The sequence below is a fragment of the Haliotis rufescens genome, unplaced genomic scaffold, assembly GCF_023055435.1.
Source record: "Haliotis rufescens isolate VD_foot unplaced genomic scaffold, xgHalRufe1.0.p SCAF_5, whole genome shotgun sequence".
NCBI lineage: Eukaryota > Metazoa > Mollusca > Gastropoda > Lepetellida > Haliotidae > Haliotis > Haliotis rufescens.
The window spans coordinates 18,620,617-18,678,780 of NW_025964223.1; the positions used below are offsets into that span (position 1 = coordinate 18,620,617).

Sequence of the window (58,164 nt, forward strand, 5' to 3'; positions counted from 1 at the left end):
CGAAATATACTTGATGTTTTGACCTACTGAAGGCGTATCCAGATAATATTGTACTTACGATAAACGAAAACTCCAATACACATATTCCAAGACAACTTTAATTATGAATTTCCTTCTCTTTCACAGAATTTTCACACACAAAACTGAGTTTGATCATTAGATCCACACTTGTCCCATGTATTTTTTGTTCGGGGTATTTGGATACACTTCGCGCACAAGTTTTAAAATATAATCTGGGATCCCTTTCCCGTTTTGTCCACACCGATCCTTCATCTGCTGCAACGTTTATTTCCGTTTCTTCAAGTCCAAGTATCTACGATCTCTCCAAACATTTCGTTTATTTAGCTCAGTCCAGAAGCAATGTGTTCGAATCGACGAATTTCTGCAACATGGTGGCCGCACCATTCCCTAACTGCGATTGCCTGTGCCGTGTCACGCATGGTTGACAAAAGAAATGTGAACATACATATTCGGCTTCATCTGGTTCCACAATGAAATCTAGCTGTGACACTGATTCACTAATCCCAAGAATCGGCACTGAATTTATCAAAGTTTCTGTTGCACTTGCAAGGGCGGGAAGAGAGGCGCCATCTTGTCGATTCGAGTTGTGAATCGGAATGATGTCATCTTGAATTGGAACTTTCTCCACGATAAAGTCACCAATGTCATAATCGAAATTACCTAAGGCTTCCTGATTATCTCGAACAATTCTTCGTCAAATTAGGCTTCACATGAAAATGTTTTGTTGCTCATATTGAAGACAAGCGAAATTGCAAAGTTCTTGACAGTTGTAAGCAGCAACTCGATGCGCTCATGGGGCGTGGTTGCTAGGAGATCGCGTGGTCGGAAAGGCGAAAATAAAAAGTTTTAGAAAGTAATAAAAGAAATGCCCAGTGCAATCCAAAAGTACCATGTACAGGATATTTAAAAAAAAATAATATTCACGAAAACAAATCTTTTCTAAAAATGCAAAATAATTTATTAATTTATCCCAAGGTCGTAACCCTGATCACGTGGTGGGTATTTGGAAGGAATCTTTGCGATGACGCCGTTAATGAGTGTGTATTACATTGTTGAAATCAGCTGCCCAGGAATGTTTAGGCATTGACATTATGACAGATGTTCGTCATGGATGGAGAGAAAAATGTATCTGAGAGAAACATTGTTGCTTTGAGCTTCGAGACAAAACATGTGTTAATGCCGAAGTAGCCAGCGACCTGAATGTAAGCTTGATGAAAGTAATGTTGAAACCCATTTTCACGCACATGACAGAATTAATGTGAACAAATATTTATCTGAACATCGTTTCGAAGTCTGTGAGGCTGTCCGTATTTGAATATTTTTATCTCCATTCCGACGTGAAATAATGTAATGTCTTCGTGTCTCAATTTTGCTGCCGCTGTGGAAAATTGCGCACCGATCTAATAAAAGAAATACTACTAGATCTACAATTGCACCGTCATAAAAGAACCAGGTCAACTTTATCTTTGTTCCGTTGTTTATTAAAAATTCGTTTCCGAAGCAAAGCGAATCGATCTACATCATAAATTAATTCATAGACTAGATTCTAGTACCAAGTGTTGAACCTTTTTTTTAAAATGTCATCAAATAACTTACACAATTATTGAAAGACATGTTTTGATAAGTCATATATTTTATTTCGTCCGCCCGGTCTCTGATTAGTTGAGGCTTGAGGGGAGAAACACATACAAAAAATATGGATGGCCTTATGCAAATGACACTTGGCATGCCAATCAACAGGGATCTGGGTCACTGGGACCCACCAAGTTTCACGGATCGAGTTACTTCGGCTTGAGGAGCTTCATCGGACAAGTGAGACTTTGCCAAAATACATTGCTACTGGGCAATGAAAAAACGACAAGAAACTACTTTGATCACTTGAAAATATTTTTGACCATTACCAGAGGGTTTTTTACACACGATCGTTGTCATCCAGATTCCAGATGAGGCAAGACGAACACAACGAAGAAAAACATTGTTGAAATCACCGATTACTGTATATATTGTGAGAAATGCTATTTATAAACTGCAGATATACCGTACACCACAGGATAGCGATTGGTGCCCCAACACATATTATGTTTCTTCATTTACACTGCTCATATGCATCACGACAAATGTATTTCGTTCTAGTCCAAAGATCTAGAACTATAATTTGTGTGTTGGATAAATCGTGGACATTCCACGGTATCATTTTATGAAGATGTGAAGACTACATGGCAGGTAGGTTTTGAAACCAAAGACGTACGCGTTTGTTGAAAAGTCTTGGAATCGTTTGGTAGATATTTATTGCCCCATCTGCGGTAGGAACTACCGCACTCTAGTGGGCGGAGCTTATACGAGTGATCTGACAGGTCAATATGACGTCATGATAACACACATTTCATTGGTTATTGCGTAAACGGGTGACGTCATGTAAACAACCACCCACGTGGACCGTTTGACAACAAGGACGTAGGTTTTAATGGCAATAAATATCTATCAAACGATTCCAAGACTTTTCAACAAACGCGTAGGTCTTTGGTTTCAAAACCTACCTGCCATGTCGTCTTCACATCTTCATAAAATGATACCGCGGAATGTCCACGATATATCCAACGCAGTCCAACACAGAAATTATAGACGTTCTTGTTCTGAGCTATTCTAGATCTCCCGACGACAACGAATTAATACGTTTGTCGTAATGAATATGAACAGTGTAATTGAACACACAAAAAACATAATATGTGTCACGGCACCAATCGTTATCCTGTGGTGTACGGTATATCTGCAGTTTATAAATAACATTTCTCACATATACACGATAATCGGTGATTTCAACAGTGTTTTTCTTTGTTGTGTTCGTCTTGCCTTCATCTGGAATCTGGATGACAACGATCGTGTAAAAAAACCTGGTAATGGTCAAAAATATTTTCACGTGATCAAAGTAGTTTTTTGTCGTTTCTGTGACATTTTTTCATAGCCCAGTAGCAATGTATTTTGGCAAAGACACTTGTCCGATGAAGCTCTTCGTGCCGAAGTAACTCGATCCGTGAAACTTGGCGGGTCCCAGTGACCCAGATCCCTCTTGATTGGCATGCCAAGTGTCATTTGCATAAGGCCATCCATATTTTTTGTATGTGTTTCTCCCCTCAAGCCTAAACTAACCAGAGAGCGGCCGGACGAGATAAAATATATGTTACTTATAAAAAATGTCTTTCAATAATTGTGTAAGTTATTTGATGACATTTAAAAAAAAGTTTAAACACTTGGTACTAGAATCTAGTCTATGAATTTGTTTATTATGTAGATCGATTCGCTTTGCTTCGGAAGCGATTTTTTAATAAACAACGGAATAAAAGATAAAGTTGATCTGGTTCTTTTATAAAGTTGAGCTAGCAGTATTTCTTTTAATAGATCGGTGCGCAATTTTCCACAGCGGCAGCAAAATTAAGACACGAAAACATTATATTATTTCACGTCGCAATGGAAATACGAATATTAAAATACGGACAGCCTCACAGACTTCGAAACGATGTTCAAATAAATATTTGTTCACATTAATTCTGTCATGTGCGAGAAAATGGATTTCAACATTATTTTCATCAAGCTTATTCAGGTCGCTGGCTGCACAGATCATCCTCTCTTGTAAACTACTTCGGCATGAACACATGTTTTGTCGCGAAGCTCAAAGCAACAATGTTTCTCTCAGATACATTTTTTTCTCCATCCATGACGAGCATCTGTCATAATGTGCCTCAACAACCTTCCTGGTCAGTTGAATTCAACAATGTTATACACACGGCCTCATTCACGGCTTCATCACAAGTTTCTTTCCAAATACCCACCACGTGATCAGGGTTACGACCTTGGGATGAATTAATAAATTAATTTGCACTTTTAGAAAAGATTTTTTTTCGTGAATATTATTATTCAAAAATATCCTGTACATGGTACTTTGGGATTGCACTGCGGATTTCTTTTATTACTTTATAAAACTTTTTGTTTTCCCCTTTCTGACCTCGCGATCTCCTAGCAACCACGCCCCATGAGTGCATCGAGTTGCTGCTTACAAATGACAAGAACTTTGCAATTTCGCTTGTCTTCAATATGAGCAACAAAACACTTTCATGTAAATCCTAATTTGACGAAGAGTTGTTCGAGATAATCAGGAAGCCTTTGGTCATTTCGATTGTGACATTGGTGACTTTATCGTGGAGAAAGTTCCAATTCAAGATGACTTCATTCCGATTCACAACTCGAATCGACAAGATGGCGCCTCTCTTCCCGCCCTTGCAAGTGCAACAGAAACTTTGACAAATTCAGTGCCGATTCTTGGGAGTAGTGAATCAGTGTCACAGCGAGATTTAATTGTGGAACCAGATGAAGCCGAATATGTATGTTCACATTTCTTTTGTCAACCATGCGTGACACGGCACAGACAATCGCAGTAAGGGAATGGTGCGGCCACCATGTTGCAGAATTCGTCGATTCGAACACAGTGTTTCTGGACTGAGCTAAATAAACGAAGTGTTTGGAGAGATCGTAGATACTTGGACTTGAAGAAACGGATATAAAACGTTGCAGCAAATGAAGGATTGGTGTGGACAAAACGGGAAAGGGATCCCAGATTGTATTTTAAAACTTGTGCGCGAAGTGTATCCAAATACCCCGAACAAAAAATACATGGGACAAGTGTGGATCTAATGATCAAACTCAGTTTTGTGTGTGAAAATTCTGTGAAAGAAAAGGAAATTCATAATTAAAGTTGTCTTGGAATATGTCTATTGGAGTTTTCGTTTATCGTAAGTACAATATTATCCGGATACGCCTTCTGTAGGCCAAAACATCAAGTATATTCAGTTACTTATTTACCAGTTGCTTATGTGCATTGTTATGTTTATACACGTAACATATTCATCTATTATAGTCAAGCTGAGAAATATTGGCGCAACTTCTGGTGCTTCAAATTAGGCCCCTTTCTCAACACTAGTTGAAAAATCTCTGTAATAATTTACGTTTTATGAATATAAACTGATTATTGTGTGGCACAAATCTAACTGTTGAATGCAAATGACCAAAACTAAACAAATATCTGTAATTTTCGGATTGAACTGAAAGAATCGCTCCGTCAATTTCGTATTTCAGTATCGTTACTGTTACATTAACTGAAACTGATGTTCTGCTGCTGTTCTGCCGTAAAAATATACAACACAATACACTTCGACCACAAATGCATTAAATGTGCCATATGTACACATGACCATGTGCTTTGCTATTTATAGCGCAAACGTAAATAAGCTCCGCCCACTGTGATCGATGCAGACGCCAAACACGATCGATTCGATTTTTTAGGATAAAACTACAGAAAATCTATTGACTTATATCTTGATATGGAGCCATTTGTTGTATCCATGGTTTGTCATTCAAGTTGATACGAGGTTTGACGGTCAATGGTGATCTTGTTCCCGTATGGTTTTCAAAAAACGTCTCCCGACACTCGGTTGTGTTTACATTGTCAGTCATTGTTCGAAACTGAAACACCGCCACCTTGCGGGCTATTTATAGTCAGGGTGGGGCTTTAAATTCGGCATCCAGCGTGTTCTTTGATTTATTTTAGTTCAGCGAAAACCAGCAGATATGGCGGAAACCTTTTTGTGTTGGGTTACATTATTTATAGGTAGTAAGCAGTACGTCGGATGGCGTCACTCATGACCGCGGTGTTATGTATTAATGCGCCACTGCGATCATCAGAATATAGGCAAAATGCATCGATTCGTTGCTAAAAAGATGCGATTTTAGGGTGTGTAAGAAACAGGTTACTGCACTCGTGCCTGCCAGATACCATTGATCTTACAACTCGTTGTTTCAAAGCGTATCTAACTCGCTTTCATTCGTTGTAAGATCAATGGTATCTGACAGGCACTCGTGTAGTAATCACTGTTTCCCAGTCCATTTTTGCACGTTGCAGACCGCCGCTAATTTGTTAAGATTCTTAAAACATTTGCGATAACTGTTTACAGAATCAGTTTCACACACTGATTTGTTAAATCTGTTTGTTGTTTACATAAAATTACATATTACGTCAATATTGTTTCGCCTTCGCCTAGGCTAGATCTGAAAAGAAATGTTTCTCACAAAATAAACGCTTTACCGTAATTACTAAAAGCAAGAACTCTAAGATCATAAACTCTTGTTTCGAACATCTTACCACAAACTAGAATCACTGAGGCTATGACGTTCATCATGGAGTGTGTAAAAGATTACGTTTTCCAACCAGTGGATGTTGTCGTTTGGGAGGAATCGTTTGGGTCAAAACTCCGTTTGGCGCCTGTAACTAGTGTATTGGCAGTTTTCAGGGCGAAATAGCGCTGCGGGGAGCTTGCGGTTTGAACGTCATTTTCATAACATGACGCTCTCCTTCCCATAGTTCATTGCGGTAAACCAGTAAGCGCGGGAAGAACGTCTGACAATCACTGCGCGACTACGGGTCACAACTATTATCTGTCGTCTCAACAGTATTAACTCCCCTCGTAAATGGTAGGCGATGGCAAAACAAAAGAAGCTTTGTAATGAACATGATCAAGATTTAACTGACCTTTATTAAAATATCCGAAATGTATTTTCAGAGTGTATGGATATCCAATAAGGGGTGCAGGCAAAAACGGCACCTCAGCAAAACGTCACCGATTTCTCTGCCGAAAACGGCTATTATGTGTCGGGTAGATGAATGTAGTCTACTTTAGATGTCGTGATAACTTTTATGTCTTGGTAGACCGTATATAAGGCCACGTAGTATCATTCGTCACCGCTCGTAATTTCCCGGAATGGGACTAGTTGGTCAAGAATGCCGTAATATGTGTTTTCGAAAAAAGTTTCGTTTCATGAAAAATCAATCATTGCAGTGATAAGATAAGATGAGACAACGCTTTATTTTTCCGAAGAAAAGTGGGTAACATCAGCACAAGGTCTCGGCCACATATACAAATAAATATACAATCACAAACGTAGCCTAATTGACATTAAATGTAGCGCTAGTGAATAAATGCTCAACATTTTTTTTTGTTCTCAAGCTTTAAGAAGCTGACACTCCGAAATCTCTGCCAAAAACAGAGTCGATTGTACGATTCCGACTATATCATCATGGGTTTTGTATCACTCTCAAAACCGGTGGCATTCGTCACAAACACATGCAAAGGCAAATCAACCGTTCGCGTGAAACAAAACACGGGAACACATGGTACAAGTGAAACTAGGGAATTGCATCGGGTATTTTTTTTGTCGCTGAATTGTAAAATGTCCTCCACATGTCTACCATAAAATGTGTTGAAAGCTTTACTGAGGCCTTGAAGTTGTGACCTTATAAAACAGCTTCTGAGTTACAGTCGTATGACGCGCGTTGAAATCTTGGTAGAAAGAGCATGCTCGATTGTACCTCGAAAGTTGTGGAATGTTAACACCAAAGACTGAAGCTGCAGGAATATTGCTCTACATAAAGGAAAAGTTGACTATTGGAAAGTTGAAGTCATCTCTCTTGTCATACGCGGCGGTCGAGTAGCCTAGTGGTTAAAGCGTTCGCTCGTCACGCCGAAGACCGATTCCCGACATGGGTACAATGTGTGAAGCCCATTACTGGTGTCCCCCGCCGTGATATTGCTGGACTATTGCTAAAAGCGGTGTAATACCGTACTCCCTCACTCACTCTCTTGTCATACAGTCTTGTGGAGAGTGTTTTGTCACTCTGAATCTTTTTGCACAGATCTAAATATGAAACAGATGAGGCGGTCTCACTGGTCTCCTTTATTTCTAGTTCAGGTGCATGGGTAAATCAGTGGAAGGGCATTGGCTATTTGATCATTATTGGAGGACATCTGACCATTGATATACCTGAAGCTTAAGTTAAACGTCTTGGCCAAATTACCTTGTTTTGACTTTGCCGAGCAGAAATTATGATGCATATGCATAAAGAAACAGATCACTAAGAAGGGGAGCATTAAGTGCCAATGGGGATGCCTACGTCTTCACCTGATGATGATGGTATGGTATATATATTCTGTTTGTATCCCGTGTAAGTTGTGAATCAATAATGGTCCCCAGCTATTATATTTGTCCACATTACTTCATTATCAACAACAACTGGATATACACATGAGTTATCTTGCCTAAAATCTAATACCATTTCATTTGGTTGGGTTTTTTTCACATTTAAACACAGGCAGTTATCCTTACACAAAGATACAAAATAACGTCTCAGAAAAGACCTGCAAGTGAAGCGTAATCTGCACATCGTACAGGAAAACTAATAACAAAACGGCTAATGCATTCATTGGCGTACAGCATTAATTAAATGGGCGGGATGGCACAACCTTGTAGGGCCCCCGTAGAAGCGCGAACAAGTTGAGCGGGTCCGTTTAAGGGCGATGGACTGTGTTGACAATAAAACATTTGACCCATTTGAGAATACGTGAGTTAACACCCATCTTTGTCAGCTTTTGCATAACAAAGTGAGGCTGAATAATATTAGAAGCGGATGAACAATCGACGCACACTCTCCTTTTATACGATTTACTGTTATCTAGATAGTTATAAATTTTATGCAGGAGAGTCCGTGTTGCGTCGGACTGCATGCTCCTGAAACAACAGGAAAAGCATGCTTACGTAATTTAATAAGTTATCACACGGACAGTGAGTTGGGTTCTAAAACGCTTTTGGAAATAGGGTATTACCATTCATGAAGAATCGTACAATTTAAGTTGCCGGATGTCTTATTTTATATCTAATTATAAAAAATAACATTGTCATTTCGCTATCGCATCAAAGTGTTACGACCACTTAACGTGCTAAATAGAAAAAAAACCCATTACTCTGCTAATTATTGGAATGCTTCCATCCTAAATGAAAAAATAAATATCGAAACGTTTAGACACATAAAGAAACAATAACGGTTGATCTATATGCAACACATGTTACCGAGGCAAGAGTGTCAACTAGACTTTATGATGTCTCCTTTAACAAAGCCTGGACACTAGGCTTAGATATATGGGCTAGTCTGTCGCTCGTACCCTGGAGAGAAAAAAAATTAAAAAGGAGACCAACTCAAGTCTAGAATTAATGATTTGGCAAGTCGAGATCCTGAAATTAAGGATTGTTCTGGGCTCCATTTGGATTTTTTTTTTTTTTTCATTTTGTAGATATATATTTTGAAATAAGACAACTTATTTCACGGACTAAATGTCAGTCTATATATAGTATAGGTTGTGGTATACTTGCGATGATGACAAATAGTTGCAGTGATGAGAAAGCTCTTTTTCCACCACCACCACACCCCTCTTCCAATCTGTTCACCAGAGTCGCCACAGTGTTGCGTGAGAACGAATTTCGTGATTCGCCTTACATGTGCACTACCGTTGTTAATTGTGCCAAGGTACCCACATGCAATGAAATCACAAAAGAGGAAATGAAAATAAATCGATTTTTGACCCTCAATGTAGACATTTCGCTCATCAGCCAGATTCAAATCAAATAAGAAAATCTGTTTATTAGCTCTACTTAATTTGAAAATATGGAAAAGGACTACATTATATGTATGTTCACGTTAACTTATGGAGTGTTCCATTAGACAACATAACTTGACAATTCCTAAAATATCTCCCTTTGTGAACGAAAATTAGTGTCACTTTCAAATTTTGAAAAGAATTATGGATCTAGATAGATAAAATAATAATAACATCATCTAAATACAAATAGCTTGATATTGTATTTGAGTCCTTTGTTTATTCGTGAAATAGATTGGATATATATAAAACAAACAAACTTAATTTAGGCATACGTTCTAATTATAACTCGCTCGTGGGTGCGCTGCTTCATGAACAATTTTTGTTTTGAGCTATGTTTCCAGGTATAATGTTGGTGTTTTCTCTAACTTGACATTTGACAAACGGAAAAACAAGCAGTATTGTGAAACTGACCCAGCACACATCACGTAACATCAGACTTGAACACGCAACTTAAATGTTTAACGCCTGCTGTTCGACCAAAGGTCTCGGCATTGTCATTTAGAATAATGTCCCTTACTTTCGTCCTTAACTTTGTACGCGATGTGTTAACATAAAGTTCTGCGCGCTCGCGAGGGGACCATTTGAAGGGAAAACAGTGAAGGATCTTTTTTCATATTTGTTCAATTCTAATTACTATAGTGTGGTAACACTACATTTATTGATTATAACACTTATTGTGTTTGCAAAATGCCTTTGCATGACACACGAATGGTATTTGTGTTCGGGTAGTCATCTTTTATCATAAGAACAAAACGTCTATATGTAGAACGTATGTAGGATTGTACTGATTGCCACTCAGATAGTTGCGTGTTAAACAATGTGACCTGACAATGTGATCATCAATTCCGTGTCACTTATCTTTGTTGTTGTTATTGTCAGCAGCTGGGAAATCCGTGGCGTCATTGGGAAACACCCCGCTTTTTCAATCTCTAACACAAATGAGTTCTCTGTTAGAGTTACGATAGGTATCATAGCTCTGAGCGATCTGCGACAGGTTTACGATTGTTTCGAAAATCTATCTTATCTTAACCTTAAGATATCTTATCTTTGAACAAAAGTAGTTAAGATTTATCGTTTCGAAATCTAGACCCTACACGACAGGTGGCACCCTTTACAAAAGAAGACCATTAGTAGACTCTTGTAGCCTCTATCAAATAACCTGTTCACTATTTGGCCAAGGTCCTCTGTTATCTGCATCTTTGAAAACATTTACACGTTTTTCCTTTATTCACACAAAACTACATTTGCATTTAGATTAATGTATCGTTTATTGAATCATCTAATTTACATACTGCATGTTACAGCTTGTTTATGTGTTATTCCTACCACTAAATTTACCTTGTTTTATCTCCTTCTTGGTGTCTATCCTTTTCTCCTTCTTGGTGTCTATCCTTTTCTCCTAATTGGTGTCTATCCTTTTCTCCTTCTTGGTGTCTATCCTTTTCTCCTTCTTGGTGTGTACCTTTTTGTTCTTGGTGTCTATCCTTTTCTCCTTCTTGTTGCAATTGTGTACCCTTTTCTCCTTGTTGTCTATCCGTTTCCCCTTCTTGGTGTCTATCCTTTTCTTATTGGTGTTTATCCTTTGCACCTTGTTGTCTATACGTTTCCCCTTCTTGGTGTCTATCCCTTTTACTTTTTGGTGTCTATCCTTCCTCCTTCTTGGTGTCTATCCCTTTTACTTTTTGGTGTCTATCCTTCCTCCTTCTTGGTGTCTATCCCTTTTACTTTTTGGTGTCTATCCTTCCTCCTTCTTGGTGTCTATCCTTTTCACATTCATGGTGTCTATCCTTTTTACTTTTTGGTGTCTATCCTTTTCTCCTTCTTGGTGTCTTTCTCCTTCTTGGTGTCTATCCCTTTTACTTTTTGGTGTCTATCCTTTTCTCCTTGGTGTCTATCCCTTTTACTTTTTGGTGTCTATCCTTTTCTCCTTCTTGGTGTCTATCCCTTTTACTTTTTAGTGTCTATCCTTTTCTCCTTCTTGGTGTCTATCCCTTTTACTTTTTGGTTACTATCCTTCCTCCTTCTTGGTGTCTATCCCTTTCACCTTCATGGTGTCTATCCTTTTCTCCTTTTTGTTGTCTATCTTTTTCAACTTCTTGGTGTCTATCTTTTCCTCTTTCTTGTTGTCTATCCTTTCTCCTTCTTGGTGTCTATCTTTTTCTCCTTGGCGTCTATCCTTCTCGAACCACAGGTAGAGATAACGGTGTTAATTAGTTAATGTCATGATTGGGAAATACAACCTTTATCGCAAAGACAAAAAAGAATATACTTCTATTCCCGACAGTACTTTATAGTCTGTTTAAGAATTGAATTTAGTATTGTTTGTAACTTCTTTGATAGGCATTTAGAAGTTGGAGTACTAAGTAAGGATAAGAATTTATGGATGAACAACTTCTTTATTACAATTAAGAGCGACGTTTCGGTGTAGGTTCTAACACCGTTATCAAGCACTTTTGCAGTGCTTGATAACGGTGTTAGAACCTACACCGAAACCTAGTATTGTTTGTGTTTATGGAGATATAAACGCAATTAAACTTAGCAGTATTTCGGTTAAATCACAGCGTACCCTGCATGCAGCTATAAATGAGTCAGGATAGTCCATGCTGAAGCGGATCGCTGACGTTAAGAGTTACCTACGAACACGATAGACCGTCGCCTTGCGTGGCCAACAGGTCGCCGCCTAAGGGTCGGGGTGTGGGGCATAATGACATCTCACATGTTGACACAGGTGCATATAGTATACGCGTGTGAACCTGAACGGCCTCTGGGCACATCACACGGCACAGTCAACGTATAACAAGGGACGGGGTGTGGCGGTCGAGTAAACAGTAAGTCGAGTTTAGTACATGAATGATTATCAGAAATTGTTTATTTTATCTGTGCCAAAAAAATATGCATGTTATTGATGTCATACGTCGACTTTGTCAAACCATAACTAATGTTATCCTATAGATTTAACCAGCGCGCTTGCAGGCGGTTCGCCACCCGGAGTCGGACATCCAGACATATGGAAGAACCTTTCACACGGTTTATTGTGTGGATTTTGTTTGGAAATCTAAAAATCGATGGGGAAGGAATATGGAAGGCCCGAGGGTTTACATTTTCAAAGAAATTAAATTAGAGGTTCATACTTCTGGACGTGAACCTCTAGCCACTAGTCTGTCTTACAGACCCAGATACAAATATATATCAAATACAGCCCATGCAAGTCTATAATGTTTGGCAAGTCTAGATTACTGCAGTATCAGTTTCCGAAATTGAAGAGTCACTGGGCTCCCTTTTATTATATTTTTATTAAGGTAACTGAACAACTGTTGTTGTTTTCTGTACGATATGTTCATTTCAGAGACTAGATGTTAGTCTTCTCCAGCCACGTATATTGTATTATTACTGCGTGAAGCTGACGTGGTCCACTTTCAACAGCTGTTGGCCATCACGCGACATATGTTTTTGAGTATATGGTAAGACACAAAACATAGTTAAGACTTTAATATTAAGAAAATATGAAATTTAACTCATTGAGGTAACGCATTAAAAAAAGTGAGTTTAGAAAATATAATATGAAATTAAACTCATTGAGGTAACGCATTTAAAAACAGTGTGTTTAGACACTTAAAAAAATGTGATATATCCAACTAAATAACATAGGAATGTTGAGTGAGAAGTGTCGCTGACGCACAGAGAAACTATCCAAGTACACATTTATGACCATCATTATCCATCCATATATATATATATATATATATATATATATATATATATATATATATATATATATATATCCTGGTATAATACCATTCCAGCTTGCATGGCCTCGACATGTATATATACTATATTGTTTGTTTGACGCCTCACTCATCAATACTCCAGCTATAAGACGTCTGTCAATAATTGAGTTTCGACCAGACAATCCAGTGATTGAAATAGCTGTGAACTAAGTTCATACAAACAGGGAGGGTATATAAGAATCATATATCAACCGTTAAAAGTCCTAGATGGTTGTAACACTACCACATCTTGAATTACGGCGCGACAGACAATTGTACACCCCGTCCTACTAATTGAGCCAGACAGAAAGTGCTTAATCTCAGATTTTGCTTTGTTGACAGTGATAGGGTTCGTTTGGCACAAACCAGTAAAATCTTCAAGTCACTTTCAGATTCAGCCAGTTGTACGAGTTCAGAAGGTCAACTGTCCTGCTGTCAATCAATCAGTTTATTGGCCTACAGTACAATGCGTATTTACATGTAGGTGACGTGGTTGTTAACCAACAATTCTGTTTCTATGTGACATAGCGTGATAAACATATGTTGCCAGGTTACATAACATAGTATCATTAGATGAAGTTAAAAGATCTACAAACTTATGGTCATTCGGGTGTACAGAGTAGAAAGATGGCAAATATTTATCACGTAAATGTTTGTAAGCTTGACATACCAGGAGAAAGTGAAACTCATCTTCAATTGAATTTGTGTTACACAATGTGCGTATTCTGTCTCTTCTATCAGTGTGATTATATCTACTAGTCTCTATATACAGGTTGTGAGAGGAACATCTAAATCGTGCTAGTGCAATTCTAATTTTTTTAAACTCAAGTTTACAGAGGTACGCCTTAATTTCAATATTCCTTTTCATGATTCTATAATATAAACATTTATTTGATTTGGACATTAATTCTAACCATTTCTGCAAATACATATCTTTTAGTCTCTGGGTGAAGGACATTTAAAAAAAGCGGTTCTGATTCTACACACTGATTATACCACACATAATTAAAACCCGTAATAAATAATAATTCTTTTACGTTTGTTACCCAAACATATCATAGCACTTCCTAGGGTTTCTATCATTAGTCATGTTTATCAAACGAAGCCGGTATTTAATCACTTTTAAGTAGGATTGAATATACAGCGGATATCGTCCCGTTTCTCCATAAACCATTATGCTGGACGTACTATTTTTAACTCCTAAATATTTCTTGCAAACAAACAAATGTTCTTTTTCAATTTGATCATGAATTTTTATACCCCAGATTTCAGCACCATAGTGTAGTATTGGAATTATCTTTTTATCAAAAAATTTAAAATATGATCTAAATTAGATGTCTCTTAGAAATGGAGACTGTCTAAATATACCATTCCAAACCTTTTTAGCTTGTATAGCAGCTTGACTGACGTGAAAATGCCATGAAAGTTGATTTGTGAAATAAACACCAAGATATTTATAGGAAGATGTGGTTTCCAAAATTTCTCCATTGCGAAACCGTTTTTCAGTTGATGCTAGTTTTTCCCCATTTTTAAAGACTGTAACTTTTGTTTTTTCTCTATTTACAACTAAGTTTGATTCTTTACAGAATGTTTCAAGTTCATTGATTTGCCTTTGCAAACCAATCACTGTCGTGGAGAAATGGATGACATCATCTGCGAACAGCAACAGAAATAATTCCGTAAGATCTGGATGGAACTGTACACCATGGGAGCAATTTTCTTGTTTTTTCTCACGCAGGCTTTGACATTGGTGTATATACTTCTCAAAAGATTACTCATTTTCAAGCTAATTCCGTACGATTCTAACAGTGTCCATAGTTTTGTTCTATCTACTCTGTCAAACGCCTTTGAAAAATCAACGAAAAGTGCATAAAATGTTTCACCTCTTTTACTAAGCCATTTCTCTTTTAGACTCTGTAGTGTAAAAATAGTATCGATGGTAGAATATCCCTGTCGAAAACCAGCTTGTGCTTCACTAATTTTCTGCCCAATTCTGTAATCTTTTATTTATAATGTATATGAACAATTTACTAAAGACGCTTAAAAGTGTTATACCTCGGTAGTTATTGGTATTGTTAATATCACCATGTTTATGGATGGGGACAATTATGCCAACCATCCATGATTCGGGGAAATTCCCACCCTGTAGAATATGATTAAAAACAAGTGATAAATATGGTATTATGCTATCTGCACAGTGTTTGAAGAATTCCGGTAACATTTTGTCAATTCCTGTCGATTTATTGTTTTGCAAATTATCTATGCTATTCATTATTTCCTGAAAAGAAATTGGAGAATCTAAAATGTCAGTTACGACATCATCGGTTTGACGAATTCGGTCACACTCTGTAGTATGTACATGGTCTATATCAATATCATTACTATTTGATTCGAAAAGAGTTTTAAAGTGAGAAACCCATTCACCTGTGCTGATAGCATTGCCTTGGGAATATTTTCCTCTAAGTTTTCTTAATATTGACCAGAACTGGGTTGGGTCATTTAAACTGTTTGCTAGGAGTATCCCGTTTTTGGAAGTAGTTATTTCGTTTTTGTCTTCAAATGGCATTGTACTTATTTCTTGCTGCATTATAAAGTTGTCATGAAACTGTCTTTAAGTTGTCTAAACCTATTTAGGTACTTATACCTCTGTTGTTTCAATTCTTCACATTCTCTATCAAACCACTTATTACCCTTTCCGAGTAATTTGAACTTTTAACTTTTCTTTTCATTTCACAGGCAGCTTTTGAGATTGCCTAAACTATACTATCGATGCTCTTATTAATATTGACGGACACTTCTTCCTGGGACATGTTTAACACAGTCTGTACCTCATCTGTAAGTAAATTTTCTCTGAAGGTTTCACAGTACTGGACATCCCAAACAAACTTATAATCAGAAACGCTATCACTACGAGAACTATTGTTGCTACATGGGTGAGGATGAAGCGTCCGTAAAGTCACAGAAACTGGAAGATGTGGAGAGTCAGCACGTGATGAAATCTCGAAATCAGCTACATAGTCAAATATAAAAGATGATGCAATTACATAGTCCACAAGACTGGCACCGAGTGATCCAATAAATGTGTAATCTCCACGACCTGAGTCTGATCCACATCTCCCATTCATGATATATACATTGAAAATTGAACACAAATCTAGTAAAGATCTACGTAAGGCATTAATGTTCTTATCCACAGAGTGTGGTCAATGACGACGCCACTGGAAAGGAGGTTAACTACAGGGATGAGGTCATTTATGTACAGGTTGAACAGTAATGGAGATAGCATACATCCTTGTTTTTTTTAGTTCCCCATTCGCAACACACATTGGCGTAGGTCTTCCATTTATGTGAACGCAGTATTGCACATTATGATAAATAGAAGTAATGGCGTCAAGAATTTTGCCCTTTATATTGGCTTTAGTAACTTGATCCTGAAATTTGTTTGTTTGCTGTTTAGCGCTGCACTAAGCAATATTCAAGCTATATGACGTCGGTCTGTAAAAAAATCGAGTCTGGACCAGACAATCCAGTGATTGACATGAGCATCGATCCACGCAGTTGGGATACGATAACATGCATCAACCAAGTCAGCGAGCCTGACCACCCGATCCCGTTAGTCGCCTCTTATTTGCAGACCGCGGTCATATAGCTGGAATATTGATGTGTGCGGCGTTAAACAACACCTCAAAAGATGTGTCATTTAGACACTGAGGTAAAATCATAGATTGCTGTAGACTGTCACTGTCAGCCCGGACACGGAACGAGACGATACTACGATAGGCCTAGTTTGGTTGTGCATTTCTTCGTTTTGTTCACATGTATGGGTCGTAGCGAAGATATTCGTGTACGATCATGCAGTCAAACCCTCTGACGTTTCACAATGCATACTAAAACGCTGAGTTCAAGATTAAAGAGTCTAAATGATCAGAAAGAACGCTTCTGTATGTATTCATGCGAGGGAATTCCCAGGGGTTCTCCCCGGGAATGTGGAAGTCGTCCGTCAGTGTTTACGTCATTCACGTCATTTCGTGTAAAACGTATGAAAGTCAAATTGTGTCGTTCATACACATATGAACGTCAATTTCGCAGTCATGTGACCTACCTTAGGTCCAGTGGAAATGCCGTATATCGTGTAAACTTCAAATTTAAAAAAAAATATTTAAAGTTAAGCTATTAATCTTATGACATGCTTCATTTCGTACCAGGGACCCAACGCCTTCTGGCCACACACCAATGAACTGATTTGTGGTTATGTCCAAACCACGTTTTGACTTTTTGAAATAAATTTATTTTATGGTCTCTGGAAAATCGTCTAAACGTAATTCATAATTTCCTTAGTATTAACGGTAGTGTTAATGTACATTAAAACCTGACATTTAACCCCATGCAGCACACAGTTAATTGTTCATTACGCAAGCGGTAAACAATGACTGGGTGGGGGCGGTATGTTCCAATACAGAACAGAACAGATGGCTTAATTTCTTAAGTATTAACGGTAGTGTTTATGTACATTATAACCTGATAATTTTTCAAGCTGTAAACGATGACTTGGTGGGGCGGTTGGTTCCCACAACAGAACAGAAGAGAATGCTTAATTACTTTAGTATTAACGGTGGTGTTTTATGTACATTATAACCTGATAATTGTTCATTACGCAAGCGGTAAACGATGACTGGGTGGGGCGGTTGGTTCCCACAACAGAACAGAAGAGAAGGCTTATTCACAAAGATCACACAAAGTGAAATAGTGATACAGCTATTTACATTTTCTATATACATTTGTTGAGACAGCTGTAATAGGGGTAGACATATATTTACAAATTTAACAATATTACATAATGGGGGGACGTAATCAGACAGTAACTTCAAAAGCGTTTCAATATTTGGATACGTGATGAAATAATTTGGAACGTACAAGACACGATCTTTGTTTAGAATAGGACAAACAAGCATAAAATGATACTCGTCACACACAGCTTTTAAGTTACATAAGGTCAGAATCTATTTTCAATGGGAATATTTTGCCAGGGACCAGTTTCTATTTGAACATACTTATCATTTAGTAGCATGTAGACTTGCTTGGGACAGCCCGGCTATTGTTGAGGGTGTATGGCAAACTAACGTGGTTCATGAACTTCAGTTCCAGATGGACAAGGCAAAGGACCAACACTCACTGAAGCTGCTGCGTGTGGCCGAGGACTTCTGCCAGGGGCATATGGTGACAACAATCACTCATCTATATCGGAACAAATCTCGGGAGTACTTCGATCAAGTCCTGAACAAGGAAGATGGCCTGATGTTGCCCTACAAGAAAGACTACGGGGGCGACCCATCCTGTCCCATCAACGGCAGATTAAAGGGACTGTTCTTTGCCGCTACGTTGGTGCAGGGGGGAATTCCAGAGGCATCGCCATTCGGAAATACTCGGTTGACGCTTCCAGTGGAAGAGCTGATTGGACCAGACACGAACCTTTACTTCGCTGATTTCTTCTGCATGCCTATAATGTCAATAAATAATAACCACTACATTGTTCTGGTGGTGACGAAGCAGGGATCACCCTCCGACCTGTTCTGCAACACAATTCTCCCTCAAATCAACATCAATAACAACTTATTCCTAACACGGAGAGCCGGACCAATAGGACCTTCTTTTACAATACCTTTCAAAACAGGGTTTGATCACGACCGGCGGCCTCACAAATTGTGGATCGAGGTAATGTACACTGAGGCCATTGATATGGCGAACATGCTAATCAAATATGGCGAGGCCATAATAACAACGTGTAGGACATTCGGCGAAGGAAGCAGCAAGAAGGAAACGGGTGTGAGGAAACATACAAACTGTACAATATGTAGTTATAACCCTTGTGTGAGGTGCATCTGTTGCAAGAGAGTCCTCTCTGGTCGAGATTTTGACTAGTGACCTTGACCTCCATTGACGTGTCAGAGCGGGTGTTGTGTCTGGTCTGTTAGGTTTTAGAGGGAACCATTTTACCTTTTGTGCAGCTTTTGGCACTGGCGAGACACAGAGGACAGGCTGAAGAATTTGTAATCTTGTAGGAATCACACCCAGTATTGGAGACGAGGTGGTAACAGCACTAGGCTATATCCCATCCTCCTTTGATTGGTGATTGGGTTGGTTGATTGATTGTTTTACGCCGCACTCAGCAATATTCCATCTATATGGCGGCTGTCTGTAAATAATCGAGTCTGGACCAGACAATCCAGTGATTGATATCATGAGCATCGATCCACGCAATTGAGAGCGATGACATGCATCAACCAAGTCAGCGAGCCTGACCACACGATCCCGTTAGTCGCCTCTTACGACAAGCATAGTCGCCTTTTACGGCAAGCATGGGTTGCTGAAGAGATATTCTATCCCCGATCTTCACGGGTCTATTGGTGATTGGGTCACTTGTCAGAAGAAACATCTAATCTCGCAATTATTTATGTTACAAAGTAAAATGTATTTGAGTTAAATATGTTGTCTTCTTCTATTATTTTTATACGGGGTATTTATCAGATATGAAGTGAATAAATGTGCAAAAGAAACAAGCAACCAGAAATAAGACCAGGTTCACGATAACCATAATAACCTTGACCTTTGAAACACATCAAGACATTTTGGGTGGTGGGATTTAAGATAATGTACATACATCAATTTTCATTACTGTAGAGAGAGTGTGAGTATGACAACAAATAACTGAATCTAGACCAGTCCATTCCAATGGTTGATTGGAGCAAAAGGTTTGTTTAATGCCGCACTCAGCAATATTGAACCTATATGATGGCGGTCAGTAAATAATCAGGTCTGGACCGGACAATCCAGTGATTGACATCATGAGCATCGATCTAGGCAATTTGGATAAGATGACATGCATCAACCAAGTCAGCGAGCCTGACCACCCGATCCCGTTAGTCGCCTCTTACGACAATTATAGTCTCCTTTTATGGCAAGCATGGGTTGCTGTAGACCTATTCTAACCCGGATCTTCACATGTCGCCAGCCTAGGTATGATAGATAGATAGATATATAGATAAAAAAAAAAAGGTGCTATCAATGAAAACAAAACTCAAATAGAGAAAAAACATTTTCATAGAATATAAAACGTATGTTTTAACAATGGAATATGTAATGTCAGAACATATACATGCTTAAAATATTCCAGTAGACAGGTACACACAACTTCAGCACAGTACACCGTGTCTGACAGAGACAATGCAATATCCTCATTCATTCATAGCACCAACCATAACCACTCAAAATAATGTAAATGCTGCACGCTTTCATGGCAATACCTGAACATTCAGATATATCGTCACAGAAAAAACACGATTGACAATTAACTATACATGCTAAAGATGCATATTTACGTCCCTGGGTAACGTAGGTAAAAGAGGTGAAGGCATGAGCCAATGGGAAGGGACACGTGGGCAATAGTGAACACCTGGCTTAGGGTGAATTAAGGGTATGGACACCTGGCTTAGGGTGAATTAAGGATATGGACACCTGGCTTAAGGTGAATTAAGGATATGGACACCTGGCTTAGGGTGAATTAGGGGTATGGACACCTGGCTTAGGGTGAATTAAGGATATGGACACCTGGCTTAGGGTGAATTAAGGATATGGACACCTGGCTTAGGGTGAATTTGTGAATTAAGGATATTGACACCTGGCTTAAGGTGAATTAAGGATATGGACACCTGGCTTAAGGTGAATTAAGGATATGGACACCTGGCTTAGGGTGAATTAAGGATATGGACACCTGGCTTAGGGTGAATTAAGGATATGGACACCTGGCTTAGGGTGAATTAAGGATATGGACACCTGGCTTAGGGTGATATTAGGGTATGCACATCTGAGTAAACGTGCATTTAAGATATGGCCACTCGGATAATAATGCAATAAGGCTTTTAGGGACACATGAGTAAGGATGCATTTTGGGTATTAGTGACACGAGTAAGGATGCATATAGGGGATTAGTGACATGAGTAAGGATGCATATAGGGGATTAGGGACACAGGAGTAAGGATGCATAAAGGGGATTAGGGACACAGGAGTAAGGATGCATATAGGGGATTAGGGACACAGGAGTAAGGATGCATATAGGGGATTTGGGACACAGGAGTAAGGATGCATATAGGGGATTAGGGACAAAGGAGTAAGGATGCATATAGGGGATTAGGGACACAGGAGTAAGGATGCATATAGGGATACATGAGTAAGGATGAATTTGGGGTATTAGGGACACATGGGTAAGGATGCATTTGGGGTATTAGGGACACATGGGTAAAGATGCATTTAGGGAATTAGGGACACATGAGGAAGGTTGCAGTAAGGGTATAAGGGACGCATGAGGAAGGGTGCAGTAAGGGTATTAGGGACGCATGAGGAAGGGTGCAGTAAGGGTATTAGGGACACATGAGGAAGGGTGCAGTAAGGGTATTAGGGACACATGAGGAAGGGTGCAGTAAGGGTATTAGGGACACATGAGGAAGGGTGCAGTAAGGGTATGGGTATGCACATCTGCGTAAACGGACACCTGGATAACTGTGCATAAGAGTATAGACACCTAGCCCCAGCAATAAAGGTATCAGGGACAACTGGGTAAGGGCGCATTAATGATTAGGACACCTGGGTTAGGGTGCATAAAGGGTATGGACAGGGTGGGGCTTGGCACTTATTGTAGGGTTGAAACATGAGCACTAAATGGGAAGAGCAGTCGACTTGGTTAAGGTCTTACATTAGTAGGCATAAAGATATTGCCAGTAAGGTCAGACCTAGTGACTGGATAACTTTTCTGATAAAAATCAAGGCCTTTCTTTGAAGTCCCTTGGCCAAGTATAGAATGGAACACTGGTATGATGGGAGGGGAATGATGGGATGATGGGAGGGGAATGATGGGATGATGGGGGGGAATGATGGGATGATGGGAGGGGAATGATGGGATGATGGGAGGGGAATGATGGGATGATGGGAGGGGAATGATGGGATGATGGGGGGGAATGATGGGATGATGGGAGGGGAATGATGGGATGATGGGAGGGGAATGATGGGATGATGGGAGGGGAATGATGGGAAGAGTGAAAAGGTAATATAGAAAACAACATTAAAATAAAAAATGATAATAAAAATGATATATTCAAACAAAATATGCTGATAACAAACTTTGAACACTTCAGAAGTTCATAAGAACTTGCAAGGTCGGCAGGTACTCTCCAGTGCACTCTACCCAGCTGGCAAGAAGTGTATTAACATCAGGTGGGAAACAGCTGGTAAAATTATCCCAGAACACTAATTCTGGTCAGTCGGATTTCAAATGGCATCTTTGACCCATTGACAACACGGTTACATTCAGACATACCACGTGGAAAAAAATCTGATAATTTCATATTTCCGTTTGTTCAAGGAATTTTGAAATATTACTCAAAATATATCATTATGAAACCTGAAACAAGATTCACATGATCCCGACAAGTCTTTCGTCATAGTGTAAAGAATTGTGAACTAATCTTTTCAAACTAACACCTTCACCAATCACTGACGCTGAACTATACAGACAAATATCTCAATGAGTTTAATCCCATGTTAAACCATATATGTAATACCTGACCAGCATGATATTCTTCATAACATCCTCTAACATTGCTATTGGTCTTCACTTGACAACTGTCTACTTGTGCTGTCTTTTTGTCGAGGGCAAACCCAACTGAAGGTTGCACAAATTGCATCTGGTATTCTTTGGAATGCCCATAAGAGAGCTATGTCCTTGCCCAAATGTTTCGACATTTTCAAAATACGCATCATTCCTATGTCTGTCTAACAGCCACCCAATGTCCACATTTTCTGTGTAAAACACTTCAATATTCAAGCAAACCGAGCATGTGCATGTGAATACCTGCCAACCATACACTGAGTTTTCTTTATACAGGAAGGGGTTGTTGAAAGGATTCAGCTGACGCAAGCGTGTCTGACAAAACACATCTGCATCTGAACCCTTCCTTGTCATCACTAGTGTGACATAGTGAGGACCTCTACTACTGGTGCAGTAGAAGTCGGTGAAATACAAGCAGGTGTCCATATCGAACAGTACGTCAGCAGGAACGTACAGACGCTTGTCACCAAAGCAGGAAGTTGAAGGTACTTTCCCTGTCGAAAACTGGACCGATGCACTGAAAAACAAACCATTGAGTTTCCCGTTGATGGGCGATCCCTGGTCTCCATTGTGGTCCTTCAGGTAGGCCTTCATGACACCGTCGTGGTTGTACAAGATGTCTCCAAAGTAAGGCCTGGGCTTGTTCCTGTAGAAGTGTTTAAGGTGGTGGTATTTGGAGCGACTCTTGCAGATAAAATCCTCTGCCATTTCCTGTAGTATCTCAAGGTGTTTAAGAGTCAGCGCTGCCAATCAAAGAACAGTTTATAAGAGTCTGTAAACCATTAACTGGACATTAATGCCATTATCTTTCCATTTGACCGGAGTTAAAAGTGATAATATAATATTTAGGCTCTTTTGATTGATTAGGTAAATTCACGATTAGGGAGTGGTCATTTATTAAGGGGAGGATGGGAGTTGAGATTATGGATGAGGGCGGCATGAAAAATATCTCTCTCTCACACACACCATCCACCCACACCACCCACCCACACCAACACCCACGACCACGACCACGACCACACACACACACACACACACACACACACACACACACACACACACACACACACACACACACACACTCACACACTAAAAAAAGGTCAGTCTCCAGTAAGTGCTTAAATTATTTTTTCAGAAATACATTTGGAAAAGTTCGTAGGAGTCTATTTTCGGGTTATTGTATTTTTTATCTAACAGCAGGAAGAGAAAGTTAAATAAAACCTTACATGTGGTGAAGGTGAGGAAACTGGATACACTGTTGATACTGAAAGCCCTCAGTGATGCTGTTTGTCTGTCCAACTCGAACATACGAGCTTCGTACTTCTCAGATGCAATGAGTGAGAACGGGATGTCCAGTTCACCATTCTTCATGCGTCCCCGGATGAAGTAGACCTTCCCAGACTTATGGAACCGCAACAGCAGCAGCATCTGCCTGTCCTCAAGGTCAACTCTTGGAGGCAGCATCTGCCTGTCCTCAAGGTCAACTCTTGGAAGCATCATCTGCCTGTCCTCAAGGTCAACTCTTGGAAGCAGCATCTGCCTGTCCTCAAGGTTAACTCTTGGAAGCAGCATCTGCCTGTCCTCAAGGTCAACTTTTGGAAGCATCACCTGCCTGTCCTCAAGGTCAACTCTTGGAGGCAGCAATGGACTCTTCCGTTTCACATTCTTCTGACCTGAGGCTAACTTCTTTTTAGCTTTTGCTATCTTTCTCAATTTTTTCTTTTTAGCATTCTTAGATAATTGGTTACCACCAACTGTTGAGTTACTCAATTCACTAAAAGGTCTCTTTCTTCCAGGCTTAAGATTTTCAACTTTCTGTTGAGCTGGTTGATCAAAGACTCTGACTTCACCATTTCCAACCTTTGACCTCTTCACAGGTGCTTGCAGAGTTTCAAAATCTTCAAAACCTAAAGATACTTCCCCCTCAAAGTCACTGTCCAACACAGTAAGGCTGTACCCGTTAGAATCAAGGACAACAAAAGCAAACCTATCTGCAACACTTTCCCTGGAAACTGCATTGCCAAGGACAACAGCTTCACGGGCAGTAACAGCATCACCTGTGGCAACACCACACCTGCTAGCAACACCTGTGGCAACACCACACCTGCCAGCTCCACCCGTGGCAACACCACACCTGCTAGCTCCACCCAAGGTGAAACCAGAGGCTCCCATGTCACCAACATTCATGGCAGTAGTGGTAGGATGTGACCCATGTTTCCTTGTTCTGGACTGAGTAATGACATTTCTGTTCATCTCATCAGTGACATCCCAGCCAGTGATCGGTGTGTACTGGGAGGTGCACGTGTTGCTGCTCACGGTGTCAGAATCGTCTGCGCTGGTCGATGGGGCAGACAACTCAGACAGTGAATCATAACACAATAAAGGGCGTAAGAATGGGCAAGGCTTGACAGCATGAGAAACATTACATGAAGTCCTCACTGTGTTGTTCCAGATATTGCAAATATTGTCTTGTGTACGGTTTACAGTGGTACATTCATTACCAGTTTTTGACTTGATTGGTTTGTGTCGGGTGTTCCCAGTGGTGGTTTTCACAACTACCTTAATACAGCCTTGTGTACTGACTAGTGTAGCATGTGTTTCTGTTTGGTGTAAGCTGGTGTTCTGCGTTTGGCCAAGGAGTCTTGACCCATGAGCTGATGTGGCAGTAGTTGTGGTGGTCGTTTTCTCAAAGACAGGTCCTTTTGCAGAATGATCAACCCCTCCATGTCCCAATGTGGGGGCCCCTGGATCTTCAACACTCATTTTGTAATGGGTCTGCACCAGCAGCTTTGGGAACATCTGAAAAGATTCCTGAAAAAGAAGGAATTGCCGTCAATATTTGTAATTGGATTGGATCTATTTGGTACAATGTTCATCATAGTGTTCATCATAGTGTTCATCAGCCAGGTCACAGCTTGAGTGAGTGAGTGAATGACAATTTGTGATTGATCACTGTGCAATACTTTCAATCAGGGGGCACTAGAAACCTGTCCCAGAATACCCACAGGGATCTCAGAATGGGGTACTGGGAACTATTCCGTCCCTGAATACCCACAAGGATCTAAGAATGGGGTACTGGGAACTATTCTGTCCCAGAATACCCACAGGGATCTAAGAATGGGGTACTGGGAACCTATTCTGTCCCGGAATATCCACAGGGATCTAAGAATGGGGTACTGGGAACCTATTCTGTCCCTGAATACCCACAGGGATCTAAGAATGGGGTACTGGGAACCTATTCTGTCCCAGAATATCCACAGGGATCTAAGAATGGGGTACTGGGAACCTATTCTATCCCAGAATACCCACAGGGATCTAAGAATGGGGTACTGGGAACCTATTCTGTCCCAGAATACCCACAGGGATCTAAGAATGGGGTACTGGGAACCTATTCTGTCCCAGAATATCCACAGGGATCTAAGAATGGGGTACTGGGAACCTATTCTGTCCCAAGATACCCACAGGGATCTAAGAATGGGGTACTGGGAACCTATTCTGTCCCAGAATACCCACAGGGATCTAAGAATAGGGTACTGGGAACTATTCTGTCCCAGAATACCCACAGGGATCTAAGAGTGGGGTACTGGGAACTATTCTGACCTAGAATACCCACAGGGATCTAAGAATGGGGTACTGGGAACCTATTCTGTCCCAGAATACCCACAGGGATCTAAGATTGGGGTACTGGGAACTATTCTGACCTAGAATACCCACAGGGATCTAAGAATGGGATACTGGGAACCATTCTATCCCAGAATACCCACAGGGATCTAAGAATGGGGTACTGGGAACCTATTCTGTCCCAGAATACCCAGAGGGATCTAAGATTGGGGTACTGGGAACTATTCTGACCTAGAATACCCACAGGGATCTAAGAATGGGGTACTGGGAACCATTCTATCCCAGAATACCCACAGGGATCTAAGATTGGGGTACTGGGAACCAATTCTGACCCAGAATACCCACAGGGATCTAAGAATGGGGTACTCGGAACCTATTCTGACCCAGAATACCCACAGGGATCTAAGAATGGGGTACTCGGAACCTGTTAAGTCTCTTAGAACATATTTATTCTTAGAAGAGATGTTTACTTCCAGGTAATTTACTGAAGTTCCATGTTAGAATTAATCTTCAGCTCCCCATGCTTGCTGTTAGAACAGGTCACGAATGTGATCCGGTGGTCAGACTTGGTGATTTGGTTGATGCACATCACCAAATCACAACTGTGCAGATTGGTCCTCATAATGTCAATCACTGGATTGTCTGGTCCAGACTCAATTATTTACATAGTGCTGTCATATATCTGACTAATATTGCTGACAATCCATTATCATGGCCTTTCCATTTAGAAAATTTCACAAGGACGATCCAGGGAAGCATCAGTTTGATCTTTAACAATTCCACAGTTCTATTTCTACACAGCAGCCATTTTAGCCACCAAATACCCATTCTAGTCGTCTTGCAAGAAACATGGGTTAATGGGATGTAGTCTGCACCTAAATCCCAATGGGATGAATTCTCTGCAAGAGGCAACAATGTTAAGAGGAACTTTTCTTAGTGTTATGTGACATTAATTTTGTTATAGGCAGTTATGTTGATTATAAGTGGCTGCAATTTGATTGGGCACTCATACAATAGCTAGTTTTGTTAGTGACCTCGATAGCTAGTGATAATGAGTGACTTCCCTCAGTGTTTACAGTTTGTCCAAGCGCCTGACACTTTCGTTTCCCTCCCATGAGACCAACTGAGGAGCCTGCTTAAAGGCTTGTTTACAGGTTTACGTATCTGAAATTGTCGACTTCCATTACTGTTTCCTTCATTCAAGAGCCGAGCACAGACCTCATTCAAGAGCCGAACAGGGGCCTCATTCAAGAACCGAGCACGGGCCTCATTCAAGAACCGAGCACGGGCCTCATTCAAGAGCCGAGCACAGACCTCATTCAAGAACCAAGCATGGGCCTCATTCAAGAGCCGAGCACGGGCCTCATTCAACAGCCGAGCACGGGCCTCATTCAACAGCCGAGCACGGGCCTCATTCAACAGCCGAGCACAGGCCTCATTCAACAGCAGAGCACAGGCCTCATTCAACAGCCGAGCACGGGCCTCATTCAACAGCAGAGCACGGGCCTCATTAATTTATTAATTGTTCATCGATCTTGTATGGTCATTTACAAATTTCACAATCAAGTTCTGTACATTTCAACTTGGAAATCAACACATACATTAGTGACATCAAAGGATCAAACCTTCATCACAAGGGCATCCATTAGGCTACGATCACACGTCTTCCTCCTCAGCACTAAAGTCTCCCACTTGGAATAATCTGAAAATACATAAATGCAAAGAAAGCATGTTAAAAGTTTCAAACCAGTCCGAAATGCTGTTTAACTGTCCTGCAATAAGGTCACGATACGATACCTGTCCCAATACTATGGGTGCAATATGATTCATATCCCGAAACAGTACTCATATTTCATAAGTGAATATTCTTTCTTTTCGCGGGTGAATTACCATGACTACAACCCTGAAACAAGTGTTTCTAAATTTCAGACATTGAAGATGGGATATTGCAAAGTGGAAACATATAGGCTAAAGGGCAGTGTGAATGTTTATGTGTTATTTATAGCAAATTAATAAAGCCTAGAGGATCTGCTATAGCTGGTTGTTGAACAGTTTTATTCACATGTTTTTACACCAATGCAACCGTAATGTGATGTATCGTATGTATCATGATACAAGGGTTGTAAATCAATGTATTATATCCTGAGCCTTGTATCGGAATACAATACTGTATCATTACATCATTACACTACTATCAGTAATGTACCAGTGTTTGGGTACCCATTGTTATTATTAAGTGAGTGAGTTGAGTTTAACACTACTTTTAACAGTATTCCAGTTATGACACGGCATGTCAGCTTAATGTGGGAGGAAAGCCCGAAGTGATGCAGGTCTCAGACGTTTACCACTTCGGTGAAACCCACGAGCACGGGAATGGTACTGACAAACCTAGAAACATAATCGGGGCGAACCGGGATTCGAACCCACAATCATAGGTTTCTGGCGTGCCCAAGGGACGCAACTCTGCACAGTACCTTAGACGACTGGGCCACCCATGCCCCCGTTATTATTAAGACAATTAAAGCAAGGTTTGACTGGATTTTGTTTTTTTTCATAATTGTGTCTAAAAATGCCAAACTGACAGCCTATCTTCACTATCACAGACATAATCATTCAATTTTCTAGCCTTGATCAATCTCAGCTCTTATGGAAAACAACAAGAAGTCTTTAGTGGAGTTCTAGTGACAGGCCTCAAAGTTTAATTAGTCATATGGTCATATGGCTACAAGTATTTTTTTCCAGGTAGCCAGTGCAAAAATCAAGAAGTCAAGCCAATATTGTAGGTAGCCAAAGGCATTTGAAATTATCTTTTATCAAATAACTATTACATGTACAAGTCATAGCATTAGTCTTGGTATTGTATATTAGTGGAAACTGTACATGCTGTTCTTGAGTTTTGTTATTTGTGACTCGAACAATGATGCAATTTATGTTACTATATCATATAGGTATACCTTTCCTTATCTAATAAACTATCAAATAAAATAAAACACTCATTAATATTAATATATTATTATTAATGTATACTCAACAACAAAAGTTCCTGTGACACCAATATTTTAGTGTATTTTTCAAACAAGTAAAGTTTGGTTTTCAATATTGTAGTACCTGTATGGAATCAAGTCACAAAAACGCAACTGCTACAAAAAAGCATGCATTCCATGCAAAAGTTGACTTTTATGCAAGCCCCATGCATTTCACTACCCAAGAATGAGTATAAAAATATGTGCGTTAACGGGATTCCCTATGCATTGTTTATGATTGTGCTGACAACAACCACTCAGAAAAACAACAAAATGACGCAATTATTCAACATTCCGAAATGCCACGCCTGTCCGTAAATGAGCGTCTACGAGCCATTGGTATGAAGCAGGATCGAGTCAATGTGATGTTGCTAGACAAATTAACGTCCACAGAAACACCATTTGGTGTTTATGGCAACGTTGGCAACAGACAAATGCAGCCAGAGACCATCCTTGGAGTGGCAGGCCACTCGTAACCAATAATCGACAAGACAACTGGATACGAACAACACACCTACGATACTGATTCCAGACAGCAACAGTGACTGCAAGAAGCATCCCTGGCCTTTCACAAACCATACGTCGTCGCGTCAGCGTCTACCCTGGACGGCCTTGCAGTGGGGACAAGTTCTATTCACTGACGAGTCTCGTTTTCACCTCAGCCACAACGATGGACGGATTCGTGTGTACTGATGTCGAGGTGAACATTACGTCAATCATTGTGTCATGGAAGAAGATCCGTTTGGGCTGCAGCAGTATGGTATAGGGTGGGATTACAGCAAGACAGAGGACCCGTTTGATAGTGGTAGAGGGAAATCTCAATGGTCAGCGCTACCTTGACGAGATCATCGCCCTGTTGTTCTACTGTTTTTGAATGTCATCCCCTGGCCGGCTCGCTCCCCTGATCTCTCACCAATCAAGCACATGTGGGATGAGATGGATCGGCGCCTTCAACGTCAACCACGTGTTCCACAGACACTCCAGGAACTTTGAAATGTGCTCCAGCAGATATGGACAGGTATCCCACAGGACTTTGTGTGATGCCTGGCCATTCCATGGGATGAAGATGTGTTGCTTGCATCGCAACCAGAGGTGGACACACATGCTATGGATTTGTAAATTGACATTTTGGCATGTTCATGTTTTTTATCAGATCACGCATTTTCTGAAGTCAGTATGGCAAATGAAACCATTTGAACACTTACAGGAGTCTTTTATCTGTTGCAAACCGAAATTGTTTCAGATTTGGTAAAAAACATAACTTTGCATTAAATCTTATTCAATGTCACAGGAACTTTTGTTGTTCAGTATATTTCAGTTCATTGTTGACTTTAGGAGGAATTATTTGTGAGTACAATTAGTAGCAGACATGTTGGTTTTTTTGTGTGTCTACATATGAGTAGCAATAGAATTTAGTCGCCACAAGATTTTTTCAAGGTAGTCATTTTGCGACCTCTGAATTTGAGACTGTAGACAAATTGAAATTTAGGTCGCATTGGCAACCGTTTTAGTCGCAACTATGAGGCCTGAGTGAGTTGAGCATGTACCTCTTGAATATCTGCAATGGCTGAAACTCATCCTGCAACATGCTCAAACACATCCAGAACAGACCCGTGAAGATCCGGGGAAGAATAGGTCTTCCGCAACCCATGCTTGCCGTAGGGTTCCTGTTAACTTACAGGGCGCAACTCTTCACAGGAAATATGGCTCCCTATAGAAGTTGAGGCGACTATGCTGGTCATAAAAGTCGACTAACGGGATCGGGTGGTCAAACTCTCTGACTTGTTGGATGCATGTCATCGATTTTCTGGTCCAAACTCATTTATTTACAGACAGCCATCATATAGCTGGAATATTGCTGTGTGCGGCGTATAACAACAACCCAACCAACCAACATCCAGAACAACTCTAATCAGTGTCATTCACACAAACACACCTTATGGCCTTGAACTTACATACTTTGAACTTGAACTTGAACTTTGTACAATTTACAAATTGACTTCAATATTTTTTTGGTGTTCACAGAAGTATAAAGTTTAAAAAGTCATTGTGCACACTGTAAGTCCTACGTTCATGTGGATTTAGTGTTCCCACCTACATTTAAATCTCTATTAACATAAAAGTAAATACATAACAATAATAACTTCACAGGCTGCTTATTAAGGATAGACTGTATTTTTTATTACGGTTCAGTGAGGTATGAATCGTAAACCAATGTGAAAACTGTATGAATCCGCGTAGCTAAACTTAGTAGTATTCAGCTTATCAAAATGCAGGATATTCACCGAACACAACAAAAATTTAATAATTTTTTTATGAACACACAAAACTGAAGACATTAATGCGAAATCAGTGACATCGTTCAACACAATAATGCAGCACAAGCCCCACCCATTCTATTATCAGCCAATCAGGAAACAGTAGTCCACTAGTGGACGTGGCCTATTTCCGTTTGTCTATGGAAACAAACGGAGACAAAACTGCTTGTTTAGCCAATCAAATGCCACTGAATCCATCATAATTTATTTATATATTCACAATACGGGAACAAAGAATCAGAAATGTTGGAGCAAATGAAAAGGATCAGCCATTCCACTCACCTTTAGAAAGTGTCAGTTTCACAGTTTTCCTGCCACTGACTGAAACATAAAAGGCTCCACTGCTCTTCCCGACCTTCCCAAGGCCATACGCCTCAATCTTGACTCCCTTGTCCCCAAACAACGTTAAGGCGTGAGTGCCCGGCTTGTCCAGCCACAAGATGTTGGTGAGAGCGTTGTCGTCGTCGTACACGGCCACACAGATGGCAGCTAGATCCAGCTTGTCCTGCTTCCATGCCACTAACAGGGACTGGAGGAAGGGCTTCATCTGTCTGAGCTGGGTGGTGATAGTCTGACTGACGGCAGCAGAGGTGGGGGGCCGCGTGTAGGGCTCGTCTAGTCTCTTCTGAACATACATAAGGGAAACCATGATAAAACACCTCTCTCAGCAATATTTCAGCATTATTACAATGGGCGCCTGAATATGATTAAGTGTTTACCAGACACCCCAGTTACTGATAATTTGTGATGATCCTCGACCCAGGGGTACAATGACACTATCGACAAAGTCTCCAAGCCTGACGATCCAATCCGTTAAGTCGCCTTGTATGCCATGCATAGGTCTGTCTCTTTATTGTTTAATGCTAAATTCAGCAATATTTCAGCTATATTGTGGCAGCCTGTAAGTAATGGAGTGTGGCTGCTTGTACTAGTCCAGACTGATGCCAATTTATAGTGCTAGCACACTGAGATATCATGCAATGGTTAAACATGAATACCTACATATCAGACACAGCATAGCCAAATGACTTGGTTGATGCATGTCATCGCATCCCAATTGCGTAGATCAATGCTCATGATGTCAATCACTGGGTTGTCCGGTCCAGACTCTATTATTTACAGACCGCCGTCATATAGCTGGAATATTGCTGAATGTTGCGTTAAACAACAAACAAACAGTATATGGACTCCGAGCCGACCAGTCCTTGTTTTAGCCCCCAAATATTTAGCCAAGTGCCAGACAGGGTAACAACAAGTACCATCTTTTAAAGTCTTTTGGTGTGACACGGCCGGGGATCAAACCCTGGACCTTCCGCTCTCCAGGTGGATGCTCTACAACTAGACCACGGAGGCGGTATTAACAAGGGAGAATCTAGGATTCGAAACAGTGCTCATAGGATTCTGGTTTGATTAAGGGACACAACTCTGCATTCTACATGACATCTACAACAACTGCTCATCTACTCATCATTGCCAATGGACAATTGGAATGCATCGATTGTTGGATTAATAACATTTCTGTTCGTGTTCATTTTTTAGATACCAACCTTGTTCTTGTTATGTCTACGACGCATTGGGCCATGGATCCACTGTGGTGACTGAGGAACTGGGTACTGCATTGGAGCTGGATTGGGAGCCAGGAACTGTTGCTGGGGAAATGGTTGCTGGGAAAATGGTGTCTGGGGAAACGGTTGCCGGGGAAACAGTTGTTCGGATAGGTCAGAACACCAGGACACGGACCAATCTTCTGAAAGCTGGTTGTTACACGGAGGAACAGTTTGTTCAAGGCCCTCGAAATATGCGGATGGGTCGGCGTTCCAGGTCAGGGATACATCCTCTGTAAATTGGACATCATTTGGTGGTGCCACTTGTTCAATACCATTCCAATATTGTGGGTACAACTGAAAAACATGACATCAAAGAATCAGTGAATGTCTGAAGGAAGTCAATTAGGAGTCCTATTTGCTGCAAGGTGACGGGAGATATGACTTGTATATACTGCACAAACCAAAAGCTGTGTCAGTTCAGCATGACAACACGCCAAGGCCTATCTCAATATTATTGCAATAGTGTTTGGGCACAACTATCTCAATATGTATCACAATAGTGCTTGGGCACAACTACCTCAATACTATTGCAATAGTGTGGGGCACAACTATCTCAATACTATTACAATAGTGTTTGGGCACAACTATTTCAATACTATTACAATAGTGTTTGAGCACAACTAGCTCAATACTATTGCAATAGTGTTTGGGCACAACTATTTCAATACTATTACAATAGTGTTTGAGCACAACTAGCTCGATACTATTACAATAGTGTTTGGGCACACCTAGCTCGATACTATTACAATAGTGTTTGGGCACAACTATCTCAATACTATTACAATAGTGTGGTGTACTATTGCAAATTGGGATGGGTATTGGAGGTTTAAAGTGTGTCACAATATTTTACAATGCACAAGGCTGTATTGAAATACATATCACGATATATTGTATGATTCATAATTTTGAATTCAGAAGCAATTTGAAATATCAATGCAGGAGTTGATGTTCATAAATGAAAAAATACCAAGATGCTGGAACAGCATAATGTTTACTCATTCAATAGTACACAAGGATGAACGCTCCAGGACAGTGATGACTTAGTGTTCCACCACTGCCACAGGAGAACTCCAGAATTGGAACTTGCATTTTGGAATTACGGAACATTTCGAAGGTACGTGTATTTGGCAAGTGTTTATCATTAAGCACACAATATAAATCGCTATTTGAAATCACCTGGTATACCGAACATGATATTGTAATGCGTATCATGGTAAGAATGAACCTCAGTTTACCGATATACCAGTAATACTGCGCACCCTTAATTACAATAAAATCGCAATAGTGAAAATAGCCCCGATAGTTATCCCTTCAGGGCTCCAGATAAGCTGCGTATCTGCGTAAAATACGCATCAGAAAAACAGAAATACGCAGTAAAATAAAATCCAAGCGTCTCAAATACGCAACGAACTTTACAGATACGCTACAAAAATAAAACTTGTGCGTATCATCAAAATATTGTGAAGTAACACTGCGTATTCGATTCGCAAATCAGCAACTTATTTTGAAATTATAAACGGGCATTCCGTCAACCTTGCCAAACTCCACGATGACAGTTACATCATGATCATTTGCCATCACACTTTCCTGTGGAAGTATCGTGGGTATTTTTGAGTCCTACAAAGCTCTCGGACCCACACTGCACCAGTTTGCAGGGACTAGATGACTAGTGTTTTTACATATTTAACTTAAATACCCACATGTGTAAAAACTAGTGGGTAAGAGAAATTTGAAAACTCAGATAGAATTACTGATACGCAGTGATTTTAAAATGCATGGGTAAAATACCCACAACACCAAAAGCTTATCTGGAGCTCTGTCCCTTGTTACCATGGTTTCCAATGCAAGATACCAGTAATACCAAATGAAATGATGTGTCAGTTATATCAAAAGCAATTCATTTCCTGAGGGTGCCACACAATGAACACAACAAGCACATTACAAGAATTATACCCCACTCACCCCTGGGGGACTCCTGGAGTTATCCCCCATGCAACTGTATCCCCCCTCAGATGTGTTTGATCCATCGTTCTGGTCCGGTCTGTACCAATGGGGCTGTGGCAATGTTGGAGGCCTCATTGGATACGGGGGTCTGAATCTGGGGCGAAAGTACCGTGGGGATTCTTGTCCTGGATGACCTTTAACTCTCTTCTTGACATTGCGGGTAACCATGTTGTAATGGTTGGCGAGGTAGTCCATGTTGGGGACGTTGCACCAATTCAGTGAGAAGTCCATGTTTGATAAGGGATCCCACGACATTGTGAAAGGACCCTGAAATTAAATCGGGACAAATTTAAGTTACAGTTGGTTGGTTGGTTCGTTGTTTAACGCCGCACTCAGCAATATTCCAGCTATATGACGCGGTCTGTAAATAATCGAGTCTAGACCGACAATCCAGTGATTAATATCATGAACATCTATCCACGCAGGATCGATGACATGTATCAACCAAGTCAGCAAGCCTGACAACCCGATCCCATTAGTCGCCTATATCGACAAGCATAGTCGCCTTTTATGGCAAGTATGGGTTGCTGAAGACCTATTCTACCCCGGATTCTTCACGGGTCTTTTTTGTTCCGGTAACTATCATCAGTGAAGAAGTTATTAGAATGGGTATAAGTATAAACAACTGACCACCATCTCTTATCAACCTACTGTCAACGTAAATCTGCAGGTCTAGGTGTGGCCAAGAGATGCTCAGTGGGCAGGCATTAAACATTCATGTACGTGGTTGACTATTATTTTGGTCATTGGATATTAAAGGTGTTCAGTTCGGTCCACAATTAGATGACAGAAATCAGTTTCCACCCTGTAAGACAGTGTCTTATGACAAGTCAAGACAAATCTAAACATATTTGTTCTAGGCATGGTTAGTAAATGTTTAATCTGTTCTGTGACAGTGTGAGTGAGTGAGTTGGGTTGGTAGCTTCTAACCCCACAGTTAACTAAGCTTATGTTAAGAATAAAACCATAGATTTGGTGACAAGTCCCCATGACATTTTAGAGACTTATTGAACTTTTCCGCACCAGGTGCACGTCACCAATCAGTGTTGACCTAAAATAATGAATGTCTAAGGTAGAGCTGGGACTAGTCAGTCTCCCAGATCCGCGAGAAGAAATTGAAAAGGGAGCCCAACTCAAGTTTAAAATTATTTGGCAGGTCTAGATTGCCTCAGCTCCTGTAATTAAGGATTGTTCTGAGCTCTATTTGGATTTTTTATTTTTATTTAGTAGATATAATTTTTCTAACTTTATTTCTGGGGCTAAATGTCAGTCTAGGCAGGGATGAGTCCAAATTTACTGCCCAACCTCCTATTACCCAACCCTACCCAGGTACCCGCTGCAGGTCCAGAGATAGGACCAAAAGTTCCAATTTGGAATTTGACTAGAGCCCAGGCAAAAGGTATTTAGGTGCACTATAAAATAACCTGGTCATGCATACACTGAAGTTGACTGAAGCTTTATTTAAACATATAAAAGTCAGAAAGAAATGTGAACATTAGTTACATGTAGCGTAACCATGGAGTTATATCACTTGACTACCATGGGTCAGGGTGGTCCTGTGGGTACCCGTGACCTACTAGGTGAGGTGAAATGGGGTTTAACGTCGCGTCCAAGATTATTGCACTTATATAGCGACGTGCATGCACGTGTGTGTGTGTGTGGCTGCTTGTACTAGTCCAGACTGATGCTGATTTATAGTGCTAGCTCACTGAGATACCATGCCGCAGTTAACCATGAATACCCCACTCAGACACAGTATACTGACTCCGAGCCGACCAGTCCTTGTTTTAGACCCTTATGCCGAGCGCCAGACAGGGTAACAACAAGTACTATCTTTTAACGTCTTTTGGTATGACGCGGTCGGGGATCGAAACCCCGGGCCTTCCGCTCTCCGGGCGGACACTCTACCACTAGACCATGGAGGCGGCTCCGTGTCCCACTAAGTACCCATCCGACCCAAGTACCCCAGTTACCAGTCCCAGCCCAAGGTCTCAAGTAATAATAATCTTAAGGCATTCAGTGCTTAACGTAATCTTCAGGTATTTCAAATAATAACCATCACAAATTCATGGTGCTAACTTATGCACTAGGTTAGTGGACAGTTTGGGTCTCAGTGTTCTTATAATAATGACTTGGGAGAGGGAGGCTAGGCATGGTTTTGTTAAGGTTAGTTTTCATAATAAGGCCAAGAACACAGTTATTGTAGCATATGGTTGTACTTTCGGTGAAATTATAGAATCCGTCGCCAATCAATATAGTATCATAAAACAAAGATATATCTCAAACATTATTTAGTATCAGAAAATATATATTTATGCAGGATTGGATTAGGTCACCCCCAAGTCTATCCTTAGCCCTAGGATCCTGTAATAGAAATAGTGGAAAACATTCTATAGCAGTTGCCAAGTTTTGGTGTTTTGTTTGTTGTTTAACGCAGCAATATTCCAGCTATATGACGGCGTCTGGATTAGACAATCCAGTGATTGACGTCATGAGCATCAATCCACACAATTAGTATATGATATCATGCATCAACCAAGTCAGCGAGTAACTATTATACAATCATAAACTTGTAGGCCCAAGTCATATTTTGTTATGCTTCAAAGATATTTGCCTACAAGTTGGTAACTTTATGATTGTTTACTATTTATTCGCTGACTTGGTTGATGCATGACATCATATCCTAATTGCGTGGATCGATGCTCATGATGTCATGATTCTACCTGAGATTCCTTTCTAAGAAGTTATTAACCACTTTCTACAACAATATGAAATCAAGTGTGTGGCTGTACTCGTGTTCCATTGTGAAACGTTGAATGGTGTACAACATGTCAGATTCATTCTGACGCTGACAAACTAGCATGATCACATACTGGCTCTGATGTCATAGATGTGTCGTTCTACAGCTGTTCTAGAAGAGAGCATCTTGAAATGGAAAACTGCATAGGCCTATATATACCGCCACTCAACTCACACGTGTTATCAGGAACGGACGTAGGTTTGGTTCATTTCCCGTGCATTGACGGTCGCCATCAACGAGTGTTAAGTATCAATAATGTTTTCATGTCCTCGCACGTGTGCACGAATCTCACGTGCGCGTGACGGCGCCACCTATGTAGATAGAGAGTTACCGATCTTGGTTCAGTAGAACGTAATAAAACAAAAGTAATTATTGTCATTCAGAAAGTGACATTCATACCGACATTCATGTTGTTTATTTAAAAGAGGGCTACGTACCATTTAGCAAAGTCAATCAGTGGGTGGCAAGTGACCAACAAGGGGAGATCACTGTCATGAAAGTTGTCAAGGGTGTTTTATTTATTTCACCAAAATATTAATAGCATGATAATTATTCCTATTACTACTATACCACATGGTAATTTACGACGGGTGTACCCAATAGAATACTGGTTATGTGCTACAAATTTGGTTAACATTTAATTGCATTCGTGTTCCCATTCATATGATTCAAATCGCCCGCTAGACAAAGTCTTTTTTGGGCCTAGGCCAAGTAGTCATTTCACTAACACACCGAGAGAGTGACGCCAGAGTTACTCCCCTTTCAAATTCACATAGTAGTCCATTCAGCGCAAAGTAGGTTAGATTTACACATTCGTGTAAGGCGGTCTTGAAAATGTTATACTTTGATATTTGCTTTCCAAGAGAACTCCAAACGAAAAATATTTTAAACACGATTACAATAAAAAAAAAACTGAATGTATGATCATATGAAATAATGCAACTGCACCCCCTTGGTAAGAAAGGTTACCCTTCTTTGAAACTTTGAATGATTTGGGTTTTTTACCACAGTAATATTTTACTGTTTTCAAAAAGTTCCTTCATACAAGGACAGAATGATCGTGATGGATGTAAGGAGACAACATGTGGGCTTGAAGTTCAAACGTTAAACGTGGAACCAGCAGATTAGAATTTAACTAAAGCTGACATGATGACGATGATGATGATGATTATTGGGTTACCATTAATAATCGAGCAATTTTCTTTCGTAAACCGAAAATACATAAGGCCACGCCCATTGACAGACTACTGTTTTATGATTGGCTGAGACCGCCTCCGTGGTCTTGTGTTAGAGCGTCCGCCCGGAGAGCGGAAGTTCCGGGGTTCGATCCCCGGTCGCGTCATACCAAAAGATGGTACTTGATGCTACCCTGTCTGGCGCTCGGCATTTAGGGGCTAAAACAAGGACTGGTCGGCTCGGAGTCAGTAAACTGTGTCTGAGTAGGATATTCATGTTAAACTGCAGCATGGTATCCCAGTGGGATAGCACTATAAATCGGCATCAGTCCGGACTAGTACAAGCAGCCACACACACACACACACACACAGACACACACACACACACACACACACACGTGCATGCACGTCGCTACATAAGTGCAATAATCTTGGACGCGAACCTCACCTCAATGAAGTGTGTGAGTGCAGAAGCTTTCTAGTGAGTGAGTATGGTTTTACGCCGCTTTTAGCAATATTCCAGCAATATCACGGCGGGGGACACCGGATATGGGCTTCACACATTGTACCCATGTCGGGAATCGAGCCCGGGTCTTCGGCGTGACGAGCGAACGCTTTAACCACTAGGCTACACGACCGCCCCAGAAGCTTTCTAGGTGACATCTAATTACGAAAGTGCACTGTCATGGAGTTCTTTTACCACACGATATGAAGATCAGCTTGTTAACGAATCCATTTTCATACTTTTGTGAATTTCAATATGTGTAAAGAATTGTTTGATAGGCATTACTTAGAAGTTGGCGGATGACAAAGTAGACACAATTTATGGATAACAATTTCTTTGCTACTGTAAAAAGCAAAGTACTGTTGCGGTGTAGATCCTTATACCGCTATACTTGCTTGACAACGGTATAACGATCTACACCGCAACGTCGCTTTTTACAGTATTACAGACGTTGTTATCCATACATTGTGTCTACTTTATGTGTAAAGAAAATTCATCTTGTCAGTTATGTGAATCGCTACAACCTAATCTCAGTCGAGAATGTATTTCGGCGTAAAGTCGTACGTTCTGTCATTTTCATTACACGGTACGAACTTGAATTTATATTATATTAGAGAACAATCGTTGCACGAGTTCAACATATGCTAAATAATACCATTACAGTCACCTTAGATCTTTGTTTACATCACTTTCCAACATAGGTATAGACTGAGGACGTATGTAAATAAACAACTTACACCACTGAACTAGTTTAAACATATTTTATTCGACTTGGGATTGGTAAACAATCCCAAATCGTCGCCGATGACGTTTTTGACAGGACTGTCTTTCAGAGCCTGAAGACGGTTGTCAATCAGCCGGTATCTTCTCTTTCTGGGTGGTGCTGACCAGTGGGCTTCAATTCGTTGAATGGCGACGCTCTGCATGCAGCAACAACGCAGTTCCAGCATGGTCACTCGAACTTGTGCGTTAGCCATTTTGACCATAGATAAATAAGTTGCACTCTTTATATATACCATCAAATACATACTGTATGTATTCTTAAGAAACGACTCTCCTCTAAACTCATCGGTATCATAACCCATATCAACTAAGAAACAAATTGTTTGTTCAATTAAGAAACTGATCATCTCTTCTCCTGTGTTTAAACATCCAACTGTATTATTTTTTACGAAACGACTCTCTAGTAAATCTCCTCTCCTCTCCTCTGTTTGAACAGCACGGGCGCTAATCTAAACTACGGTAATCCGGTGCTTTTATAGCAATTACTCATTTCTCGCTTTCGTAGGACAAATACCCCACTTGGGTTTTCGCTTTACTGAAACTAGGGAAAATTGGATTTTCGCTAACCAGGCACGACACCGGTCTAACAGACTTATTTAAGTACCGCTCCCTGTTACATAATATACATTTGTGGAGACATAGAAAAATTGAGGTCAAGAAACAAAAAATATTTAGTAAGACGACACTCATGTTACCAAGACTACAGTAATATGCATATAAGTTGAACATATATTTATACTTATTGTACAAAGCTACCACTACGTTCTATAAAATCATGGACAGACATAGATAAGTATGTTGTTGACATCTGTTGTTAAATTCCTGTTGCCTTGCAATGCCATACCTCTGAACTGCCATTATTATCTATCGGTAGAAGTGAGTATTAAGGATTCACTTACCTCAATCTGAAAGGTCTTCTTGTCTTGTTTTGAAGCAGGGGTGAATACTGTCAGTCGTGAAAAATGCTCGGGTCCCTTGTTCGCATTAACAAAGTGATGCACCTTCATCGGTCCTGTCAGTTACTTACTTACTTATATTGGAGATTTTACGTGCGCTTTCCGGCTGTACGCGTATGTCGCACACGGTGTCCGGTCAGTTTCAAAGCTCACAATAAGCACTGTAATCGAGCGCTAGATGCAGACCGTGCTTCCCACCCAGTTCAGGTGTCAGTGTGTTGTGACAGTCATCAACAGAGTATGACGGCGTCTTTGTTCCTGGCAACCTTATAAAATAATCTGTTGTCTTTGAAATTTGAAATGTCTTGCTTTTGATTTTATAGAAATAAGATCAACAGTTGAAGTTATATGAAGATAGCAAATGATATTATTCAATCACAGTCGTGTTGTTTTCGTTGGCTAATTATTAGTTTTTTATAGTTGAAAGGCAGGGCTACTCGCAATAATTTAATGACATATTTTAGTCCCTTATGAGCATAGACTTACTGAACTTTATGTGAGTGAGTGAGTGAGTGAGTGAGTGAGTATGGTTTTACGCCGCTTTTAACAATATTCAAGCAATTTCACGGCGGGGGGTACCAGAAGTGGGCTTCATACATTGTACCCATGTGGGGAATCGAACCCGGGTCTTCGGCGTGACGAGCGAACGCTTTAACCACTTGGCTACCCCACCGCCCCTACTGAACTTTATAATATTCATGCTAGTAGACACATTTTATGGATAACAAATATTCATGCTAGCTCAAAAGAAACTTTGATTTATTTTTATAGTAACCCTAAAATAAGTAGGGTGGTTTAAACATATTATGCATACATATAGAATGAAATGGGATTTGTAAACAAGCAACAATGCTTATATCAATACCGCTCCCGATGATCACAGATATAAAAGCGTCAGTTTTAATACATCAAACATACATATATAAAGTAATAATATAATAAACAAGTATAATCAATGCACAGCTCAAGTAGCACCAACGTAGTTGGCATTACTATACAGACTTAGTAAATATTACTTAATTAAATACTTTCGCAGTTAACATACACACTGTTATAGAACACTATAAGTGGCTAACCGAGTTCAAATCTTTCAGATTTAGTAATAAACATATAAACAGATTCAGTAATGTTATTGTTAGTCAGCTTATTCAGATTTGGGTTGCCATTAAGAATTGTTTGTTAATTTTTAATTATATTCACGTTAGTTAAAATACACATCGTGCCTAATATATTTGCATAATGTTTACACGTGAACAGATTATGAGTTGACCAGATTATATCATATATGTCTCTTAACCTTGTCAGCGTTTACATCACTACATCCAAGCCTGAGGCGACAATGAATAACTTGGCACACACGAGTACCAAGATTGAGATCGAAGTGAATGTCGGAACTATTTGGTCTGATATTGAAATCTTAAATTCGTTTAGAGAACGACCATTTCTGTTACCTCTGGTAGCGAATTCCAAATCTTGACTGTGTCGGGTTAAAAGGATTAGCATACTAGTTCTATGTTCTGCAATTAATGTTTTGCAAATGATTACAGTTCCTGAGACTATAATTACTGATATCAGACACTGGTCCAGGTATTAGCTCCGAAAGATATTCTGGTATAAGTTTTTATAAAATAAATTACCAATTTAAAATACTTTCTTCTTTCTGCCAAAGGTCGAAAGCCAGTTTCCTGATAGTTTTTTTCATGATTCGTACCTCGAACAGCACCGCATATGGTTCTCAACGCGTCCAGTGTAAAGTTGTCGATTGTAGGACAAACGCCCTCATGGACAGAATCCCCATAGGACAAACCCCCCTGGGACAAGGTTCCCTTAGGACAAAAGCCCTTATTTGACAAATTGGTCAAAAGCCCATACATGAGCTATCAGCTATTATTTTGACATTTATATAAGTAAATGACTCACTAACAACATTAAATGAATGTTGTAAAACACCCACAGGTTGAACCAAATTGTAAAACCAACCAGTGATGAGGGAAGCCTTAGAGTATTAATTAAGAAAACATCTAAATGATTTCTATACTGAGCGGTAATTGAGTTAACATTGTCTTATCAATGGAGTATTGAACACCCGACCTTCCGCTCTCCGGACAGACGATCTATCCTCTGGAGGTCCAATTAACAGTTTCATAATAGTAGACGTATACCTGCCAAAACGCAGACCCGTTAAAACAACACTCGTTATGGCTGGTTGCATCAGTATTTAGTACCCTGTACCCTTGATTAAGTAAAATGGTATCACCCATGTAACAAGAAAGAAAGCTGGGTAGATTTCACAATTTTTTATTCAAATGTTATTTCATTGTCATTTATGATTATCAGTCATTTTCACTTGTTTATCATCAATGGACCAACTGCATCCAGGTACTGAAGGGGTGTCTTTTCACGGCGATGAAGCTGTTCCTTGAGTCGGACAAGGCGATGTTCTTTCTCTATGTAGACAACCTTCCTGGGTGGCGGTGCTGCTGGATTATCATCAGTGGACCAACTGCATCCAGGTACTGAAGGGGTGTCTTTTCACGGCGATGAAGCTGTTCCTTGAGTCGGACAAGGCGATGTTCTTTCTCTATGTAGACAACCTTCCTGGGTGGCGGTGCTGCTGTACACCTCCAGTACACATTTTCATTCTTCGTCCTGTTCTTAGCATACGTGTAGCCGTCTAGGAGAACTTGTGGGGCACCTTTCTGCATGGGACAAGACATACTCAGCTTTCGTAAGTCCGGCCATAGCTTAATTGGACGAGGTTGAAGCTCATGTTCAAATATATTTATATGTTATACCATACACAAGAGAAGGAAGTATTAGTGATTGAGAACATTTGGTATATTCTTACACTAATCCCACAACTTGTTTAAAGGTAATGTTTGAATAAGATTTGTGATGTACCGGGAGGGAGCAGATTAAAGAAAGGAGGAGTTTTTTAAGACAATGTTGTTGTTGTCCACTACTGCTCATTGTCTCAACATATTGATTATCCCTCATAGCAGGGGAGTGGACCAGTCCATTCATTAATTAGGTGTGACCAGCATGGCCCAATTAATTAGTGAGCTAATTTTAACTGCTTTTTGGGAGGTCTGCATTTTGGAGGTCTACGTTATGGGAGGGAACCAATGCCACGTCGTTCATGTAATAAGGGGTAATTATGGGGAGACCACCTCCGAGGTCTAGTGGTAGAGCGTCCGCCCGGAGGGCAGAAAGCACGGGGTTCGATCCCCGACCGCGTCGTACCAAAAAACGTTAAACGATAGTACTTGTTGTTACCCTGTCTGGCACTCGGCATTAAGGGGCTAAAACAAGGACTGGTCGGCTCGGAATTAGTATACTGTGTGTGAGTGGGGTATTCATGTTAACATGCGGCATAGTATCTCAGCGGGCTCGTACTAAAAAAACCGGCATGAGACCGGACTAATAAAAAAACACACACACACACACACACACACACACACACACACACACACACACACGTGCATGCACGTCGCTATATAAGTGCAATAATCTTGTACGCGACGTTAAACCCCCTTTTCACCTCGCCTCACCTATTATGGGGATATTGTTGGACGCTCTACGGGCGGGTTTAATAACTCGTTCATCAACTCATTTTTGCCAAATAACTCTCGCATTTCATTAATTTTGTCTTTGAAGAGGTTTTGTGTCCATTTTTCCGTCATACTTTCAGTTGTTGCCCCATTCATGGAGATTTTGAGAAACCGGACATCTTGTCTTCAATAACTGAAGATTACCTAGGATGCATGGTACCACGCGGCCGGGGAATATAATCATAATAAAAAAAACGATAACCGATGTGTATTCGGTTGTATCAAAAACAAATTAGGGATAGAATTTTGGTATACTGTAATTTTACCGAATAAGCTTTGCGCATTTTTGGATTCGTGAACACGAAAAAAACTTCATGTATGACTACGTGTTATTCTATATTTGGTTTGGAGAAGGACATGCGTGACATTTGGCACCTGAAATGTAGTCATTATTATAATTAGTTTAAAAAGTACATATGATGTTCAATTAGAATGATTAATACCACATAATATAACGCTGAAAACAGATCTGATTATTGATATCTAAACATCAACCTTGGTTAAAAAAAATATTCCTGTGATATTTCAGAGATCGGCACTGATGTAGATATTGATGTATTGTATGGTCTTTAACCGTTTGGTCAGAAAAGAAGTGTAACGACACGAAACCTATCGAAGCGACTGTAAAATATCAAAATATCTCCATAGGTTCCGACGGAGTACACTGTAGAGTCTGGTATTTATAATTGTTTCAAACACCAAACTGATAATACTAGACTTGTATTTCTCTATTTCAAATGTTCTTTCTAACGTAAGTCAATAAACTATTTATAATACAATAAATTTCTCTCTTTATGTTTATTTTGTGAAATATGGCTTGTTGGATTTCTTTCTATTTCTCGTCTAGACTTTGTCTTAAGTTCATTTTCGATATTTCGCACTCATTGAGCATGACGATGAGATTTACCATCGTCTTTATCGTACGTGTAGACTGTATGTGTCAAGTTAACCTCGTTAATGCTCTGTTTAGACATATCGTATGTGGCGTTATCGCAATACTGCTTCTGTGTACATCAGGTAGAGGTATAACAAGCATGGTTAGACTGGCAGGTAGAAACATTCAAATCAAAGAAACACTTCGACAAGTCTGATGAAGTGTGCTACTTATCATCCTACTTTACGGCGTGTCGCGACGTGGAGCTGACGATGACGTCGCATGAGCCGCAGGGGAGGATGTCTACAGGTGTGACAGTCTGGTCCACTGGGCAGCATACCCAGGGAACTAGGCTGCAGGTGTATCCCAAACTGTTTCTCCCTGCCCGTTTGTAATTATTCTGAACAGTTGAATTGTTGTTAGTCGTTACTTAGAAGATGACTGATGACAAAGTAGACACACTTTATGGATAACAACTTCATTAATTAGGTCCATAGAGATCCTTATACCGTTGTCAAGCAAGACAGTCTTGCTTGACAACGGTATAACGATCTATACCGAAACGTCGCCTTTACAGTAATTAAAGAAGTTGTTCTCCATAAATTGTGTCTTCTTTGTCATCCCGAATAGTTGTTGCATAACCCTTCTTGTCGATGCTGAATGAAAACTCAAGCACGTGAAAATAATAATAGTATTATAGGTATGTTTATTCTACTGTCCGTCCGTGGAGGTTCCAGGTCAAACCAGTTCCCAGTACCAAATGCTTGACCTTCCGTGGAGGTTCCAGGTCAAACCAGATCCCAGTACCCAATGCTTGACCTTCCGTGGAGGTTCCAGGTCAAACCAGATCCCAGTACCCAATGCTTGACCTTCCGTGGAGGTTCCAGTTTGGAACAGATCCCAGTACCCAATGCTTGGCCTCCCGTGGAGGTTCCAGTTTGGAACAGATCCCAGTACCCAATGCTTGGCCTCCCGTGGAGGTTCCAGATCAGAACAGATCCCAGTACCCAATGCTTGACCTGCCGTGGAGGTTCCAGGTTAGAACAGATCCCAGTACCCAATGCTTGACCTGCCGTGGAGGTTCCAGGTCAGAACAGATCCCAGTACCCAATGCTTGACCTACCGTGGAGGTTCCAGGTTAGAACAGATGCCTGTACCCAATGCTTGACCTACCGTGGAGGTTCCAGGTTAGAACAGATCCCTGTACCCAATGCTTGACCTACCGTGGAGGTTCCAGGTTAGAACAGATGCCAGTACCCAATGCTTGACCTACCGTGGAGGTTCCAGGTTAGAACAGATCCCAGTACCCAATGCTTGACCTACCGTGGAGGTTCCAGGTTAGAACAGATCCCAGTACCCAATGATTGGCCTACCGTGGAGGTTCCAGGTCATACCAGATCCCAGTACCCAATGCTTGACCTACCGTGGAGGTTCCAGGTTAGAACAGATCCCAGTACCCATTGCTTGGCCTACCGTGGAGGTTCCAGGTTAGAACAGATCCCAGTACCCAATGCTTGGCCTACCGTGGAGGTTCCAGGTTAGAACAGATCCCAGTACCCAATGCTTGACCTACCGTGGAGGTTCCAGGTTAGAACAGATCCCAGTACCCAATGATTGACCTACCGTGGAGGTTCCAGGTCAGAACAGATCCCAGTTCCCAATGCTTGACCTCCCGTGGAGGTTTCAGGTTAGAACAGATCCCAGTACCCAATGCTTGGCCTACCGTGGAGGTTCCAGTTAGAACAGATGCCAGTACCCATTGCTTGGCCTACCGTGGAGGTTCCAGGTCAGAACAGACCCCAGTACCCAATGCTTGACCTCCCGTGGAGGTTCCAGGTTAGAACAGATCCCAGTACCCAATGATTGGCCTACCGTGGAGGTTCCAGGTCAGAACAGATCCCAGTTCCCAATGATTGACCTCCCGTGGAGGTTTCAGGTTAGAACAGATCCCAGTACCCAATGCTTGGCCTCCCGTGGAGGTTCCATTTAGAACAGATGCCAGTACCCATTGCTTGGCCTACCGTGGAGGTTCCAGGTTAGAACAGATCCCAGTACCCATTGCTTGGCCTACCGTGGAGGTTCCAGGTTAGAACAGATGCCTGTACCCAATGCTTGACCTCCCGTGGAGGTTCCAGGTTAGAACAGATCCCAGTACCCATTGCTTGGCCTACTGTGGAGGTTCCAGGTCAGAACAGATCCCAGTACCCAATGCTTGGCCTCCCGTGGAGGTTCAAGTTCAGAACAGATCCCAGTACCCAATGTCTGATTTACCGTGGAGGTTCCAGGTTAGAACAGATCCCAGTACCCAATGCTTGGCCTACCGTGGAGGTTCCAGGTTAGAACAGATCCCAGTACCCATTGCTTGGCCTACCGTGGAGGTTCCAGGTTCCAGGTTAGAACAGATCCCAGTACCCAATGCTTGGCCTACCGTGGAGGTTCCAGGTTAGAACAGATCCCAGTACCCATTGCTTGGCCTACCGTTGAGGTTCCAGGTTAGAACAGATCCCAGTACCCAATGCTTTGCCTACCGTGGAGGTTCCAGGTTAGAACAGATCCCAGTACCCATTGCTTGGCCTACCGTGGAGGTTCCAGGTTAGAACAGATCCCAGTACCCAATGCTTGGCCTCCCGTGGAGGTTCAAGTTTGGAACAGATCCCAGTACCCAATGTCTGACCTACCGTGGAGGTTCCAGGTTAGAACAGATCCCAGTACCCAATGCTTGGCCTACCGTGGAGGTTCCAGGTTAGAACAGATCCCAGTACCCATTGCTTGGCCTACCGTGGAGGTTCCAGGTTCCAGGTTAGAACAGATCCCAGTACCCAATGCTTGGCCTACCGTGGAGGTTCCAGGTTAGAACAGATCCCAGTACCCATTGCTTGGCCTACCGTTGAGGTTCCAGGTTAGAACAGATCCCAGTACCCAATGCTTTGCCTACCGTGGAGGTTCCAGGTTAGAACAGATCCCAGTACCCATTGCTTGGCCTACCGTGGAGGTTCCAGGTTAGAACAGATCCCAGTCCCCAATGCTTGACCTTCCGTGGAGGTTCCAGGTTCCAGGTTAGAACAGATCCCAGTACCCATTGCTTGGCCTACCGTGGAGGTTCCAGGTTCCAGGTTAGAACAGATCCCAGTACCCAATGCTTGGCCTACCGTGGAGGTTCCAGGTGAGAACAGATCCCAGTACCCATTGCTTGGCCTACCGTGGAGGTTCCAGGTTCCAGGTTAGAACAGATCCCAGTACCCAATGCTTGGCCTACCGTGGAGGTTCCAGGTTAGAACAGATCCCAGTACCCAATGCTTGGCCTCCGTGGAGGTTCCAGGTTATAACAGATTTCAGTACCCAATGCTTGGCCTAGCGTGGAGGTTCAGGGTCAGAACAGATCCCAGTACCCAATGATTGACCATCCGTGGAGGTCCCAGGTTAGAAAGATAACAGTACCCAATGCTTGACCTTCCGTGGAGGTTCCAGGTTAGAAAGATAACAGTACCCAATGCTTGACCTTCCGTGGAGGTTCCAGGTTAGAAAGATAACAGTACCCAATGCTTGACCTTCCGTGGAGGTTCCAGGTTAGAAAGATAACAGTACCCAATGCTTGACCTTCCATGGATTCAGGTTAAAACAGACCCCAGTACCCAATGCTTGACCTACCGTGGAGGTTACAGTTTGGAACAGATCCCAGTTCCCATTGCTTGACCTACCGTGGAGGTTCCAGGTCAGAACAGATTCCAGTACCCAATGCTTGACCTACCGTGGAGGTTCCAGGTCTGAACAGATCCCAGTACCCAATGCTTGACCTACCGTGGAGGTTCCAGTTGGGGACAGATCCCAATACCCAATGCTTGACCTTCCGTGGGGTTTCAAGGTCAGAACAGATCCCGGTGCCCGGTTATGCCTGTCTCCCAGAGGTCTTTACGTCAGAGCAAAAAGAAATGACGATCGGAACATTTCCGATGTGAACCGGCTGACTGAGTGTCAACCTACCCAAACAGACTTGATCGTTGTTCGCGCTGTCATCCACTACCTTGCCTGCGGTCTGTCTCCCCGACCCTAGAGAATAAATTGAAAATGGAGTCCAACTAAAGTCTTGAATGATTTGGCAAGTCTAGATTGCCTCTGGGCTCCATTTAGATTTCTTTTTTTATATTTTGTAGATATATATTTTTAAATACGATAACTTTATTTCTGGGACTAAATGTCAGTCCTCCTTGCATCACCTGAGTCTGAATAGTTGCAGACCGCCGTGACACAGCTGGACTATTGGAGCAAACTGAGGAACCCCAGATTCTACCCAATGGACCATGTAGCGGAGGCGCCACTGTGATGTGAAGAGGTGAGATGAGATGAAATGGAGTTTAACGTCGCGTCCAAGATTATTGCACTAACATAGCGACGTGCATGCACGTGTGTGCGTTTGTGAGTTGCTGCTTGTACTAGTCCGGACTGATGCTGATTTTTAGTGTTAGCTCACTGAGGTACCATGCCACAGTTTAATAGAATACCCCGTCCAGACACAGTACACTGGCTCAGAGCCGACCAGTTCTTGTTTTAGGCATAATGCTGAGCGTCAAACAGGGTAATAACAAGTACCATCTTTTAACGTCTTTTGATATGAGGCGGCCGGGGATCGAACCCCGCACCTTCCGCTCTACCATTAGACCACGGAGGCGGTCGTGATATGAAGAACCCCATACGAACTATACTGAGTAACACAATATGGTATGGCTTAAAGGGCAAGTTCACACGGAAATGAACCATTTTTTCTTGTACTTTTTCCACATTAAACGTGTTAACATAGAAGTGTCATAGACAAAAATATAAAAACATCAAATTTAATTAACATATTTTTTGCATTAAAACGATTTATATTTTTCACATTTACCGAGTGTTCTATTTCCATAACAAAAACACCATGGCTTATGCCCCTTGCAATATGACGTCATTGGTGCCAATTGATAAACATTATGACGTCATCATGCTTTGTTAGAGCCGCTTCACGTGGTGTAGGTACAGTTTTGTGATTCTAGCGTCTCAGATGCCAGCCAGAATTGTGTTATGCTGAGTCACCACTGCGCCGGAGTGTGTCGTAGACCATGTTGTTTTACCGCAAACTGGTCCTTGATACCTTTTGCGTTGAGAATAGACAGGGACCCAGTTGAATTGGCACCAATTACGTCATAATCTAAGGGGGATAACTCAGGCCTATTTCGCTCGTAAAACGAAGGCTTCATAACGGCATATCATTTTAACACTATTGTGAGCTTCCTACTTTCACTGTGAAAAAAAATGAGTGTGTATTTTCAAACACAGATACTAACTAATTCTAAAATTGCGTTTTGTTTAGAAAAAGAAAGAACGTGATTTTTGCGTGTACACTTCCCCTTTAAGTGAGTGAGTGAGTTGTGTTTAACGCCGCTTTTAACAGTTTTACAGTTATATCGCGGCGTGTCAGCTTAATGTGGGAGGAAAGCCCGAAGTGATGCAGTTATCAGACGTTTACCACTTTGGTGAAACCCACGAGCACGGGTATGGTGCTGACAAACCTAGAAACATAATTGGGGCGAACCGGAATTCGAACACCACAATCATAGGTTTCTGGCGAGCCCAAGGGACGCAACTCTACACAACGAATCGCGGCGCCCTAGACGACTGGGCCCCCGGTGCCCCCGGTATGGCTTAAGACCACTTTTATAGCAATAATTCAGCCATATAGCGGCATGCAGGGCACACCTTGAATGAAAGGGATTCAACGTACACATGTGAAACATCAAACCCAGTTTTCGGCTTGACAAGCGAAGGCTTTAAGGGCTCAGTCACACATTCAGGATTTTTACTGCCGTCCTTGATAGGACCATTCCCGATTAAAATTTGTCAAAAGTCTGATCAAGATCCTGTGATTCGTGGCGGGAACTTCACAAACAATCAGCTATTGTTCAGGAAGCGTCCCGATTCAGCTGTTTCCAGCGGAGTTCGTCCCGATTCTCTCGTTTTCAACCAGAATCTGATCCGATTTGTATCTTCCGCGTGGCAAATAACGACCGAATCTCTCCCGAATGCGATCCGACAGAGACAGTGGCCGGACAGTGAACCGACAAAGACGGTTCGCATTCGGCAAGATCTGGACGCAATCGACAAGAAACCGTAATGAACAATTCATGCCCGTTCATAACGACAGAATCACGATCCACAGGACACCGTCCAGACAACACAGGACATTGTTACGATTTTAGTCCGATACAGCAGAATCTGGCACGACATAGTCACGATTGTAATCCGACTGGACAAAATCGGCTGAGTTTCCCGAATGTTACGGGACGCACCATACTGTCGGGAGTGCTTGGCCGACGTCTCTGGACCTTTCCCGATCCGTAGGGAACGTATACGACTGCGTTCAGACACTCCTCGTGTCGTAGCGCTATCTGATCTCAAACGGGAGCCATAATCGGCACTTAGTGAACCTGGCCTTACCAAAAGATGGGGTCGGGTTCGACCCACCATAGCTAATAACACAAACATATGAAAGCTGTCAACACCGAAAGACGTCACTGACTGACTGACGATGTCTACATGGTGTCAAAGTTTTGTTTAATTGAAGGGCATGCACCTTCATTCCGACACTTCGTCACCTCCAATTTCTGTACTCCTTACATTGCAGTCAACGGGTGATATAAAACATCATTCAACGCGCACCTGTCAGGTGCATAGAAAAAAGCCTCTGACACCAGAGGTGTAAGGTTCGACACAAGGTAGCGGTACGTCGAGCGTGGCGAATAATCAAATTTCCATATGTGGGTCATAAAGTACTGGCCAGTATATTTCGTCAACGGCAATACACCCAGATACAAAAGTCCTTTATGCGAGGCATAAACACGGCGCCAAAACGCACCACGTACCGTTCTTGTTACTTTACATCACGACTAGACTAACATCTAGTCTCTGAAATAAACATATTTTACAGAAGAAAAAAAACAGTTGTTAAATTATAGTTATAAAATATTATAAGAAGGAGCCCAGAGACTTTCTTCATTTTCAGATACTGCAGTAATCTAGACTTGCCAAACATTATAGACTTGCATGGGCTGTATTGGGTATATTTGTTTCAGGGACTGTATGACAGACTACATCATGACTAGCACGAGCATAGTGAGATTGATGAGTATATCACAAAACAGGTAACAGTATAGCAATATATTGCATCTTTTAGCCAATACACAGCCCTATGAAAATGATGGCATGGGTATGGGTTCCTGAACTATTCTAACCAAGATCTTCAAGGGGTTTTAAGTAAACGATAAACAAACATAATTTGACAATATCATACACTCGGATATAAGCCATGTGAGAACATGGAAATACATCCGAATATAAGCCGACAGCTATGTGAGAACATGGTACTTCACCCGGATATAAGCCGACAGCTATGTGAGAACATGGTACTACACCCGGATATAAGCCGACAGCTATGTGAGAACATGGTACTTCACCCGGATATAAGCCGACAGCTATGTGAGAACATGGTACTACACCCGAATATAAGCCGACAGCTATGTGAGAACATGGTACTTCACCCGGATATAAGCCGACAGCTTTGTGAGAACATGGTACTTCACCCGAATATAAGCCGACAGCTATGTGAGAACATGGTACTACACCCGGATATAAGCCGACAGCTATGTGAGAACATGGTACTACACCCGAATATAAGCCGACAGCTATGTGAGAACATGGTACTTCACCCGGATATAAGCCGACAGCTATGTGAGAACATGGTACTTCACCCGAATATAAGCCGACAGCTATGTGAGAACATGGTACTACACCCGGATATAAGCCGACAGCTATGTGAGAACATGGTACTTCACCCGAATATAAGCCGACAGCTATGTGAGAACATGGTACTACACCCGGATACAAGCCGACAGCTATGTGAGAACATGGTACTTCACCCGGATATAAGCCGACAGCTATGTGAGAACATGGTACTTCACCCGGATATAAGCCGATAGCTATGTGAGAACATGGTACTACACCCGGATATAAGCCGACAGCTATGTGAGAACATGGTACTTCACCCGAATATAAGCCGACAGCTATGTGAGAACATGGTACTTCACCCGGATACAAGCCGACAGCTATGTGAGAACATGGTACTACACCCGGATATAAGCCGACAGCTATGTGAGAACATGGTACTTCACCCGGATATAAGCCGACAGCTATGTGAGAACATGGTACTTCACCCGGATATAAGCCGACAGCTATGTGAGAACATGGTACTACACCCGGATATAAGCCGATAGCTATGTGAGAACATGGTACTACACCCGGATATAAGCCGACAGTGGTGTTAGATTATGGTACTACATCCAGATACAAGCCGACAATGGTGTCTGGTTATGATAATATATCCGGATATAAGCCGCCAGTTGTGTCTGGTTATCATAATATATCCGGATATAAGCCGACAGTGGTGTCTGGTTATCATAATATATCCGGATATAAGCCGACATTGGTGTCAGGTTATGGTACTACACCGGGATATAAGCCAACAGCAGTGCGAGAACGTTGTAATACACTTCATGCCCAATAATCATTTGAATTAGAATTTCTCACGTTATTTAATGGTTGTCGAATGCCTTGAAGGTAGTCACACACACACAGGTATAAATTACCAGGGCCCCGTTCCACAAAGCGATCGTAAAAGTAAGGGACGGAGAGTGGCCTTAGCGCTGAGATTTCTTTGTGCAACTGGTCCCAGTGGCTCTATAAAGGACTGATATACATCCCTGCTAGTATTCTTGTAACAAAGGGAGGGGTACCTTTGCTGATGAACATATAAGGGTATTAAAAGACTGGATGTGTTTTATTAACTTTATTAACAAGAGATGACAAAGAGATGGCGCGCATTGGCCTTCATTTTCTACCTCGTTATCAGGTAACAGGCAAAACGCGAGGGACACGAGACGAGGGCGTCCGAACTGCCCCTAGGCACGAGCCAGAGCCCCCTCCTGACCTGTGACGTGAGAGAGAGTTAATGAGGCCGTGGGGGCCAAGCGAGGGGGACAGGTGCACAGGTGGGTCGACAGCTCGGACCTTTCATGTCGCATTTTGCCAATAGTCAGTGGATGGTGGAGTATTATTTCGCTGAAAAGAAACCTAATACAGAAATGACTACTTAAAAAGATTATGCTACAATGTACAAGGTTTAACCAAAGACGTACAGTACGTGTGACATCAACGTCCTCAGACACGTCTGTTGACGCGGACTAAATACGTGGGACGCCATGCGCGCTCAGTCAACGTGTTTGAATACATGATTATTGCGATCTATTTTCAAAGAACGCCGCCTGGGTATTACTGAAATAGTGCTAACGCGGCGTAAACCCCGACTTCACTCACGCTAAAAGAATTAAGTGAATGAGTTGGGTTTCCCGTAGTCTTGCTCCAAGGCTGTACTGAAAGAAAAATCCATGGATGTGTATTAATTCTATCCTCCTAATAGGCAAGTCTAGATATGTGGACAGTACATTCCAGTCTCTTATAGGGACAACTTGTTCTTGTTATTTACATAATCCAGAACTTATGATTAAAACTAATAATTATTGCCTTAGAGAACTGTGCAAGTCTAGGTTTTGCGCCGCTTTGAACAGTATTCCAGTTATTTCACGGCGTGTCAGCTTAATGTTGAATGACAGCCCGAAGTGATGCAGGTCTTAGACGTGAAAACACACGAACACGGGTATGGTGCTGATAAACCTAGAAACATAATCGGAGAGAACTGGGTTTCAAACCCACACCCAAAGGTTGCTGGCAAGGGGCGCAACTGGCATTTCAAGAATTACAGTTTAGTGAGAAATGACTATGGACACTCCAAGCAAAACGTCAGTTCACCAGAAATAAACGTAGCTGGAACACCTGAGCACTTTGAACATTCATTCCAACAGGTTTAAATATCCGAGCGTGACAATACCCGATTGTCTCCCCTGTACAATAGTACCTGTTAATGACGCCAGGTGGATTAACCCTGTCAAAATGAGACCATGGTTAGGCATTCAGACGGTAGAACTGGCGTGCAGCGTACAATCGCTAATTGGTTCTTCTTGTTCCGTTGACACGCAATGCACACGCTTGCGCAAGCACGCGTCCTGGTCAAACACGTGCTGGATGTCGAAATGCACGTGACGACGCTTGCTTCGGGCGGCTTCCAAAAGCAGATAGAAAACAACTTTAATTTGAAGTTGTTACACGCTATTAGTCCTCTTATAATACAAGTGTCACTCGCCCCCATGTTTCTATAGAACCAAGGAACCATCACGATTTTGTTGTTTGCGTTCTTGTTGTATAACGCCGCACACGCCAATATTCTAGCTATATGACGGCGGCCTTTAAATAATTGAGTCTGGACCAGACAATTGAAATTATGAGCATCGATCAACGCAATTTGTATGCGATGACATGCATTAACCAAGTGAGCGAGCCTGACCATCCGCTCCCATTGGTCACCTCTTACGATAAGCATAGTTGCCTCAACTTATATGGGGAGCCAAAGCCGCCCCAATTTCCTGGGAAGAGTTGCGCCCCGTAAATGTAACAGGAACCTGTGCTCATGGGTTTCACATTTAAGACCTGCATCAGTTCGGGCGTAACTCCCACACCAACTTTAGACGCTGTTATATAACTTCAATACTGTTCAAAGCGGGGTATAAACCCACCTCACTCACTACCAATGAAGCAACCCATCTGTGTACCTTTTCAACTGCCCCGTGAAGACCCCGGTTAGAATAGGTCCTATTCTTGACGTAAGAGGCGGCTATACTTGTCGTAAGAGGCGACTAATAGCATCGGGTGGTCTGGCTCGCTGATAGGTTGATGCATGTCATCGTATCCCAGCTACGTAGATTGATGTTCATGGTATCAGTCACTGGATTGTGTGGTGCGGCTTGATTATTTACAGTTGGTTGTTGGTTGGTTTGTTGTTTAACGCCGCACTCAGCAATATTCCAGCTATATGACGGCGGTCTCGGCGTGGATCGATGCTCATGATGCCAATCACTGGATTGTCTGGTCCATATTCGATTATTTACAGACCGCCGTCATATAGCTGGAATATTGCTGAGCGCCGCGTTTAACAACAAACACGTTTTTTTTAACCTGGCACTACGTCACCAACCAGTCCCCACCGTCACTGGTTAATTAAACAAACGCCTTGCACGGGAGACCATTTTGCGCGGAATGGCCAGGTTATCTCCCAAAACCCCTACATCCCATTTCCCCTACAACCCAGTTCCCCTACAATTAGTTAAAACAACACGCGGCATTTACCTGTCTGGCATTATGAACTCACCTAAAGGAGGGATTAAGGTCTGGAGTAGAGGTAGTAGAAATGAAAGGGGTAGAGCTTTAGGGGACTTAAAGGAAAGTTAAAAAAAAAAAAATTAATGTAAGTGTAATGAAAGATGCCTGTATGATGAGAAGACATTTTTTAGAAATTACAAACAACAATAGGAAGAAAAAATTATTACACTGAGAAACTGAGATGAGACGATTTACAGTTGAGATGAAAAATGAACATTTTGTTATAATGTATTATGAATTTTGAAAAATGAACCTTTTATTATAATGTATTATGAATTTTGAAAAATGAACCTTTTATTATAATGTATTATGAGTTTTGAATAATATCGTAATCGTAATTAAATATTTATCTCAATCTATTCGAGTTTCTTGGGTTGTTCCATTGTATGAAATAGGTAACAGACTAGGGATTAGCAGTGCCATGGACCGTGAACTTTGTTGTCTTAAGCTGTAGGGGAAATGGGATGTAGGGGTTTAGGGCGCTTTCCTAAAGAGATATGTTTCTTGTGAGAAGGATCAGGGTACGATTAAAACAAGCTTAATTAAGCAGGTT

The 58,164-nt window shown here is 41.4% G+C and overlaps 3 protein-coding genes across 5 annotated transcripts in view; 1 reads left to right on the forward strand and 2 right to left on the reverse strand.

Annotated features, from left to right (window-relative positions):
• LOC124145243 overlaps nt 1-6,366 on the reverse strand; it is a 17,068-nt gene extending 10,702 nt beyond the window's left edge. For both annotated transcript variants that reach the window (XR_006862527.2, XM_046514973.2), the window contains exon 1: nt 6,212-6,366. Coding sequence is in view for 1 of the 2 variants with exons in the window: in XM_046514973.2 (XP_046370929.1) it covers nt 6,212-6,248 (37 nt within the window). In the remaining variant the exon portion in view is untranslated. The remainder of the gene's footprint in view (nt 1-6,211) is intronic.
• Nucleotides 6,367-12,107: 5,741 nt separating this feature from the next.
• Nucleotides 12,108-19,575, forward strand: LOC124145242 (phytanoyl-CoA hydroxylase-interacting protein-like). Its single transcript, XM_046514972.2, has 2 exons — nt 12,108-12,385; nt 18,464-19,575. Exon 2 carries the CDS (start codon nt 18,470-18,472, stop codon nt 19,241-19,243), a length of 774 nt encoding a protein of 257 aa, XP_046370928.2. The 5' UTR covers nt 12,108-12,385; nt 18,464-18,469; the 3' UTR covers nt 19,244-19,575.
• Nucleotides 19,576-20,406: 831 nt separating this feature from the next.
• Nucleotides 20,407-35,816, reverse strand: LOC124145244. Of its 2 annotated transcripts, none has more exons than XM_048384620.1 (6): nt 35,514-35,816; nt 33,492-33,845; nt 32,227-32,569; nt 28,229-28,305; nt 24,209-25,793; nt 20,407-23,725 (listed from the first exon to the last, which is right to left on the reverse strand). In XM_048384620.1, exons 1-6 carry the CDS (start codon nt 35,808-35,810, stop codon nt 23,001-23,003), a joined length of 3,381 nt encoding a protein of 1,126 aa, XP_048240577.1. In that variant the 5' UTR covers nt 35,811-35,816; the 3' UTR covers nt 20,407-23,000. The 2 variants fall into 2 exon arrangements, with proteins under 2 accessions (XP_048240577.1, XP_048240576.1); XM_048384619.1 differs by having other exon boundaries at nt 35,505-35,816.
• Between the last annotated feature and the right edge of the window lie 22,348 nt (nt 35,817-58,164).

Excerpts from the sequence above, each read along its gene's own strand:
- LOC124145242 (XM_046514972.2), top strand. The coding sequence starts at position 18,470 with ATGGACAAGGCAAAGGACCAACACTCACTGAAGCTGCTGCGTGTGGCC.
- LOC124145244 (XM_048384619.1), bottom strand. The coding sequence starts at position 35,810 with ATGTCGTGGGATCCCTTATCAAACATGGACTTCTCACTGAATTGGTGC. Across the intron at positions 33,846-35,504 it reads GTCCCCCAGGGGTGAGTGGG|TTGTACCCACAATATTGGAA; the intron begins GTATAATTCTTG and ends CATGTTTTTCAG. Across the intron at positions 23,726-24,208 it reads TTTCCTCACCTTCACCACAT|CGCTGACTCTTAAACACCTT; the intron begins GTAAGGTTTTAT and ends TTTGATTGGCAG.